Genomic DNA, 72,089 nt, shown 5'->3' with positions numbered 1-72,089 from the left:
CACTAGTAGGGGTTACATGGCATATATGAATAAATAATTAAATAAATAAATATTATATAGGTAAATATGGGTATACTAGGTAGTAGTTAGCATGAAAGAAATTCAAAGTAGGATAAAATGAGACCTAAATAGTTAGTACTTACAGTGGTTGAGCTCCAAGGTATGTTTGAGCGCCAACACACAGGATACACGGGCTTGGTGAATGCCGCGTGTATAAACGCTAGGTTGGCGGAAGTGAAGGAGAGACCGGACCGGAAGTAGGCAGCCGGTGCTAGGTAACGTGTTGTCTTGGATACCTAACGCGTTGGGTGTCAGTGGTCGGCACGGGATCGCGGTATGGCACGGAACCAGAAGTAAACGCGTTGTCATGGGAACTTAACGCGCTATGTGTCATAAATAAGCACTAGATCGTGACGCGGCACAGAAACAGAAGTAGGTAAAAGGAGTTCATACTAGTAGAATTAGAGGTGATCGTTGGATACAGTTACGAATATATATATATATTAAAAGGTTAATTAAATAATTAAATGGTTCAATCAACATAAAACATTTGGATAAAGGATAAAAGAGGAATAAAAAGGACAATAAACGAAGGAGAACAATAACGTTGGTTACCCAATGGTATGGTGTAGGGTGATGAGCATAAATTATCTAGGGTCTTCTAAGGTTTCATTTAGACCATCGGGCATAAGTGTTTTCAATTTAAAAATCCAGAACATTTCGCGTTGTCTAAGTTTATTAAATCTTGAGTGGCAGGCAGTATCAATTTGCTCAATGGGGGTGACACTTACAAGAGACAGAGAAGACTATAGAACAGGGAATATTAAGCATTGGATTAAAAACAAAAACAATAATAAACACCCTGTCAAACCACCTAGCGACATTAAGTTCCCACCATCTCAACCCAGAAATTACACCAATTCTAATTTTACCTATCAAAACAGGGAGCTATCCAATTATCCTATTCCAGTTAGAAAACCACAAACTCACAAGAATAATACCCCCAATTATGACAAGAGTGAGCTCCAGAACAAACCACCATTAAAACCGACTAGCATGAATCTTACTAAGTCCTTAACATTTAAAAACAGGGGCTTACCTACATCACCGGACCGAATAACCTATTCGACACCCATGCCTACTAACCTTGAACCGATCTGTATAATAACCAAACCACCAAACAGGTCTCTCAAAGCCAATCCAGAGGAAGAACCCACAAAGAGTCAAAATAAAAATAAAAATAATGGCTGCATATTATCTCCGAACGATTCACTCTTAACAATCCACGACTCACCTACTTCCCCCGATAACACACTACAGGACAATACCAAAAGTCCGAGTGGGGAATTCTTCACCCCCAAATCCGCTAACTACTTTGGGCCTAACATCCTTCTACCAATTGACAACACTCTTCTGACTGATACGACGGTTTTTTTAGGACTACCACCCACTGTAAATCTGACTCCTACTTACAAACTAATCCCGGAACTAACAGACATATCGGTTCCAGCACTCCCAGTAAGCCTAAAACGAAAAAAACCAGAAGACGGGGATGCAGAGCCGGTAGACACGTCTTTAGACGAACCACTAAACAGAAAGACGAAGAAACCAGCCAACCACCCCCCAAAAAACTAACACATCTCAAAACTGAAGTCTCATCATCTAAAATAAGCATTACCAATAAAGTAACCGATAAGAAGGAAACTGTAAAAATTTTTAACCTTTCTAAACATACTCTTACCCCTTGTGAAAATTCCCTTCTAGCAAAGGGTCTTTCCTTTTGTCCTGCCACACCAGCCAATGAATTCGACCTATTCATAGACATTAATAAATACATTCGCAAACTTACCCTTACCAGGCACTTTAATATCAAGGATACCACTACAGACCCAGGACCCACACCAGCCGAAAATACACCCACACCATCTGATCTAACCTTTAAACACACCGATCTTAAACCTCGATCAACCTTTTACCCCACTTACCATAAGGGAGGTTTTATCGATACCTTCTACACGCTAGTCACCACGGACATCAGCAAATTACTTAATTCAAAAAACAAGACCTCACAAAAGGACTCAAGAACTTCAAAGAAGACCAATACCCCTCAAATGTCCATCCACAATGACAACCTCTCTAAAGGAGAACGCCGCGCACTCTCTGAATTAACTAGAAATACTGAGATAGTAATCAAACCCGCTGATAAAGGGGGTGGGATTGTTATTCTAGACAGGGACTCATATATTCTAGAGTCTTTACGACTATTATCAGATACAGATTTTTATAGAAAAATGGATCACAATCCAACCACTCTCTTTAACAAAGAGTTGGAAACATTTCTTAGAAAGGGCCTTACAGAAGGCATTCTAAATAAAAATGAATTTCTATACCTTCAAATACAAGAACCAATCACTCCGTTATTCTATTATTTACCAAAAGTTCACAAAAGTATCATTAATCCTCCCGGCCGACCTATTATTGCAGGAATCAACTCCATCACTTCAAACCTGTCGCACTACATTGATCTTTTTTTACAGAAATATGTCTTAAACTTGAGCTCCCACATCCAAGATACTACCGATTTTATTAATACCACTCTAAATCACCCTTGGGCAAACACTTATTACTTTCTAACTATGGATATCTGCTCCTTATATACCAACATTGACCACAGCCGTGGAATACAATCAATTAAATATTTTCTGGACAAAGACCCTGAAAATTTACCGTCACAAATTTCATTTATCCTTGATGCTATACTATTCATTCTAACCCACAACTATTTTACATTCAAGTCAGATATCTACATCCAAACTAAAGGGACCGCCATGGGCACTAAGTTTGCTCCCAGCTTTGCCAATCTTGTCGTCGGTCATTTATAGGAAACCTTCCTTTACCTACACCCACTATTTACCAAATGTAAACTGTACAAACGTTTCATTGACGACATCTTCATCATATGGGATGGCTCTCTCGATGAAATTAATTCATTCACACACGACCTAAACCTGAATCCTTGGGGACTACAATTCACGTTCACTGCAACTAAAAACAAAGCTGAGTTCCTTGACATTGAAATATTCCCGAATCCAAACAATGTTCTCAACACTCGTACTTTTTTCAAATCCGTTGATAGCAATAGCTATCTAGACTTTTCTAGTGCTCATTTTAAAAAATGGCTCCTGAATGTCCCCTACGGACAGTTCAAAAGACTCAGAAGAAATTGCACCACTAACAAAGACTTTTCAGAACAATCCGCCCAACTGGCTAGAAGATTCAGAGACAAGGGCTACCCCACTCAATTAATCCGAGATTCAAGGTCTAAAGCCGAATCAATGAACCAAAAAGATTGTCTACACAAAAAAACAAAGAACACAACCCCCTATGACCCTACAGAATCAAAAAGAAATAATTTTACATCTAACTTCATTTCCACCTTCTCCCAACATTCTTCAAGGATAAAACGTATTTTTAATAAACATTGGAACATACTACTTCTTGATCCACATCTAGGCAAGTCTCTATCCAAAACTCCGAGATTTACCTATAGACGTAATACCACCTTACGCAACTCATTAGCACCCAGCTGCCTTAAAAAACCCAACAGTCACATTAACAAATCTAAAGTCTCTTTTTTTCCGGCCATAAAAGGATCCTATAAATGTGGACACAATCTTTGCAAATGCTGCCATTCGATCTCACACCGAAAAAAAGAATTCCACTCAAATATCACTAAAGAATCCTTTCCCATTAAATCATTTCTAAACTGTAGCTCATCCTTTGTAATTTATTTGATCGAATGCTCCTGCGGGCTCCAATATATAGGGAGGACTACACAGACACTCAAAAACCGTCTGAATAACCATAGATCTAATATTCTAAAAGGATTCCCCAAACACAGCGTGTCTAGACACGCAGCAGCCGTACATGACTGTAATATGGAAGCCTTTTATGTCACCCCCATTGAGCAAATTGATACTGCCTGCCACTCAAGATTTAATAAACTTAGACAACGCGAAATGTTCTGGATTTTTAAATTGAAAACACTTATGCCCGATGGTCTAAATGAAACCTTAGAAGACCCTAGATAATTTATGCTCATCACCCTACACCATACCATTGGGTAACCAACGTTATTGTTCTCCTTCGTTTATTGTCCTTTTTATTCCTCTTTTATCCTTTATCCAAATGTTTTATGTTGATTGAACCATTTAATTATTTAATTAACCTTTTAATATATATATATATTCGTAACTGTATCCAACGATCACCTCTAATTCTACTAGTATGAACTCCTTTTACCTACTTCTGTTTCTGTGCCGCGTCACGATCTAGTGCTTATTTATGACACATAGCGCGTTAAGTTCCCATGACAACGCGTTTACTTCTGGTTCCGTGCCATACCGCGATCCCGTGCCGACCACTGACACCCAACGCGTTAGGTATCCAAGACAACACGTTACCTAGCACCGGCTGCCTACTTCCGGTCCGGTCTCTCCTTCACTTCCGCCAACCTAGCGTTTATACACGCGGCATTCACCAAGCCCGTGTATCCTGTGTGTTGGCGCTCAAACATCCCTTGGAGCTCAACCACTGTAAGTACTAACTATTTAGGTCTCATTTTATCCTACTTTGAATTTCTTTCATGCTAACTACTACCTAGTATACCCATATTTACCTATATAATATTTATTTATTTAATTATTTATTCATATATGCCATGTAACCCCTACTAGTGGATAAATATCCCTCGTCTCTAGAATCGATTGTTGTCTATATCTATATGTATACTTCCTTTTTCCTATGAATTATATCAATTGAATTGTATTAATTATAATTTTAACTATTCACTAAAACTGTTTTATCTTACATATGATCCATTGTACTGTATATGTATCCACTTTTAAATATTGTTTGACCATTGATTGAACGTTTTTAATATTGTATAGAAACCCCCCTCCATATTGTACTTGAAGAAGGGCAGTTTGCCCGAAACGCGTTTACTTTGGAACTAATAAACCTATTATCCTACCGGAAGAATACCGTTTCAATAGCGCCGTACCAGCTTTTTCTTTGGTTTTCCAAACCACACTCTGCACCTAACTATACCGGTTAACCGTTCCCCCAGAAGGACGACACCGGCTACCTGATGGGCAGCTATTGATATAACTATATGCGTTTTATGAGCGCACTAAGGTGAGCATAACATATAGGGGGGGTGTAACTTACACCCTCCCACAGAACGTCTTTGGACGCTTACTGATATATCCTCCTACCCCACAATAATACACGAGGCGCCGTCCTCTTGTTTTTTGCCTTCTCCCCCCCCTTTTTTTCTGTTGTTTTAGCACTTCTCTGACATATGGTCAGTACTATGTACAATGACTAAAATGAGCAAAGGTCCTAGATTATTTCATTTTGAGCTATTTTTCTTTAGACTATAAACATCTAGTAAAGCTGGTGGGAAGAAGCCTGATCTTAATTGACGCTGCTTGTGGTATTGGCTCTTTAATCTACTCGCAAATGCCAGAAGGTTTTTGTGCGGCATCCTCAAAAGCTTCTAAGAAAAAACACATTTTCCCAGGTTACATTTCATAGCATCATCATAGTATATTAGGCTAGAAAAAGATGCAAGTCCATCAAGTCCAACCTTTAAGAACTAAACAAATGTTTTTCCCCAATAACCTGTGATATTTTTGCTCTCCAGAAAGACATCCAGGCCTCTCTTAACCCCTTGACGACGGGTGCATGGGTGCTAGCACCAATTGTGATTATTGCTGATTATTCTGTCCAGTAAAGATTAAATGGCTTCATGAATTACGCTTACAGCCTCTTCACATGGCTGTATACACCAAGTTTACAAACCTAAAGTGATCTATGTACTCAACACCGTTGAAGCTCGGTAGGGTTCCCAGTCTGAAAAATATGTTTCAGTGCTTGATCCTCATTTTCATACAGTATCTTGGGGTTTGATCCCTGGATCAGTTGTGCAGCCTGAATATATTATCTACTTTATAATGACCATTTAGAAGGATCCAGTACATTGAATGCTCCACAAAGTTGTCTCCTCATAGACATGAACCATCATAATCATGTCTTGTGTGGGGTGTATTTACACTGATCAATTGGATTAGAAAGCCATCATGTTCAATTGGATTTGAAGTTCTTAGTGATGTGCTGCATCGTATTCACCCTGCTTCATCTGCGTATAAATATCTCCTTACTGCCAGTGACCTCTTAAACTTCATCAGCAGCATTAAAGTCCTCTTTATTGCCCTTGATCATTTAAAATGCATTGCTTTACACTTGTTGTTACCCATCATATCTATACGGAAAGCATGTAACTCCAATATTTTTTTTTTAAACTCCGGAAATAGCTGCCGATACTCCTGGCACAGCACTGATACATAGGTTATTTAGTTGGGATTATGTGTAGTAGTGCTCAACTGTGAAAAAGTGTTCACACAATAACAGATTCGCTCATGTAATGGGATAAGTCAGACTTTTAAAGCACTTCTAGTGCTTAATTGATTACATACATCTTCAGACAATTGCCTTAGCTCCCTATGACAGAGGTCTGTAGATGTGTGTTCTTGATGCGTATGTGTGACAAGTGTTCATTTTGACAGACCAATAGAGGACTTCAGGGCTGCCAAGCACATATGCAATATAACCCTTGATAGATCCTCTGGGTGGTATAGTTTCCAAAATAGGATAATTTGAGGTGGGGTTTTACTATTCTGGTACCTTGGGAAATTTCAAATACATAATGGAACTTGAAAACCTCAAAATCTGCACGCCAAAATTAAATGGTCCTCCTCCTGTTTTGTGCAATGCTTTGGGCCCCTAAAGTAGTTTCTATTCACGTGTGGGGTATTGACGTAATTTTAGGAAACTGCACGACAAAATCAGAGCTTTAAATTTCCTCATTTTAATCTGCCTGAACATGTAAATTATAGGGGAACATATTACACTGAGGTAAACAGTTTTCAATGGTCTAACATGACACTCATCTCATCTCCATTAAAGTTTTTTTCCCACGAATGCAAGTTAGGCACGTCGCTTCATCAGACTAATAGAGCAGACAGCCGCACATGACCGTTCTGCTCCATTAATCTCTATGGAGCTGATGGAAATAGCCGAGAGCCGCGATCTTGGCGATCTCCATCGGCTCCATAGAGATTAATTGAGCAGAACGGTCATGCGTGGCCGTCTGCTCCAATATTCTGACTGAGCCAAATAGAAGTTTTTTTTAAATACATAGAGGTGTGTAGTTTCTATAGTGGGGTAATTTATGGGGTTTTACTATTATTAAGGCCTTTCAAAGTCACTTGAAAATTGTCCCTCAAAATGTTAGTTTTTGCGATTTTCATGAAAGTTACAAAAATCACACCTAAAGTTCAAAGCCTAATAACATCCTTAAAAAAAAAAAAAAACTTAACCCCTTAACGCCGAAGCCACTTTTCACCTTCCTGACACGGCCCATTTTTTCCAAATCTGCCCTGTGTCACTATAAGTGGTTATAACTTCAGAGCGCTTTAACATATCCAAGTGATTTTGAAATTGTTTTCTCGTGACACTTTGTACTTCATGTTAGTTAAAAAATTTTGGTGGTATGTTTTGCATTTATTTATGAGAAAATCAGATATTTGGTGAAAATTTGGAAAAATTAGCAATTTTCAAAATTTTCTACTTTTTCCACACATGAGTCATAACACCAAAAAACGTAATAACTAACATTCACCGAATGTCTACTTTATACCTCTGTGGTTTTTTATGCATACTCTTATTTTTGTAGGATGTTATGGGGCTTTGAACGTCACATGCAATTTTTCACATTTTCATAAAAAAAGCAAAATCCTGCAATTGAGTGACCTACTCAGATTTCAAGTCACTTTGAGAGGCCTAAATAAAGTAAAACCCCATAAATTACTCCATTATAGAAACTACACCCCTCAACGTACATAAAACAACTTTTATGAAGTTTAATTGGTTTACAGGGGTTAAAACAAAATCGGATGCAATTTCGAAATTACATTTTATTTGGCTAAATAAATGTGTTTTTCATAAAATGTACAAATTCTCAGTTGATAAAATTCCAAAACGCTCCTCAAAATTTGATCCCCAATCCCTCCCGCGTATAACAATACCCCATATGTGGTGGTAACCCGCTGTATGGGCACACGCCAGGGCAACGAAGGGAAGCTGCGCCATTCAGAGCAGATTATGCATTGTCAATTTATAATGGCTATACAATCTTTATTTTTTTGGCAATTTGGACATATAAGGGCTTATTTTTTGCGACAGGAGATGCACTTTACAAATACTTCATTTAAGTGGGTCTGTAGCTTTTCGATGAGATTTTATTAAGGCCCCTTCTCCACTGGCGTTTTTCACGCGCGAGTTCTGCGCGTGCATTTGACGCTTAGAACTCGCATTCCACTCTGTCCCATTGTATTCAATGGGTCTTTCTCCATTAGCGTGGTTTTTAACGCGCGTGCTTGCGTTCGTTTGCACGCGCGTCAAAATCGCAGCATGCTCTATTTTTGCGGGTCACGCGCGTTTTTCACGCCCCATTCAAGTCTATGGAGATGCATCAAGAACGCATTGCACTCGCAATCATTGCAAGTGCAATGCGAGTGCAATGCGTTTTAAACGTAAGGGTTGCTAGGTGACCAGAATAACATTATTTCCCCTGCTCGCGATCGAGCATTTAATTAAAAAAAACACAATGAAGAACAGTGAAGAATAGAATAAAATCATTGTACACAGTGAACACAGTGACCACAGGATCATTTAAGATAAAAACACAGTGCAGAACACAGTGCAGAACACAGTGCAGAATAGATTACAGATGTTCGGCACATCTGCTTACTTGTCGGGAGATACGCGCGGAACGGTGCGAACAAAATAGCATGTGAAGAACAATATATATGTGTGAAGAACACATTGCAGATGTATTTAAACATCTGCAATGTGTTCTTCACACACATATATATATTGTTCTTCACATGCTATTTTGTTCGCGCCGTTCCGCGCGTATCTCCCGACAAGTAAGCAGATGTGCCGAACATCTGTAATCTATTCTGCACTGTGTTCTGCACTGTGTTTTTATCTTAAATGATCCTGTGTTCACTGTGTACAATGTTTTTATTCTATTCTTCACTGTTCTTCACATCTGCTAAATTGTCGGGAGATAATATACGCGCGGAACAGTGAAGAATAGATCGCCGATGTTTGCAAATTATCAGAAGACATTATTTTTCAATTAAATAACACATTTTAATCCCAAACCATGGTCCCTTTGAAATATGCTCGAGTCTCCCATTGAATCGCGCGTCAAAAATGCGCCGAAAACGCAAAAAAAACGCAAATTACTCCAAGGAAAAATGGAACAAAAACGCAGCCAAAACGTCAGTTTTTCACGCATTGCACCCGCACGTGAAACGCAACGCTAGTGTGCAAGAGGCCTAACTCTTTAATGTATGGAGGAAAAGAAAATTGTCAATTTGGGGTTTCTTTTTTTTTTGTATATTTTGGGGGTCGTACACCGTACACTAAAAATACTATAATATTTTCATTCTATAGATCACTACGATTACGGTGATACCTCATTTATATAGTTTTTCATTTATTTTTTACAATTTTACTGGAGAAAAACTAATATAGAGGAAATCTCATTTGTTTCTGCATCACCATCTTTTCGGGAACTTAACCTTAATATTTTTTTGGTTGACAGAGCTAGTTTAGGGCTTATTTTTTACATGTTGAGTTGTTTTTTCAATTGGTACCATTTTGGGGCACATAACTTTTTTTGATCACTTTTTAGAACATTTTTGTGAAGGGATTTTATGAAAATTTATATTTTTGGCGAGTTTTTCGGGTTTTGTTTTTACGGCGTTCACCGTACGGGTCCAATAATGTTTCTGACTTATTGTACAGATTGTTACGGACGCGGCGATACCAAATATGTGGGGGGTTTTGGTGATTTTCAGGTATTTTTACTTTATTAGATGTGTATAGGGAATGTTTGTGTTTAGGGGACTTTAACTATTTAATTCATTATTTTTATTAAAAATTGTGTTTATTCAGTGTTTAACTTTTTTTTCTTTACTTTTACAGGTTAGCTTGAACAAGTGATCCACTGATCACTTGTTCAAGCTATTCTTCACCTAATACAGTGTAATACAGATGTATTACACTGTATTATGTGACACACTGAGCATGCTCAGTGTGTCACAGCCGGGTCCTGCCAGAAGGCACAGACCCGGCACCCGGAAGATCGCGCAGCCCCGGGCACCGGCATTCCCGAGGCTGCAATCAGAGCAGCGGGACCCCCCCGGTAAGCGCCGCGGGGGGGGGGGGGGGGGTCCGAATCCAGTTAAATGCCCCTCTGATCGCGGGTGTTAGAGGAGGGTATCGGCTATAATATATAGCCGACACCCGCAGCTTCTGGCCCCGGCTCCATTCAGGAGCCGGGGCCAGAAGTTTGACGTACTATTACTGCATATTGCGGGAACGCACCTCCCGCCATGCAGTAATAGTACGTCAAATGTCGGGAAGGGGTTAAAATATAATTCCAACATAAAGCAGACATTACAGAAATGTTAGTTATTAAGCCTTTTGGGTATTTTAATCATCTGCCTGGAAAGCACAACATTTAACAAATTGATACGTTTTTCGTCAAAAATTGGCAAAAATTCTGAAAAATTCTTAGTTAAATTTTACAACTAAAGTAAAATTTAAGTACCACATGAAGTACCACATGTCACGAGAAAACAAACTCGAAATCTAGATATGTTAAAACATGTTCCGCAGTTATAACCAAATATTGTGACAGATGTCGGATTCTAAAAATCGAGTCTGGTCACTAAGCTGAAAACAGGCATCAGTTAAAGCAAAGGGGTTAAAGCAAACTTGTCATCAGGCTTTCACATGTTCACCTAATAACAGTTTCCCATAGTCCGGTTTATGCTAATTGACAATATGCTTTTATAATTAAGATTAGTGGCTCTAATCACTTTTGAAAGTTGATAAAAGTATACCTGTCCACAAACTGCATCAAGTCACTGAGTCGTCATTATTATTATTTGCAAATAGCTTCCTTGCAGCACAGGGTCAGCTCAAGCTTGCATGAAGGAGAGATGAGGAGGAAGTATAGTTGTCAGAAAGACTGGCATCTCCCCTTTTTATTTATTTTTATTTACATTCTGAACTCTGTCCACTTCGGAGAGATAAGGCAGCTAATGATTAACCCTTTGCATACCTAGGGAATATTTAAAGGGAACCTGTCATCAGAAATTGGTCTAATAAACCACTACTAGTATACTGTCAAGTAGCGTAACATTTTTCTTTCATGGTCCTGTGTGGTGGCCTCCTCCAGAAACTGAACCTTTGAAGCGAGATTTAACACAAGAAAAAAAAAAAAAAAAACTTCAGCATATAGGTATACAAACTTGGCAGTTTAGCCATTTTTCAGACAAAACATGGAAAAAGGGAAAGAAGGGTATAGCTACAGAGGAGTAAAGTGGTTATAAAAAATAATAATAAAGACTAAAACAAAATAGCTTAATTCCTATTTTTTTCCTTTATTTCAGGTACTCAACAGCCCCCACCATCTCACTCCCCCCCAAAAAAAGTTTAATTTCATCTTTCAAAATTGCACAAAGGAAGTTAGACGTACAGAAAGCTACAAATAAAATAAAAATGTAAATTTGTAGTATTTACTTTATAATGCCACAGGAAAAAAATATTGCCTTAAATGTATAATACAAGATGCGAATATGATAAAACAAGCACCATGCCTTGTCAACTAAATTCTGAAAATAAAAAAAACTAGTTAAAAATTTATTATAACTATGGAAACAAAAGGCACTTAAAATTTGTTATTTGCAACTACGACGTGTTTAATTAAAGATTTCAGGGAAAGGAAGATAACTTATTTGTAAGGTATATGAAAATATAAAACCAAGTATTTTAAAAACTGCTTTAACTACAAAATAAACTTACTTTTAGCTCTGGTTTACAGAAGCCTAAGCCAGAAGTTATACCCAAATAGTCAGCATATCTTCATGCAGCTCAGATTTAAGGTCCCAAATATTTTTTTTACCTCACCTGTGCCTGTATTCCCAAGATTCCGGTGCTAATGGAAGTGGAGGTCTGATGAACCGATTCTAATGGAATTCGAGAATACAGTCATCAATAAAAATATAAAAGCTTAAGTCATGCTGGGTGTTTAGGGGCTGTAGGTCAAATAAGAGTTTCTATTTATGGATGGATTTACATTCAAAAGCCACTTCTGGCGGCGACTCAAAAATCGTGCACATTTTTCAGCAAAATTTAAGGTTTGGTGTACATGATGTGAATCTTCATCCAGAGAACTCACGTGAAGAATGATCAAAAACTGCAAAGAAAATCTGCACAAAGTGCAGATTTTTGCAACATAAAAATAAAATTTGTCTCCAATTTGCTTCATGCCGATTTACACATGGAAGAAAAAACAAGTCACCAGCATGGTTTATAATTCCAATTTCTGGAGAATATGGGGAAAAAATATGCTTCACATGGAAGAAAAATGACACCAAGATAAAAGGTTATCGATTCCTACCTTTCTAACATCCTATCATTATTTCGAAGCATTTAGGTAGAAATTCTCCATGAAATGGGCCGCATCCCTAAGCACAAGTTTTAAAGTTTCAAATCTACCATCTTTAAAGCATCATTTCTGTTGTAGTATAATTAATCTACAAAAAAGAATAAATGTCATTTCAGTTCCTTTTTATTAAATTTAGGGAGCACGTTTTTTTTTTTTTTTTTTTTAAATAAAACTTTAAATAAATGAATGGCTTTAATAAAAAAAAAAAAAAAAAAAAAAAAAAAAAAAAAAAAAACACCACTTCACAACGTTCTAAGCCCTAACAAGGGCAGTTTGTCCTGACCCTGTCCTCACATTATAGATTGAAAACAGACGCCATTATGTGAGGGAAAAAATTGTGGTCCATTGAAAGTCTTAATCTGAGGTTGCATTTACCTAATTTTAACAAACTTGTCAGGCCATCTTGCCACCATTATTATACTTTATTTATTAAACTGCCCCTGGTGTCAAACTAAGGTTACCACAACACTACTCACCTTATCAGCTACTGCAATGTATATTTATCCCTTAACAATCCTCATTATCTAGCTGACAGGGGGAAGGGGCTGTTGTGTGAAAACGGGTATCCTACATTCAAGTCTATGGAATGCAAAAAAAAAAAAAAGCGACCGTATATATTTTGAACAAAATAAATAACACAAAACTAAAAAGGAAACCTACCATTTGATTTGATGCATTATGAACCAAACATACCTTTAGAATGCTGTAGCGCTTTTCATTTCACATCAGTTATGCACTGCACCAGAGAATGATGCAATCGCTGTTCTCCCTGCCATGCAGAATAATCAGTTGCTGCACCATTCCCCACCTGCTGTGCATGTAGGGTTAGAGCGCAGGTTGATTAGTCCGGTCTTGGCTGTTCAGATAGCTCTGTGTGAAATGTGGATCCAGCTTCAGCTTCTCAAGGTATGATTGGTTCATAATGCATGACATCAAATGCTAGATTTTAAGTCGAAAGATTAAAGGTTATTAAAAAATGATGTGAGACACAGAATCAAAGCTTATTAGTCTGGCGATTCCAGCATTCCCTATTTTATAGGGCAGATTTATTCAACGGAACAGGTCATGAGAGGGTCATTTTTGCATGATGACAAATTTCAATAACATCTGGCATGTATGTTATTTTAGAAAATCCATTTGTCATGCATGCAAGTAACTGATTTTCTTAATTATATGGTTCCCTGTGGCAAGTCCAGGGGGTGGCAGTTTGTATGACACTTTCTTGCTCATGTAAGCAGGGAAAAGTAGCACAGGAGAGACTGACTAAGGGGGTAGGGGCGGAATGATTTGAGGAGGGGGGAGAAGGCATTGTGGAGAAGATGACTTGTGCCAATTGAACTCCAACACGATGGGCACCAAGATTAAATATACACACAATACATTCTATAAATTTACCATTAGATGCATTTAAAAAAAACGGAAAAACAGAAAGGTCTTGAAATATATAAGTATTGAACAGAACGAGGCAATAATGAAATTATGTATTGCATTCTTTGTGCTCTAATCCATGGAGTGTCAATTAAATTAGAAATTTTTACATAAAAAGAACAGTTTTGACATCCAAAATTTTGACTCGTGCCTTTTGGCATTAGAGGAAATATACCACCTGATTTAACATCTACAAAGCTCTGAAAAAGGGGGAGTGGCGGCACGGCAGAAGGTCTGCGTGCCTAAAAAAAACAAGGTAGTGTGCCATACACACACTACAACAACTAGGGAAGGTGTTAAAGGACATCTACCATCAGGATTGTAAACCAAGCACATCAATATGATGGCGTGTGCCCTCTTTTGCAGCATCTGCATGTCTTTTAGCTTCTTATGCTGTGGTTTTTGAGAAGAGGCTTTAAAAATGATGCAAATGAGTCTGAGGGGCTCCAATCTATAGAGCCCGGAGCCCCACAGGTTCATTTGCATTATGTTTAAAGCCTATTTTTCTTAAAACCCAGGGCATAAGAAGCTAAAAATAGATTCCGCGAGAGTGGGCACTCATTAGTATGTCAGTGTGCTTGGTTTACAATTATTCATCCTGGTGTTAGATGTCATTTAAGTAGGTCTTAACGGTCACACTCTGCAAAAGAATTATCACACTGATAAATCTGGCACAAAAAAAAAAAAAAAAAAAAAGACTAGTGATAAACTCTGCACTGGTGTACCCTGCTACACATTGGTCAATTTCCCACAATGTTTGCTTTGTAGTTCTTTTTGTCATTGAGGCTACTTTAAACAACTGTACCAAAAGATTCAGGTTTAAACCCATATTACAACCACAACTCCAAGATACCCTTCAGGTAAACTAGGCAAAGCTCACTGCCTAAGGTGACTTGTAGAGATCCAAGCTCTGCTGCCTTACCAGAAACATGTTAGAGCAGCCAAGTGCTTTGCATTCATATTGAACTTCACAGCTACCATAAATACCGCAAAATCCAGCAATAACCAGGTTTTTATTTCCACACGCCCCAGGAATTCTCCCAAGCAGCCGAATCAACCAAAACAGTGGAGCCAGGAGTAAAGCTGCAGTTGCCAGGGCCAGCCACTACAGACATTAGGGCTGTACTTTCAGCTGCTTTCCCTGGTTATTCTGACACTGAAGGTCACAAATACCATGAAGCTGAAAAATTGTTTTAAGGCTGACCATTTACAAGTGCTGTATCTAGATATTGGTAAAAACTAGTGATGAGCGAGTATACTCGTCCGAGCTTGATGCTCGGTCGAGTATTAGCATACTCGGACCGGCTCGTTGCTCGGACGAGTATTTGCCCTGCTCGATAACGAGCATTTAATTAAAAAAAAAAAAAGTGAAGAACAGTAAAAAGATACAAAACATTTAATTTAATTGTTTAATTGAAGAAACAGTGAAAGAACACAGTGCAGAACAGATTGCAGATGTTCGGGAACATCTGCGATCTGTTCCGGAGACACGCATGCAGAACGGTGTTCTCCGCAATAGTATTTGAAGAACAATATGTGTGAAGAACAACTTGCAGATGTTTCCAAACATCTGCAAGTTGTTCTTCACACATATTGTTCTTCAAATACTATTGCGGAGAACACCGTTCTGCACGCGTGTCTCCGGAACAGATCGCAGATGTTCCCGAACATCTGCAAGCTGTTCTGCACTGCATTCTTTCACTGTGCTCGTTCAGTTTGTAATTTTACTGAAAAATGCTCGGGTCTCCCATTGATTTCAATGGGGCTCGTTACTCAAAACGAGCACTCGAGCATCGGGAAATGTTCGGCTCGAGTAACGAGCACCCGAGCATTTTAGTGCTCGCTCATCTCTAGTAAAAACTCAAAATTCATTAGGGCCAAGAAGAAAAATATTTTCCACTCAAAATCTATTGGCATTATATTTGAATTCGATAAAGGGCCATATTTAAAAGGAAAGCAACCACGCAAAAAAACCCTAGACACACTCATATTCACTCCTCTTCATCCCAGGTCCATAGTTAGTCCTGATAGTCCGGGAATCACCTTGAAAAGAAACTTGTCCGGCGCTCTGGGCTGCTAAATTATGCAGGACCCCGCACTTCCCTCTCCCATGCTGGCAGACGGGGGTGACGTCCCCTCGCCCTCCCATTCTCCCAGGTTGTGCATCATTAGAAGCTCTCACTGCGAATTCCAAGTTTCTTTTCTAGGTGATCCTGGCGTGTCAAGACTAACAAAGGACAGCACCAATATCAAGATGAAGAGGAGTGGAAGCAAGGAATTCTAGGGTTCGAGTGGTTGAGTTTCTGTAACCAATCTTAGTGCAGTTACATCAGTATTAGTTTTGTGCCTGATCTTTTGATTGGGTGTGAATAGATGCTATCAAGTACAGTTGCTGAACAGATGTGATAAGGTCCAGAAAGACAGGTACACAAGAATACTGTACAGATATTGTTTCAATTAGTTTGAACGGTACTTAATACAGCGTTTTCATAACCTGTACTGCTCAGCACATAGTTGGACTTCTCCAAACCATATCTAAAGATCAAGTTGGGAGAAATTCAACTGGTAACAGTTTTGGAAGTAGCCTCTGCACGAACCTGTACCATATACCAAATGGATCAAATTTATCAAGTGTCCCAAACTTAGACCGTACAAATTTTAGGCTTTTCAGTTATTTTGAGCCAAACCAGGTGTGGCAGAAACGACAGAACAGGTGTCACTGGAAAGACTTGCCCTTGCCCTTATGGCAAACTAGTACCAAAAGTATGTAACAGCCGTCTGAAACCTTTTGATTAATGTGGTGCAAGGAGAAATATACAGATAATTGGTGCAAACTGCAACCAAACTGTGACAGTTTGATAAATGTGCCCCAATAAGTGCAGTAGGACTGCCTTCACAGCTATAGAGCTCATAGGTTATTAAGATGTTACAATGTATGTGCACATTAACTTCAGTCTAGTACATAAACATAAATCACTCACCATATACAATACAAAATACTAGGTTAGGTGTTACAATTCATAACAGACTTGCCAGGTAACCTTTTTTTAAACTTTGAAGAGTGTGCAATATATCAACCAAATTCACATAAATAATCAGAGAAATAAAATAGAAGATACTTTCAAGTATTAAACACTGGTGGAAACAGTACATTTTAATGTTTTTTTTTTTTTCACTTAATACTTTTTATCTTGAAAACTTTTGCAACCAGCATTACAGTGCCACCTTGTAGATGCTCTCAGTACTTTTTAATGAATGCTTGATGAATTACTAGGATACTCATAGCAAATTTTACCATTCATTTCATGATTTCCCTTCTATAATTTATGGGGCAGCATTTATCTATTAAAAAAGGAACAAAATTCAAAGCTTTCCAAAACAGTATTTTAAATTTTTGTGCAAGAATTTCATTAAAAAGCTTTAATCCTACATGACTTTTAAAAGTTGTAATTGTTAAATAAAAAAAATAAGGCAATTAATTATACTTCTAGACCATTTGGAAAAAGGAAAAACAAGTCCCACTGGAATTAAATAATGATCAGTGAAATTCCACAATATAATTTTTTTTTTTTTCGTTTTGTTTTTTTTAAACAGTGGGCAAAAATGGTGTTCTGCGTTTTATTTTTAACTACGTTTCGCCAGAAACCTTGTTCTGCAATTCTCAGTAATATAGAATGGAATGCAAACATATCCACTTCATGTGGTTTATGCTCTATGATACCTGCAAGAAAAATAAATATAAAACAATCATTTAGCCCAGTGATTTAATGTTACAGAGGGAAACACCTTCCCCTCCATCTATCCGCGACTTAGAAGAAATCCTTTTGTAGCTTGATAGCACCATCTCATAGCCAGCCATGCTTCCGAACAGTCTCTCGCTGTCTTCTTCCTTTTGCTTTGATCAAGTATTCTTCCGCTTTCCACAGTGCTCAGGATTAATGTAAACATAGACCGCACACCGCAGCTTTTTTTACCGACGGCAAAGCACTTTCCCATAGGACAGTCCAAGCCAACCAGAAGAATAAATTTTAAATCAAATTTGTCCTCTTGGTTCTATCGATCAGTTGTCATGGGTTTTTACGTTGTAATTTAGAGTCCCCTTTACTTTGCGCTGCATCTTGAATATAAAAGATATTACATTTAGAGATCTTTTTAAAATGAAAATTAAAAAAAAACAAAAAAACACACAAAAACCCAACTACTTACGGCAACATACAGAAAAACCCATGAAACCAACTCTTAATTGCCACAGCCAGTCAATATATTGATAATCAAAAAGACCACTGTGATCCTAATTTGGTGTTTCCAAAGCTAACAGATAAGCATTCTACTGCACCATAATATTTTTTCAAATTTTGAGTAGTCTCCAAGCGGCTGCTCTACGCTGCACTAACTCACATAAAACCTTTCAAAGGACATCTAGGATTTTAAACCAATCACAATGACATACTGCAGGATCAGCTCTTATTTTAGCTTCTTATGCCTTGGTTTTAAAAATAAAAAAAAATAAAAAAAAGCTTTACAAAGTATGCAAATTAGTTTGAGGGGCTCCAGGGAAAGAAGCTTTGCACTTCTAATTTTTCCATTGACTTAACTATATATGAGGGCTTTTTTCTGGGGTACATACTATACAACGTATTTTTTGGGGGACAGGTTGAAAATCTATTGCAGGCTTGCCAATGTTTATTTAGGTTTGTCATTATGGAATTAAAAAGTGCACCTCAACATTTGTTTTACACAAATACATAGCTCTTGGGATGTAGAACAACTTTTCCTTTTATCTTTGTAACCTTTACATGGCAGTTTCTTTGCCATCTTCCTTTGCTTGGCCTGGTTCTACAACAGCCGAGTCTCCATCTAAGGCTACATGCACACTGCCGTTGCCCGCCACACCGTAGCACGGCGGGCACACGGCAGTGTGCGGGGAGAGAAGGAGGAGGTGAGTGCTGCTCACCCCCGCCCCTCTCCATAGGAACATATGGGCCACGGCGCCGTAATACGGGAAAAGATAGGACATGTCCTATCTTTTCCCGGGCTACGGAGCGGTACGGTTCCGCACCATACCGCTCCCGTACCATGCTGTGAGCCCATAGAAGTGTATGGGGGACGTATATCGGCCATACATACGTCCCCCATACATGTGTGTGAATGCAGCCCAAGCCTGGTTACTCTTATGAGCCGTACATGTGGTAATAAGACATGTAGAGAAAGCAGAAAGGGTCTGCTGTTGCTCACAGAGGAGGAAAGAGGTGAGAGTGTTCTGTGTGTATAGCAAAGCTGAATGTGTTCAGTGCTGTGCATACAGATGTTTCCTACACAGAGTAGTGAGGTACAAAGTCTCCTGTTCTCCATCAGTCCTTCCAAATTTATATAATTATTGATGAAGTATGCCCATAAAACATAATGATAAAAAGTGAATACTGAATTAATACTGAACAATGTCATCATCCTATTTATCCATTCATGAGGCACATCAAACTCCTCTCTGGTGCTCCTGGTGCCTGCAGAGTGATTCAATGAACCTGGTTACTGCACCTCTACATGCACCATACATGAAAAATAGGCATAAAGCAAAGGATCCAGTTGAGCAAAAGGTTCACTTTTGTACACCATCATTCTCTACTTCCATAAACCTACTTACAGAAACTGGTCCCTGACCACCCACTGCATTTGACAGCTGTCAGACAGGCAGAGAAGGTAGGAGTGATTTTTTTTTTAGTGCTTCTGCCTTTTCTACACTGCATAGCCCTACTTAAGGGCTGAATATGGGAGCAGGCACTGCACAGGATCTATAGACCCAGAGTTCACATGATCGTCGTGTCTGCAAGGGTTAAGCAGAGCGGCTGAGTTTTAAAAACCAAGAACAACATGTTATTTTTTAATTAGCCCATGTGTCAGCAAAAAAAGCTGCAAACATTTTCAAGGTAGCATTAAAAAAAAAAAAAGAAATTTATGGCCTCAAAAGCAATAAATATGAAAGTTCCCTAAACATGCTCTGGTCATTAAAGGGGTTGTCCACTTTCAGCAAAATATTGTGTAAGGAAAAGTTATACACTTTCTGAATCAATTGCTCACGTCTTTTTAGATCTCTGCTTGCTGACCTGCTATAAAAGCTTTTTTTTTTTACTTCCAGTGGATAGAAATCTCTCCATGTGGTGTGATGGAGATGCACAAGCCATTATCACACAGCTCCAATTACTCTCTGTAATACCAGTTTGTGCAGCTACGTGTCCATCACATGTGAAGATTTCTATCCACTGGCAGTAAACAAAGAAGCTGTCTATAGCAGGACAGCAAGCAGAGATCAAGAAAACCTTGAGGAATTGATAGAGAAAACGTATTGAAAGAAAGAAAATTGTATAACTTTTCATTATACAAATCATATGAAATATTTGCTGAAAGTGGACAACCACTATAAAGCATTTACGGGCCTGGTCATGAAGGTGTTAAAAGGTTAACTGTCATTTTGAAATAATCAAAATCCTCCATAAGGGTTCTGCAATGTTAAATTGTGACACTGAGGAAAATGATCAGCAGGAAGTTCAGAGTGCAGCATGTTCAAAGGACACAACAACTGTACAAAACTATCCCTATTCTGGATATTCACCTGAAACCTTTACTTGTACACTATTGAATAGGGTCAGTTGCTTTCCTAAAATGAACAAAAATAAAAACATCATATTTTACTCCCCTATTCAGAGGTATTCTATACAGACGTAGGTTTAGTAAAACTTATATGAAATGACTACAATGCAAGGAAAAACATTAACATTAGGCAAGCGCTTCCCTTACCTGTGTACCCTTGTTGCAAATGAGGAGGCAAAACTGAGTGAGAGATGGTTGGTGTGTGCGTAGAGGTGGTCTGTAATCCTTTAAGTAGATCTGCAATACAACGGTAAAATGGAAAAAATATAAATCTAAAATGTATATTAGCGGATTTATTAAAGAGATAAAAAATGTATTGAGAGAACTGTAAAAGCTTTTACTTCAATTCAGACAGTTTTTAAATAATAATTAACCTCCAATTATGCTGGTTTAACCCGTTCACGACTCGTGACGTAATAGCACGTCACGGGTCGGCCGCAAGGGCGCTGCTATCTTTTCGAGGATCGACGCTCCCCATTACGTCATTGGGGAGTGGCGATCCGTCGCCATGGTAGCCTCGGGTCTCCCTATGCATTACAATGTGCTATCAGCCGCGTCCGAAAATGCACAAAATATGAAAACCGTTTTTCACTGCGTTTAATCCCGTAACTGAAAATCGCGCCCAAAGTCAAAAATAGCACTTTGTCATTTTAAAAAAAATGTTAAATTCTATAAAAAGTGATCACAAGATCGTACAGTCCTAAAATTGATAACATTGTAAACGTCCTTAAAATCCGCAAAAAACGGCACCACCCACAGCTCTGTACACAAAAGTATAAAAAAGTTATTAGCGCCAGAAGATGGCAAAATCCCCCAAAAAAATTTTGTACAGGAGGTTTTAATTTTTTTAAATGTATGAAAACATTATAAAACCTATATAAATTTGTTATCCCCATAATTGTACCGACCCAGAGAATAAAGTAGACATGTCATTTGGGGTGCACAGTGAAACCCGTAAGATCAAAGCCCACAAGAAAACGGCACAAATGTGTTTTTTTTTACCAATTTCACTACATTTGGAATTTTTTTCCCGCTTCCCAGTACACGGCATGGAATAATAAATACCATCTCTATGAAGTGTAATTTGTTACGCAAAAAACTAGATGTCACACAGCTCTGGACATGGAAAAATAAAAAAGTTATGGACTTTTGATCATGGGAAGTGAAAAATGAAAATACAAAAAAGGGCCAGGTCCTGCAAGGGTTAAGGATTTTGTTATTGCACATCATTTGAGTGCTGGTGGACTATTTTTTGGGCTGGTTTTGCAGTCACAGGAACTGAGGGCACCTGCAGCTATTGCGATGACCAGAGACTTAAAGTCAAGTGCAAGACCATTAATTCAAATTGGACAAAACAGTCACCCAAAGGGTCAATAATTCCCAGCACACCAAAAACATAATTTTGTAAAATAGAAGTTAGGTGTCCCAAAGGTCTAGTCACAGTCCAGACCATAACCCAATTGAAAAGCGGTTGTGGGACCTAAAGTGTCCTGCACATAAATGATGATCTCACTTGATAATGAACAGAGATATATCTATCTATTGCATTAATATTTGTGAAAGATGAGCATCACAGGTCTTACTTTGTGTGAGATTGTGGTGGAAAGCTGCTGAGGTAGAACCTGGGGATGTTACTGCGCCAGCAGTGTCACTCCCAAAGTTGAGCAGCTCCAAGGGAAACTGGAAAGGCATTGTGACCGGTACCAGTCCGCCCAACATGCCAAATGGATTAAGAGGAGCCGCAGTCACATTTGGGTTCGTTACAGACAGAGGTGATGTCATGAGAGTCAACGGTGCCGTATTCGCAAGGAGAGATGCTGCAGCAGACTGTAAAAGAAATAGTATATGACATATGTATGAGTATATGTTTGCCCTCAATCATTTTTCTGATATTATGGTAAAGCCTGTTTTGTTAAACTCACTTTTATTTGGGGGGGGGGGGGGGGGGAGCACACCTTAGGCGAGTTGCATACAAGTTCAAAAACAGATTCATATTTTATTTATACATGTATATATTCATAATAATATACCTGTGTGAAGATCATTTCTCATAATTGTAGTCATGTTGTCAAATACCTCCACCCATGCACCTTGGCAGCGGTGGCCACATGTGAGATATGGAGATGCCCAACCACCTTGATTTAGTGTTCATTACCACAAAACGGCTGCAGGACGTTTCCACAATCTTGTATAATTACATTTACGGCAAATTATCTTCACACAGGTCACTTTTTAATAACATCTTGAAGATTCGTATTTATATAGGAGATAAATCAAACTGAATGTCAATGGCCAGAGGAGAATACACCTTTAACATCTTGACAAATTAAAAAAAAAAAAAAAAAAAAAAAAACACACAACAACAACACAGAAAAACACATATATGCATTAAGAAAGTACACCCTTCTGGAATTTAGTATCATACATCCGCTATAAAAAAAAAAAAACATTGGGCCCTTATAAAAGTTCTAAAAATTAGGCAAATAGCACCTGGCACCATGTCAATATTTAAAGGAAACCTTCCACCACGGATCTGTCTATTAAGGTAGATCTGGTGGCAGGTTCCTCTAATGTAGAGTATTATAGCCTTTTTAAGGGCAAATTCGTTCATGGACCAGAACTTTTATACATTTTAATTCCCCTAATATTTTCTAAAGAGGCTACTGGGGCATGGAGTAGCTGGAGCCGCGGCTACACGGCGCGCCTACTCCACGCCCCAGTAGCCTTTTGCGTTCTGCCTACCAATGCATCTTGCTGCACTCGTCTGCAAAGCCGGGTTCTGCGCATGAGCATAGAGCAAGCTGCCAGCTGCGGGGTCTCGGCTCCGAAGACGTAGCTACTGCTCATGCGCAGAACCCGGCTTCACAGACGAGAGCTACCAGGAGATGCGCGCTGAAGATGCATTGGTGGGCGGAACGCAACAGGCTACTGGGGTAGTTTAACAAAAACTAGCCAAAATACACACGCATTGTCTGAAAGATTAAATACACCCTTAATGCTTTCATAGGAAAAAGCAAGGCAGGAATCAATCAGGGTCTGCAAATCAAATGTTTTAGGATTAATTCACCATCAACAAATATGACCACCTCTACAAAAGCAGAAATGTTGGCACTTTGATGGACTTTGCTCTAGGTATGTAGTCACAGTGCACCAAAAGCAGGTTTTTGGGAACAGGGAGTACCCTTTTTTTTCTTAACCAACCTCTAGCATGTCCCCCATGGGGTTTACTGCAGGAAGAAATGTAAAACTCATTTAAAAGGGAATCTGTCAGCAACTAGCCCCACAAACAGTAAGTTTTATGTATTATGAACTTCCCCCAGAGGTCCTTTTTTCATATTCCTACATTACAGCATTCATGAGAAATCAGCTTTTATTCTTCTGTAACGCCCATGTCATTCTACTGCAATACAGAGATCTTGCGCATGTGCAGTCCACCGGAGATCTTGGAGCCTGCAATACGCATACTGTGCATTGAGTGGTCAGGGGTGAAGGGGTGCTACCTGACAGCCCCACCTCCTTGACAGCATCTTACAAAACAATAAGCAGATTTCTCATTAATGCTGCAACACAGAAAAATGACAAATGGACCTCCGGGGGACGTCCATAATACATAAGGTGGTACTGTGTGAGGGCTTACAGGTTCCCTTAAGTCAATCACAGACTGAAAAATCAGGAAGAATTTTCTCGAAGCCAACTAGGAGATGTAACAGGGCAAGTACACATAAATTCGCTCAAAAGGGTCACAAGATATTAGTCCATTTGGCACATGTATGAAATACCCTTTCTACAATTTCCTCATGTGAAACCAAAAATATTGTTTCCAAAGTGATGGAAATATGAACAGAGATTATAAATGTATATAGGCAATCTTATAGGCTCAATGGGCAGTGTTATTTCAGACACACCCATCTTTAGTTCTATAGTCCCTAGAACCATGCTAGCAGTTCTGTAAGCTACAGAACTGGTGACACAGATAGGAACAATCACTACCAGCTGCAGGGTACTGTGCTCCTCACAATGACTATTAGGGTCAGAGGTCAGAAAAAGAGGAAATGCCAATATAAGGGTTATAAAAGAGGGGTTAAAGATTTCAGCCAAGGACAATGCCTTTATTTTAGCTCTATTAACTGACGGATACCCTTCTTTTAGCCAATGTTCCACTTACATCCACATAAATCACCTTTTATCTTATATCACCTGGCATAAGAGGGTGCATTTCCTGCTCGGCAGGCCCCCTCCCATCCAATCCTCCCCATGCCTCCTTACTGGTCACAGTTCATGTCATGTGATCAGAGCGACATCATAGGTCAGTGGTGGCGAACCTATGGCACTGGTGCCAGAGGTGGCACTTATAGCCCTTTCTGTGGGCACTCAGGCCATCACCAGAGATGACTCCAGGTATCTTCCTGCAGTCCCAGACAGCCCAGGACATGGTGTGCACAGAGCTATTTTAAAGTGACAGCGCTATCTGGGTCTACTGGAGGAGTGGGAAGGTGTGGACAGATCTGGATTATCATTGTAGCTCCTGCCCTGACAATTCTTCCCGTTTATGGGACCCTGGAGGGAAGCTACAACGATCATCCAAATTTCTTCTATTTCTGTTTTATTGGTGTCCTCATGGTGTTGGTATCAATGAAAACTGTGACAGAGTATAAATCACAAATTAAATTTCTGTGTTGGCACTTTCTGATAAATAAGTGGGTCTTGGTTGTAGTTTGGGCACTCGGCCTCTAAAAGGTTCGCCATCACTGTCATAGGTCCTTTAGACTCTTAATAATGGCAAACTGTACCGCATGCATGTATCTGACCACATGAAGTCACAGTCACAGCCTCCATGGACTTCTACTCCTTTCCATCTTCAATGGAGGCTGCTGTGATCTTATGTAATCACAGTGGTGTACAGCTTGCTATTCTTAGAAGTCTATAGGACCTGCGATTATGTCACTGGTCACATATCATGAATGTAACAAGGCATTGTGTAAAAGGATTGACACAATATTTCCCATCTGTACATAGATTTTTATAGGTCTGTAGTTGATTACAACAAGGATCCAACAAGGTACAAGGAGGCAGAGCAGGGATTTGAGCTGTCAGTCACAATCATGGGGCGTGGATCACTGGTATATCCGACTCTTCTCTCTCAGGAGAGTCTGAAAACACTAATTTGCAGTTCAGCAAAATGGCTGTAAGGTATGGGGGGGGGGGGGAGGAGGACTTTAACCCTTTATCAGCAGGTACTGTTAGTCGGGGGTGGGGGCAAGTTCTGGTGACAGGTCCTGTTTAAGCGTCTAACCTCCTCTTTGAGGTGAGAGCTGCTAGCAAAGATTGAATCTTTTCAGGTGTATGATTGGGATTCAAAAATTCTGATCCATGATGAAATATAAAATAATATATAATATAAATATATATATTACACACTGTATATACTTGAGTATAAGTCAACCCGAGTATAAGCCGAGACTCCTAATTTTACCATCAAAAACTGGGAAAACATATTGACTCGAGTATAAGCCGAGCGTGGGAAATGCACTGGTCACAGACCCCCCCAGTATATAGCCAACCAGCCCCCTATAGTATACAGCCAGGCCAGCCTGCCCCCAGCAGTATACAGCACTGCCCAGCATAAAAAAAAAACAAAAAAAACCCCACTTATTTACTCACCCTCCGGTGGCCCCGACGTGCAGCGCTGCTCACGATGTCCGCGCGGGTCCTCTTCTGGCTTCCGCGCCCGTCTTCTTTCTTCTCCAACTTCGTGCTGGGCGCCGCCATTGGCGCTTAGTGTTAGGCGCTTAGTATTAGGCGCTGTCTGGGAGAGAAACATGGCAGCGCCCAGCAAGTTAGAGAAGACAGAAGACGGCCGCGGAAGCCAGAAGAGGACCCGCGCGGACATCGGGGGAGCAGCGCTGCACATCGGGGCCACCGGGGGGTGAGTATATACGTTTATTATTTTTTAAGTATTTTTAACTCTTATATGACTCGTGTATAAGCCGCGGGGACGTTTTTCAGCACATTTTTGTGTGCTGAAAAACTCGGCTTATACACGAGTATATACGGTATATGGAAAATTTATTTTAAAAATGCCTTAAGTTAGGAAATTTGACAGTGTTCTGCTGCATCAGTTTTATAAAATTATCAGCTGCTGGATAATACATATGGCATAGTTAAAGACCAACTATTCGTACTTAAAACCTCCTATTAGTTTACCAAGGACATGTCGGTTTTGGTGTAACAGATGTAAAGCGTTTTAGAAAGATTACTTGCGCAAACTACAACTAAAGTCCAAATTTGTACATCTGCCCTAATTTGTTATTGGGTTTGTCTAAGGGTGCGGTCACACGTTGCAGTTAAAACTGCATCGCAATTAGTTTTGGGATGTTTTAGGTGGAATTACTTATTTTAACAAGTGTAAGACATGAAATCAAAAGGTGAATGAAATTTGTGGAACAGCTTTCTCCTTCAAAATTAACCCATTCAGTTAATGTCTTTCACCTGTGTAATTGACAAATCTGCACCTAAAATTACCTCAAAACTAATTGCAATGCAGTTTTAACTGCAACGTGTGAACGCACCCCAAGATTAAGGGTGCATTCAGACGCACGCACGAACGGACGGACAGACAATCCCAGGCAAGAACACCCCCTTCATAGACAAGCGTCCGACTCGGCGGTGTCAGTACCGTGACACACCGTGTGCTCACTGCAACGCCACCCATAGAAGTTTATGGGGGCCATATTCTTGTTGCAAATCATGCACACAGTTCATGATGTACCTGTATTTGTGATCGCCATGTCGGATTTGAACTAATAAAGAAAAGTATTTCTTCACCTAAATTGTGAGTGCCGGATCCTCTTTCCATTACAGGGATGGCCCAATGACCAATGACAAGCTGTTGCAGTAAAAAAAAAGCTCTGTGCACTGTATAGAGGGAGAAAAGGCAACACCTGCTTAGTCCTATTTAGCAGGTTGTGGACAAGCCCTTGAAGTTACTAAAGTAATATAAATTTCATACTGCAGAATAGGTTTATCATTTGGTTCCATAAATGCTCGAAATGAAACAGCAACTGCTCTTCACTTGTATTTGGTTTCTTTCACAAATCCTTAAGTGGAATCTATTGTGAAATGAATCATTCTGCTTATTGAAGCAATATTCCTTATTAACTCACCTGTACAGTAGCTGCTGCGACAGGAGACCCTGAGGCAGATGGTTGTCTGTGAGGCATTGGCTGTTTAGTAGCACCCAGCGCTCCAGTTCCTGTTCCCCCGATAATAGTCCTATTTGAAACATTAGAATTTTGACTGGCTCTGCTAATAGGCACACTTAGGACAGAGCTAGGAACTGTGGTCGTAATAGGTCCAGGGTGTGTAGGGTTTAATGACTTGGGAGACGGGTTGGGTGCTTTTATAGGCTGGTGAGGTGGTTTTGGAGATGGGCTTTGTATTTTTGGAGGTGGGCTAGACAGCTTTGGAGAAGGGACAGGAGACTGTACAGGAGAAGAAATAGTCATTTTTGGAGAAGAACTTGGCTGCCTAATAATAGGTGACACTAATTTGGGAGAAGAGCTAGGCATCTTGGGCGTTATAGAAGGGTTTCTCACTCCCTGAAGAACTACCGTGCCACGACCAGAAGGTATTGGGCTAACTGTTGGTGAAGGACGTCCAATGGTCATGCCACTTGCCAATTTATGATGTGGAACATTCTGCAGGACAGGAGTACAAGCGCTGGAAGAACTGGGCGACACGGTTGGTTTAGGTGAAGGAGCCATGGTGTAAGGAGACTTGAAACCTGGGTTTGAACTGTGAGTGCCAACATTCTTTGACATTAAGTTACTAGAGGTAGAAGATGCAGCTGTTCGAGATATTGGTGTATGTTGACTGCTCCCTGGAGAAGGTGAAGAAGGTGGTCGATAACCAATTGCTTTTTCAGGAGTTTTGATAATGGGTGATGTGGAAGAGATCTGAGGACTGCTGGTCAGGCGTACAACAGGGTTAGTATGAGATTTGCTTATTGTAGCTTGCAAAGGAGTAACATAGTTTTGCTGAATGGGTGGATTGACCTTGACTGTCTGCAAGGAAGAGTTCTGTACTTGTGACGATGAGGAAGAAACATGAGCATGTGATGAGGACGTTAATGACACTGAAGTGGAAGATTGTGATGTGGAAGAAGCTACGCATGCCGTTTTAAGCTGAGAAGCAGAAGATGCTTTCATTTTAGCGGGTGTAGAAGATGACGATACCTCAGCTTGCAAAGACCTTTGAAATCCTTGCTGTAGAAGCTTAGCCGGCAGTGGTTCCAATGACACTTTGGGATTCTGAATGGATGAACCTGCAATGAGCCCAGACACCACTGTTGAATGGGCTGTTGCATGATCCTGGGGCTTCTTTGGTACAAGGGTTGAGTGGCCTGCAATGAGACTAGTGGTATGCTGAGGAGTATCAGCCTTTTTAGGACCACCCAATGGCAATTTGCTCATAATAGATGCTAGCTTTTCTTCTCTGAGGGCAACTTTTGGCCGGGAGGTTGGGGTTTCAGAATGAGAACTGGATGATGCGCCAGATCCATTGTTTAGAACGGCCAAAGCTTCAGATATTGAATCTAGTGAAGGAGTTTTGAAAGACAGTTGTTCATCTAAGGAGTCATCCAGGCAAATAGTCTCAGAGCAACTGGAGCTAGCCAGACCTCCGATGGGAGTAACATTTAGAGAAGGTGTACGAGACACTGTCGAGAGGGGTGTGGAAATTTTCTGTTCCTTTTTAGGGCTTGATTCCTGAAAAAAAATTAGAATAATGAAAAATGTTAAGTGGGTACATCTTTAGCAAAATATTTAGCATATAATGTACAGTCACATAATTTGTTCATATACATCGCTGACCGAAACATTGGGGGGGATTTATACGATGAAGGACCCCTCCCCATCCCCAGACAAAGTGAAGGCTGTGGTCAACCAATGTATTTGGAGGCTGCTTGCACTGGCGTACAAAATTCCAGAACTGCGCCACATTCAGGTGGCGGTCTGTTGAAGTCTACACCTTGGTTAGGACCCAGATCCCTCTGCTCTCTGTGCTGCTCCACCATTTCATTAAGTCATTAATATGACGCCCTGCTTATCATCTGTTTGCAGCCTCTCTAAAGTACTACAGCTTCCATTCATTTCCACAGTAACCCTACAAATCTGTAATACAGTGCTAAGAATTGCCTACATCCATCTTTGCTGACAGCCCTGCACATTGCCGATTGGATCCCCACTATTCTCATGTCAAGGAATAGACGAGAAAATCTAAAACAAACCTGTGATTTTATAATCACAGCAAGTTAAAGAGCAAGCGGAGCAGATCTGAAACTATTTACATGTGGCAGGTTCACAAGCTAATATAAATTGTAAATCTGTTTATTTACATAAAAATCAATACCTTAACTTTTGGTTTTGGGACCAAAATAACTTTCTTCTTAGCGCTATAGGTAAAACAGAAAAGAATACAAAAGTTAATCAGCAATGTTAAATTAATTATATTACAGAAATAAGTTTGTCAGTATCCATATTACTACAGCAACGATGACTACAAAATTAGTTTCATAATGTGTAAAGGAACTTCTATAGCTTTATAAATATTTTGTATAACTGTAGACCATATCAGCATATTACAGAAGGGTAGTATAATATTACACAGGTATTAGTGAAAGCTGGAGGCTCGAGCTTGCTTTTAAAATTAAATAAGTGTTGTGCATGTTGGTAAAAAATAAAGTCTAATTATGTGTTCAATCGTAAATAGAAGAGCAATGAAAATGTGCTTAAAATTAATATATAACTCAAATTGTACATTAGTTTGAAAAGATTTTAATAAAAGTTAACTACGGTGCACAGACCGCTACTGGATAGAAGAACGAGCAGGAGGAGGAGAGTGACATGGCCATCCCTTTAGCTTCTACCCAAGTGTTAATTGTTGTCATAGTGAGTATGTATGACTGTCTTGTTTGTACCCTTTTCCCCAACCCCTCTAGACCGGTTAGGCATAGTGTTGATGCCGTCTTTGGTATTTGTTTTATTATTGTAAACATTTTATACTGTTAGATTTCACATTTTGATACGCAAATGGAAGATTTAAACTGTTGATATCCTTTGGGGAAAAAGATTCCTCTCTTGTCTTTCAGTTGTTTTACTATTGAAAAACTTCAATGTGAAATATGTACGTGATAATTTGTCTGTTATGTATTTTTGAAAAATGATAATAAAAATACAATTATAAAAAAAAAAAAAAAAAAAAACTACGGTGCACATACAATTTTGTGTTGAGCAGCATAAATTCTGATTTGACGTACTAATTTGTTGTGACGTGAATGTGAGTTGGAAAAAATAATCCATGCATTTTAATTCCCGCACAGAAATTGCTGTTCAATGTGAAAAATAAAATATTGATCATGTTGCTTTTTTTGGGCTTCCTTTTTTACATTGAAGTCTACAGACATGCGAAAATCTGCATCAAATCCACAGATGCAGATTTTGGTTTGCAATGATGTCAGATCAGGTGAAACAAGAGGAAAATAAAAAGAAGCCATATGGAAAAACCCATGTATCAAAAATGCACTACAAATAACACAAACCTGCATCAAAAAACACACAAGAACCACATGTATCTGATATAGATTTTCCATATAACAATCCAGAATGTGTGCAGATATTGTAAGGGTTAAAAAAAAAAAAAAAACCACGTCCATGGTCGGTCCACAAATCATGAACTGTGCAGTGGCCCGATTTCCTGGATTGAGCACAGAGCCTCCACAGTGTACTCCGTGCATCATAATGATAAGTAAGGCGTGGAGTTTATTCTTCACCATTAAACAGCAGCGTCGCACTGTAATCATGACGCTGTGCATTACAGATCACTGATTCACAGTGTTCAGCCTCAGGGTCAAAACACACCACTGTGGGTGAGACACACAAAAAAATTTGCAGTACTCTGGATGCTAATCTCACCCACGTGCCCTGAACAATATTAAAGCCAGTGGCGGACAGTGATAGAAGCCTTAGAATTACAGTCTGCAAATACAGGCAGTCCCCGGGTTACGCACAAGATAGGGTCCGGAGGTTTGTTCTTAAGTTGAATTTGTATGCAAGTCGAAACTGTATATTTTATAATTGTAAATCCAGACAAAAAATTTTTGGCCCCAGTGACAATTGGAGTTTAAACATTTTTTGCTGTAATGGGACCAAGGATTATCAATAAAGCTGCATTACAGAAACCTTACAGCTGATTATTGCAGTCTGGGACTATAGTAAAGCATTCAGAAAGCTTCACCAGAGGTCAGAGGGGTCTGTCTGTAACTATGGGTTGCCTGTAAGTCGGGTGTCCTTAAGTAGGGGACAGCCTGTACTTGAAAAGCTTTTCAGACCTATACCCCATTGTGTATTTGTTAATATATTATACAAGTTTGGTATAGAAGTTACCGGTTATATTCATGGACCTTCTCTGCCAGAAGATCAGAGTTGCCAAAGTAGGTAAGCCTACAATAGCCAGCCCAGAATTACAAACTGGAAAGTACACGCTCCTCTCCCGTAACCTTATGTAAGGCTAGGTGATAATTTGACTGTCCGTTTTCCTATATTCTAATGTGGGAGAATACGTTGCATATCTTGTACGCTAGTTGTACGACTCCGCATTATATCTCATGTCTGCCAATAATGCTGTCTACTGTATCACAGTTTTTCATTTTATTGTTATGGATGAAACAAATATTTTGATAAAAATTACATGAAAAAAAAAAGAAAAAAGAAAAAAAGAAAGTCTTTAAAGACCTAGAACTTTAAAAATGACTAAAGAAGTTGGGGATCCACCTAGTTCTTTAATGCATGACCCAAATCTGAAACATTTTCTGTGATATTTGGAGAACTGGCAGTCCCCGGGTTACGCACAAGATAGGTTCTGTAAGTTTGTTCTTAAGTTGAATTTGTATGCAAGTCGTACCTATATATTTTATAATTATAGCCCCAGACAATTTTTTTAGGTCTCTGTGACAATTGGATTTTAAAAATGTTGGATTGTCATAAAAACCAGGATTAACAGTAAAACTTAACTGCAGATACCTTTAATAACTGTTATAGCTGTTTATTGTAGCCTAAGGCTAAAGTACAGTAAATTTGCAACATCCGGAGGTCCGTTTGTAACTAGGGGTCGTCTGTAAGTCGGGTGTTCTTAAGTAGGGGACCGTCTGTAATTTATTTTACTATGGCCTAATTTGTATCAACCAATTTTTGCTCCATTTTTGAAACACCACTGGGATCACAGGTTGCTGGACGCAAGCCATTATTTAAGCTATTCTACAACAAAACTTCAGCAACTGAGGAACAATTTATAAAAAAAAAAAAAAAAAAAAAAAATACAGACCCTCGCGCCCCAACAATATTGTACTGATAAAGATACTTACGGAGCAGAAGTTAGGTGATTATGTACACTGCGACTCTCTTTGAATAGCATTCTATAAATGAAATTTAATAAAAGTCAAAACAATTACCTATAAAATGTTGAATTAAATGACGTTAAACAGCACGGCTATTACCTGGACTGCATCCAACCTTTTGGCCACAATGGTTTAACTTCGGTTTCTATAAAGTTCTTCAGGTAATCTTCAGCCGACTGAGTTTTATTGGGTTCAAGTTCATAGCATCCTAGTTTAATCCTTACGAGATTGCACAGTAAATTCCTAAGTAAAATAGTTTACGGATGAGAAGTGAAGTGACATTTTCATGCAATTTGATATTCATGGGAATCAAACTTTCAGTATGGTAGTATACAAGCAAGTATCCCTGTTTAGGACTAGAAGTTCACCGCCCCCCCCCCCCCATCTGTCCATAAACAATTGCCAGTTAGGAGATCACTTGACCCTCCATCTGCAACCATTTTATACTCAAGAATCTCTGGCTGATGAGGTAAGACCAGAGGCTTCACTTTACAGATCAAGAAAGTGGAGCAGAACTTTTAATAGATGTATATTGGTAAATTACCAAATATCGTGCCCCCCACAATTGTAAAAAAACATTTGGTAAAGTGGCCAACCCCTTTAAGTGTTACATCAAATTACCTTATTGTATCATCCCAGCAGAACTTTTTCCTTGGACCCATTACTCTCTTTCCAGGCTTCTCTTCATCCTCCTCCTCTGAAGGGTTGCGGTCACGATCATCATCAGCTTGATGCCTGTAAACAAATCACAATCAATCTTAACACTTAATGATATTAAAGAGAATGTATCAAAATCAGGCATGGATACACAAAGGACACTTCTAGATCCAGGCACCTGGGTTTCCATAGCCCCTCTGTGCTGCATATTCACAGGTTATTATAGACCGTCTCACCCCGTCCTCTGCTCTGTGATCCCCCCTCCCTCTGCCTGATGTAATCTCACTGCAACACAGGTCGTTTCCGCACACAGTAGGAGGGGGAAGTGCTCCTTGCACACTATAACAGCCAATGCATCTGCAGCACTTGGGGGCTCTGGGAACCACCCCAGAAATCCTTCAGGCCCATTAACATATTAAAGTTGCTTTTAGAAAGAAGGAACCTTTCAGATTGACCCATAAAAAAATAAATCTTAAAATTATGATTAAAAAGCATTGCCCAAACGGTTCCTTTCCATGGCTGCAAAGTTAAAGTTTGTAAACTTACATTAATATGATTGGACTTGCATCGGGCAAGTTGAATGTGAGTCTCGAATATTAATTGTTTACGGCCCTGCCTGTTCTGATTGACAGTTCTCACTGCTAAACCATGCTGCCAGTATGGAACCAGCACTTAGGGATCATCTGCCAATCTTCAACTACAGATATTATATACTATATGTATAGAAGCTAAGCCTTTAACTTGTCTAACACTGCTAGACTGCAGCATTATGATGAGAAACACTTAGTGAGCTGTTTCCAGAGACAAGCCCGATATTGAAAGTTAAACAATTCTGTAAATCTGACTGTTCATGAGGCAGTTCTTCTATATCTGGAAATTGTTAGAGATGTTGCCTGGTTGGTTACCGCCACCAACCCACGTCAGTGTAGAGGTTGTTCTCTAGCCCTAGAATAATTATAGCCATCTATAAAGCGGAATCTAATGGTGGCGATACGGTTTCTAAGAACAAGTTAATATACTCACTAAACAAATATTATTCAGTACATTTTTGTTGAAAAATGCCATTTTTCTTATGCTGAAACTGTAACCTCTTTCTCAGTTTATCATCAACACATGTGCATAGAACCCTATAAAACACTATCATATGTTTCTAGGACAGTTTAATAAGTAGTTTATATACATACTTGGCATTTCTAGCCTGATTGTGCGCTTGACAGTCTTCCTGGTATCTGTTCAGCTGACCAGGCATCACATTACTGATCGCAGTTTTTAGTTTTTGTAGTGGTTCTTTCAGTCGATCATCCTGGTAATTTTAAACAAAAAGGCATGTTAAAAATACTGCAACAAAATATCTCTGATGGGTGAGAAACTTTCAATGGATTGTGAGATAGGGGTTGCGATGAAATTTTCCCCCTACAATAGGCCAATTATCAATTCTTTGGATTTTTTTTGGATTGTAGGTTGATAGGTTTAGTATTGTAGGTTGGACTTGAAGGACCTGCAATACTATTATACAATGGGATGGTGACTGTGTCATGATGAATGTATACCATATATACTCGAGTATAAGCCGACCCGAGTATAAGCCGAGGCCCCTTATTTTGATTGTAGTGAGTGCAACAAAATATTAGGTTAAGGGAGCCATCATTTCTGCCCAGGCCTCATTCAGGAGATTTTTTTTTTTTTTTTTTAATAAATTCTGCTGAAGCCTGGTTGGAAAGCAGAGTCTGCCTTTCATTTGTTCATTTTCATAGAAATTTTATTTATTTTTTCTTTTGTCAGATTCAAGTTATTTCTGTCCCCATTTGTGGGGTTTTCTCTCATTAGATAAGAGGTACCGACAATTTTGTCCACGTGTGTATGTACAGCATTTATAGAATAAAATTCATACCTGTATATGAAGGTGTAGTTTCTTTAGTCGTTTGACAAGAGTATCCTTATTACATGGTACAAAAGCTTCAATGTAGCCATAAACCCCATTTCTATTTGCTGGGCCGAGATCCTGTAGCTGCAACTCAATGCTGTCAAAAAACAACTAGGGTTCAGATTAATGAATTTCTGCAGTTTCACAAACAGGGAGCAAAGGCACATACAAGCCATGTAAGAGGGGATTGCATGCCTTACAGGATTTAGGCAATTTGGGCTAAAAACAATGTACAAGGAATGTAAAAGTACAGTGCAGCATTGTTAATGTATGGAGAAGGCTCAAGCGCTGAGCACAGCAGACAACCGCCACTTATAACCACGATCGGTGCTGGCAAACACCACTTGTAAGTGTGCAACAACTTACACAGTTCCACACACCAAAACATGAACTACGGCGAAAAGGAGAAATGTTTGTTTGAAAGATTTCAATACATAAAAATATAATATATATATATATATATATATATATATATATATATATATATATATATATATATAATGGAATATTTTAAGGGGTTGTTCAAGAGTTTAAGAAATATTAGGATCTGTGCTTTTTTTTTTTTTTTTTTTTTAAACTTCCTATTCACCTCCATCATCCACCAGATGTCCCATGACGCGGTCAGTCTGATTTTCGGGGAGTTTCTGGCGGTGCACGCCCACCCGTCACCATATCCCAGCGACTGATACAGTGTTTTATGTTTTTTAACAGCCCCAGCCCGGCTCCTAATTATTTGGAACGCTCGAATAACACATTTAATAGCAGCATAAGAAAGTACAATCTATAAAAATATGTGAATCAGAAAAACAAAGCTGTTTTATGTTTTTGCAGGTAGGGAGAAAAAAAACGGAAATGAAAGAACATAAAAATGAGTTTAACCCCTTAATGATCGCCCTATCGGGATTCTACGTCGGTCATTAACGGTACTTCTGACGCGACGCCTTTCTACGGCGCCGCGTCAGAAGAAGATTTCGGGACATCGGGTCAGTATAGTGCCGGTGTCGGCACCCCTGTTTAACCCCTTACACGCCGCGGTCAAGCATGACCGCGGCGTGCAAGTGTGTCCCCCGTGGATCGGACCCCCCCCGGTGTGCTTACCGGGGGATCCAATCCCTCCTGCCGCTGCCCCGGGTCCTGACGAGTGACCCGAGGCTGTCGGCTCCTCTTCTCGCCGGGTCCTGCCTTCTTGGCAGGACCCGGCTGTAAGTAACTGAGCATGCGCGGCATGCTCAGTTACTTACACTATACACTGCAATACAAGTGTATTGCAGTGTAGAGGCTTGAATAAGCGATCGGATGATCGCTTGGTCAAGCCAAAAGATGGAAAATATGTGAAAGTAAAAAAAAAATAAAGATTAAATCATTTTATAATAATAATTAAATAAATAAAATAAAGTCCCATATTCTCCCCAGTTACACATATAATGCAAATACAGTATATAAAACACAAAAACACGAAAAATGTACATATTTGTTATCACCGCGTCCGTATTAATCTATACAATAGATCTAAATCAATATTGAGCCCACTCGGTGAACGATGAAAAAAAAAAAAAACTACGAAAAACTTCCCGTAATATACAATTTTTCATCAAACACCATCACAAAAAAAGTTCTAAAAAGTGATAAAAAAAGCTAAGTTCCCTAATATGATATGATTGAAAAGAACAACTCTTTTAACAGAAAAATACAGAAGTTATGGCCCTAAAAAGTTGTCAATAGTAAAAACAATGCGATATTCTCCAATATTGGTTTTGCTCAGGAAAATTGAGCAAAGATAAGAAAAACTATATAAATGAGGTATCACCGCAATCGTAGTGAACCAGAGAATAAAGATAAAATATTATTTTTACATTACGGTGAGCGGGGGGAAAAAAATGCTAAAAATCCAAAATAAAAATTGATGATTTTGTTTGTGTCCCCCTTGAAATAGTTAATAAAATCTCATGAATAAGCTATAGACCCCCTAAATGAATTATCTATACATTGTACCTCATTCCGTAAAAAATAAGCCCTCATATGTTCGCATTACCAAAAAAAATAAAAAATGTATAGGTCGTACAATGTGACAATACAAATCTGCTGTGAATGGCGCCTCCAATCATTCTATACTCGGCCGTGCGCCCGTACAGCAGTTTACCACCACATATGTGGTATCTCTACACTCGGGAGGAATTGGGCATCAAACGTTGCAGTGCGTTTCATCATTTAATTTATTCTGAAACTGTCAGTTTGGCCTAAATGAATGTATTTTCCAAAAAAATTCCATAGTTTCTAAATCGCAGGTCCATATTGTTTTAACCCATGTGAAACACTTAAAGGGTTAATGGACTTAATATACGTTGAGGGGTGAAGTTTCTATAGTGGGGTAATTTATGGGGTTTTACTATTACTAAGGCTTTTCAAAGTCACTTGGAAGCCGAGTTTTCCCTCAAAATGTGAGTTTTGGCAATTTTCATGAAAATGAGAAAAATCGCACCTAAAGTTCTTCACCTCATAACATCCTAGAAAAGTGAAAGGATGCATAAAATATCATCCCAACATAAAGCAGACATTCCGTAAATGTAATTTATCAAGCTTTTTGGGTAGTTTTACTTCCTGTCTGGAAAGCAGGACATTTCAAACTTGGAAAATGAAGAATTTTTACAAATTTTTGCCAAATTTTCACTTTTTTTCAGAACGAAACGCAAAACGTATCACTTAAATTTTATAACTAACATGAAGTACAATGTATCACGAGAAAACATTCTCAAAATCACCGGGATATGTTAAAGCGTTCCGAAGTTATAACCAATTATCGTGAGACATGTCAGATTTGAAAAATCGAGTCTGGTCATTGAGCTGAAAACTAGTGTCGGTGATAAGGGGTTAAAGAACATCTACCGCCAGGATCAAGGCTTGTAAACCAAGCATACCGTGCACACTGCGCAGCGCAGCGTAATCTGTGTGCGCTATATAATAAAAGGAATTATTATTACTGGCATGTACCCCTTGTGGCAGGATCTAGTCTTTTAGCATCTTATGCCCTGGTTTTTACACAGATACCAAAAAAAAAAACAAATCCTATTTGAAACTCATTTAGGACAATTTTGAGAGCTAAAAGAAGAGCGGATCATGCCAGAGGGGGCACACACCAGTATGTCAGTGTGTTTGGTTTACAAGCCTTCATCCTGGTGGTAGATGTCCTTTTTAAGGGATTTTTCAAAAACAATTAATAGCCTGTACTCCGGATCATTCATTAGCGAGGTCCAACACGCTGTCCGCGCAATGATCAGCTCACACTATAAATAAGTAGGAACCTTGCTTTTAAAAATGCAATGTGCAAACTCTTCCCCAAGAAGCTTTGTTACGCCTTTGCATTTTATGAGTTACTGGTCATATGCACAAATGCATTTGAAAAATATTGTATTTAAAAAAAAAAAAAATCAATAGCAAAATAAAAAATGTTTAACATACTCTAACAAAATGTTATTCATCTCTTGAGTGAAAAATTTTTTCCGACCTTCTTCATCAAACATCTTTGCAGCCTGTGGGGTGGATGAAACAAAAAAAGAAAAAAGTTATATGCTTATAAAAAGACAAACAGATGTAAATATTTGTACACACACCAGTATCTTAAGAACATACCACTCGCAGGTCCTCTATTCTTTTTTCCAATTGAGCTGGCAGACCCTCGGGAAGAGGTGGGATTTGTTTTGGAGTCTGCACTGGATTTGACTGCATCATGCTGCCATTTTCTCCCTGATCCGAAGCTGCAGGACTGTCATTGGATGCAGAATCCAAAAGTTTATCCAAGTCAAAATCCCCAAGCATTTCAAGTGCACATTCTGCCTCTTGCAGAAGCTCTCGCTCACTGCCACCACCAAAGATGGCAAGGACTGGGTCATTACCGAGGGTCAAATCAGACAAATCGTTGGAAACAGGAGCTGCATTGGGCTTTGGTGGCGCAGAGACAACGGTTACAGTGGGTGGGTTTTGCTTGTTTTCAGTTTTTCGCATTGCATCTTTTTCCTTCTGAAATTTCTGCAGCATTGCAGCAAGAGCCATAGAGTCTTTGTACAGCTTCTTCTTCTTTTTATCAGGTTTATGTGCATTAAAGGCGACTACCCTAAAATGTAAAAAGTGTACAAAAAAAAAAAAAAATTACCAAAAAGCTTTACTTTACAGATAACCAAAATATGTGGGTGTCAACAAACAGAATAGATAAGTGACCAATCAGACCAAATTTCCACTCATTTTTTTTCAGAAGCCCCCCAGCTGCTAATACATAGCTCTGCACCAAAGTACAACATTAGTTGCAGGGCCTAGATCTATAGTCCTCACTTCCATATTACAACACAAACTGTATCTGAAGGAAATGGTCCTGAAATGGCTAAAGCTTAAAAGTGAAGAAAAACTCTTTACCCCAACGACTTGGCAACTTTGAGTTTTCTTGGTGGTTTTTCCTTCTCCCCAGAGTCGTCTTTTCTTTTACGTTTCTTAAGCGACCGATCTTCATCTTTCAACTTCACTACCTGTAGAACAAGAACAGAAAAAATAAATTTCCCAGATGCTTACAGGGCGGAAGTGTATGTCTTTTTGTTATTCTGAAAAATAAAGAGTTGATTTAAAAAAAATATAAAAAAAACCACCACCTTCCATATTCGCCTTCCGGCACTCCACGTGGCTCCTCTTCCATTCAGCTCTTCAGGTTTAAAAAAAAAAAAAAAGCTGAGCTGAATGGAAGAGGAGCCACAAGGGAGCATCGGGCAGCACCGGAAGATATAGTAGTTTTTTTTTCTTTTTAACACCCAGGGGCTGCAGGGCCAATCATAAATAGAGGGCAGCTCATAAGTGGAGGAGGCTGCTGGGAATTTCATTACTCGAGGAGGCTGTGACAAATGCGTTTCCCACCCCATACTCGAGTCAATCTGTGACAAAATTTGGAGCCTCGGCTTATACTCGAGTACTGTAAATGTGCTCTATTGTGCAGGGAGGGGTTATTTGCTTGCTTACTTTTGATGATTTGTGCTTTTTATTGTCAACAAAATCTTCAGTTTCTGAATCTGACGCTTGACGAAACTGCAGAGTTCCCGTGTTGATGTAAAATCCACCGTATTTCGTAGTTAATGACGCTGGAACCAACTCATCATACTAACATTGAGGGAAAGAAAATTAAGCTTGTTTAGAAGATGCTCATTGGCGTTACTTTAGTATAACTACATTGTGTACACAACAAACCATATGAGTAGCATTGTTATAGAAAAGGGGGCAACGTGCAGACAGATGAAGGGGTCAGGATTCAGTGTAACATGTAATAAATATCAGTATTAGTGTGGGAGTCATAGGGAGAACTTCATGCATGACTTTTCATTGAGACAGCAAAAGCAAACTTTTTTTTTCCCCCTCACAAAATCTCCTCAATTCCAACACTGACATTGGACACAGTTGCAGAAACAAGTACCGGAAATAAAAATTGAGACAAAAAGGTGCCTTTACATGTGCTAAATACATTGCGATTTGCAACAAAATGCAAACGCTTTTTTGTGGAGATTTGCATAATTGCATTCAGTTATCATAGCGTTTATGTAAACATGATGTTAACATTGTGTGTCTACACCGTGTTCACTTGCAATGCAATTTAGAAAATGTCCTCATATTGTGTGCAATTGTGCAAATTTCCTTTGCTCTTGTGTTTCAATGTGCAATGGGGGAGATTTGTTTAGAAATGTCAGAGCTCAGCTTTCATTTTCGCGCAGCAGTCTAAAAGGGAGGGGGCGGTGGGGAAATGCTGAGAGAACAGGAGACAGGGCAAGAACCTCCATACTGAAACTTCACGTGCGGTTACACAGTTTTACCAATTTCTGTTAATCCCCCTGCTCCTTCAGCACTTCCTCCTCCCTCTGCCTTATGTGATCTCACTGCGGCAGAGGAAGTGTTCCTTGCACACTAACAGCCCGGGAATCTGCAGCAATTGAAAAATTGATTTTAGAAGAAAGGAGGCCATGGATAAATACAAGATTATCGCAACCATGGTGCCTGGATCTATGAGTAAAGGTCCCTGGATTATCATCCTTGATTTTGGTGGGCGATTTCCTTAAAATAAAATGTTTCCATGGGTCATTTGCCATTTTTAATATTTTTAAACTTTACATACTTTTAGATGTGCCCATCACATACACTGCACAATAACTATTACAGTTTATATATTAAAAAAAAACCATACGCTATTACTATTGAGCAGGGTATAATAGTAATAAAGGATTGGCATGACAGGACGTCATCAGAAGAATGTCAGAAACAGACTGTTACCATTCTATTACTTACCCTTTCATTAAAAAGGGAAAGTAACCTCTTAGATGTAGGTGGGTCTTATTAGATCATGGCAGGGGGAAGTCAATGATCCATTAACCGAACTATAGAACAGCATAGACCTGACATCCATGTTGCATGTACAGCAGACATGAAAAAATAGTTACATTTAATGGTAAAACTTCGGAAAAATTCTTGATTTTCAAAATGTTCTACTTTTTCCACAGTCATAACAGCAAAATAAACTTAATAACTAACATTACCGAATGTCTAGTTTATGTTAACATGGTTTTTTTATGTTTTTTTATGTTTAAGATGTTATGGGGCTTTGAACTTTAGGTACAATTTTTCATATTTTTATAAAAAAAAAAAAAACACAATCACGCTATTGAGGGACCTGCTCAGGTTTCAAGTCACTTTAAGAGGCCTAAATAAAAGTAAAACCCCATTATAAAAACTACACCCCTTAACTTATGTAAAGTGTGCAATTTTGAAATTGTACATTCTTTGAAAAACATTCATTTGCCCAAAAAAAATGAAAAATTCTCAGTGGATAAAATACCAAAAATCGCTCCACAAAATTTGATACCCAATTTCACCCGAGTACGCCAATACCCCATATTGTATGGGCACACGCCAGGGCACTGAAGGGAAGCTGCGCCATTCAGAGCAGATTATGCATTGTCCCTTTATAATGTCTATACAAAAACTTTATTTTTTTGGCAATTTGGACAAATAAGGCCTTATTTTCAGTGATATGAGATGCACTTTAAAAATACTTCATTTTAGTTGGTCGTTAGTTTATTGATTAAATTTTAACAACTCTTAAAATGTATACAGGGAAAGAATATCGTCAATTTTGGTTTCCTTTTTATTTTGGGGGGGGGGGCGTACACAATACCATAAAAATAACATATCTTTATTCTATGGATCACTACCATTACAGAGATACCTCATGTTTTTTATTTCAGACATAACGTTTATGTTTTTTTGGTTGACAGAGCTGGTTTAGGGCCTATTTCTTACGTGTTTAGTTGCCCTTTTCAGTGGTACCATTTTGGCACACAACTTTTTTTGATCACTTTTTATAACATTTTTGTGAGGGGATTTTTTGAAAAATTTACATTTTTGGCAAGTTCTTGTTCAAAAGACCCTTACACGTTGCGGTCTGGGGTAATCGCCCGGGATCGGAGGAATTTCCAATGACGGGTGTCGGCTATAATATACAGCCGACACACGCAGCTTCTGGCACTGGCGCCAGAAGCTGGATGTAGTACTAAGTCCAATGTCGGGAAGGAGTTAAAATATAAACCAAAATGTAATTAATGTTAAAATTTTGCCCCCCTTAACAAAAAAATACTGGTGACATACACTGTAATGAAGTATTAAAATGCTACTGGCCCTTTAATCAGTCAGTGGATTTTTTCTGCGCAGAGCAGACACAGGACAGAAGATGGCCGCTGGTCACATGTCCTGCACCGTTGCAAAATGTCGCACAGCCCTCAAAATGGTAGCAATGAAAACATCGTACCCCAAAGTATGAAAAAGTTATTAGCGTCAGAAGATGGCAACTTTTTTTTCCTTTTTTGTACACATTCGTTTAATTTTTGAAAATGTATTAAAACGCCATAAAACCTTTATAAATTTGGAATCGTACCGAACCAAAAAATAAAGTAGAGGTGTTATTTGGAGAGCACAGCCAAAGTCGTAAAAACTGAGCCCACAAGAAAGAGACGCACGAGCTGGTTTTTTTTTTCAATTTTTCCACATTTGGAATTTTTTTCCAGCTTTGCAGTACACGGCATGTTAAAATAAATAACATTACGGGAAAGTAAAATTTGTTACGCACAAAATAAGCCGTTACACAGGTCTGTACACGTAAAAATGAAAAAGTTATGGATTTTTGAAGGTGGAGACCGAGAAATGAGCCGAAAAACCCTGCGTCCTTAAGGGGTTAATATATACCTTCATATGCTTTTGTGTCAGATGTTCATATTCCCGTATTACCCCTTTAACCGTGGTTCACTTGTCAACTCGAAATCATTACAGGGTTACTTACAAAATCCATATGTTCCGACTTAAAGAACCAATCTACAGAACAGAATCTACATGAACAGTAGTGTCCATGGAGAAGCTGCCCATAAATGCTTCTGTATTCAACCCCCACCCCCCATTTTAACTCCTTAGTGACCGAGCTCATTTGTGCCTTGATGACCAAGGTCTATTTTTATAACTTTAGAAGGCTTTAACTTACCCAATTGTTTTGTTTTTCTGTGATATTCTGTACTTCAAGTTAGTGGAAATATTTGTGAAATATTAGTGAAAATAGTTTATCAATTTTGAATTTATTGATGAAAAAAAGGTGAATTAGGTAAACATTTTAACTAATTTGGGTAGTAAGACTAACTAACATTTACCATATTTCAGCTTTGAGTTGCAGTCGTTTTAGAGGAGTCCTTTTGTTTTATTAAAACGCTAGAAAGATCCCAAATCGAACAAAAAAATTTTTTAGAATAATTTATTTTAGGGACCATTTCTATAGGGTTTTTTGAAGTTAAGTTAATACCCCCCCCCCCCCATATGGTAGGAATCTTGTTAACCCATTATGTATTTTACAGAAATTCTAAGAAAATGAAGGTTTGATTTGGAATTCACTAATATTTATCATTTAGCTGCAGAATTTGCCCACAAACTGAATAAAAGTAGCAAATGCATCTAGTAATATATTGTGCAGTTTTTTCCAAGCAGGAGGACACCCCACGTGTGGATGTAACCCGCTGTCAGGGCACATGGCGAGGCGCGGAAGGGAAGGAGGCATTGAGCTTTTGTAGGGTAGCATAGTAATGCCTTTACCCTATTCTGACTTTTTCAGACTTTGGAGTACGATATTGACTAAAGTGTAATTTTTCTAGGAGCGTGCTCACTTTTTCATTGCTACCATTTTGGGGACTCTGCGATCTCTAAATCAGTTTTTATTACATTTTGTATGTGTTGTGAAGGGGTAAAAAAATGTGGCGATTCAGACATTTAAGCGCATTTTTCAATGACTGGGTTCACCGTCTGGAATAACAGGTTTTATATACTTCTACATTAGGAATTTTGGGACGCTGTGATTCTTGTGTTTTTTTTTACCCTTTTCCACTTTTTTTTTTTTTTTTTATAGGTGATACATAAAAGTTTTATGTATTTTTTGTACTTTTTTGTTTTTACAATACTAGCATATGAACTAGTGAACATGTGATCATTAGTTCATAGTAATGCACTGCAATAACCATGTATTGCAGTGCATTAGAAGTGTTAGACTATGCATCTGCATAGGCCGACAGGCAGCTACTTGCTGGACCGAGCATTCATGTGTCTTAGGCAGACCCGGGGACCTTCATTAGGTCCCCACATATGAAGACGGCACCCGGCGATCGTATCGCAGGATGCCAGGAGGAGAGGGCGGGAGCCCCCCCTCCTTCTGAAGGTACGCAGATCCCGCGGTCACTACAATGCCCGCGGGATCCAACGGGTTAACAGCCGTATCGGGACACTGTTCCAATCCAAACTGTTAGAGCAAGGTCTCGGCTGTCATAAAGACAACCGGGGCACTGCTCCTCCCTGCACCCGTCGACCCAGCCTAAGGTCCCTTAGTAACCGACAGAAATACATATGGGTGGTCACTAAGGGGTTAAAACAGACACTTATTAACAAAATTAGCTTATTAACACTGCATCTCCACACCTGTTTGCCACCTTAACAACCCTGCTATTTCTCCATTGTTGTTAAAGCCTTCTACAAGCTATAACTTCATTTTTATTTTTCTGTCTCTTTAGTTATATGGGTCTTGTTTTTTGGGGGGGGGTGAAAAGTAGCAGAATTTTGTTTAGTAGCAGAATTTTGGGTTGCATATATCCTACGGATAAACTTTTATAAACCCTTTCTGTCAAATATATTTTTTTTAAAAAGAAAGCAAATCTGCAAATTTTCTTTTTCCAAAACAAATTTTCTGCATTTACTACAAAACTTTTCGTCTCTGGGTTATAGGCAAACAGCAATGACAACGTTATAGGGTTTTTGCATTCCTTTTTAAATGAACTTCATCTAGTAAAATCCTTTAGGGGAAAAAAAGAAAGTGGCATAACTTTAGAAATTTTTGTCAACGTGTCTGTGAGAGGGCTTACTTTTGCATAAAGACCTGTAGCTTTTTATTTGTACATACTTATGTTTAATATAATTTGCTTCTCCTTTATTTGTTGCACAAGATAAATACCATTATAGTTTTTAAGCCGAGGTAGGTACAGATATGGAAATGCAAAATGTGAAAGGATTTGGGTTTTGTTTTTTTTACTTTATTTTGAATACTTTGTTCTACAAAGGGACACTGAAAGGAGATCACTTGATCTCTTGAATATTGCACTTTAATACACTGGAATGCTGCACATTTAACGGACAGATATGGACAGGTTTTCCATTAAGTCATTAGTACATTAGCCAGCTCACCAACCCATGAGGCAGATAGAGCATGCCATGCTTTTTGGTGGACCACAACACGTTTTGAGGATGTGGAATTTTAATAATAAACCATTATTGGGCTATAGCAGAGTGCTGTAAACTCATCTTTCCGCTTTCTACTAGGCCATACCTCCATCAAGGATCCCAATCTGACATGTGACATCAACGGAACCCCAAGAATACAGCTGCAGGGTGCCAATGGGAGATAGAGAGCCAACTCCCTTTGCACCAAAGTAACATGGTCCAAGTTTGATCACAGTATCCAAGGGGGTTAAACACCCAAGATCATAAAAAGCCAATGCTCATTAAGGGTTTGTGCCATTAACCCCTTACTACACCCCCGCTCTCCGTTAGCACCGATCGCAGGAATTTTCACGCAGATTGCCGAAGACCCAAGGCTGTCTCGTTTTAACCCCTCCATTACGATGTGCTATATACTTACATACTGTGGTATATGCTAGGATCGATCAAACAACCTAGGGTTAAAGTACCCTAGGGAGTCTAAAAAATAGTAAAAATAAAAATTCATATCATCCCCCTTTCCCTAGAACTGATATAAATATAAACAGTAAAAATCATTAACACATTAGGTATTGCCACGTCCAAAAATGCCCTATTAAAGTATAATGATGGATTTTCACTGCGTTTAACCCCGTAAAGGAAAATAGCACCCAAAGTCAAAATGCCACTTTTTTGCCATTTTAAAAAATTCTATAAATTCTATACAAATTTGGTATCCCTGTAATCGTACTGACCCAAAAGAATAAAATAGACATGTCATTTGGGGTGTACAGTGAAATCCGTAAAATCCAAGCCCACCAGAATATGGCGCAAATGCGTTTTTTCACGAATTTGAGTGCATTTGGAATTTTTTTCCTGCTTCCCAGTACACGTCATGGAATATTGAATATCATCTTGAAGTGCAATTTGTTACGCAAAAAATAATCTATAACACAGCTCTGTACATGGAAAAAAAAAAAAACAGTTATAGATTTTTGAAGGTGGGGAGTGAAAAATTAAACCGCAAAAATGAAAAAGGGCATCGGTGGGAAGGGGTTAATAATATTCAATCCCTATCCACAGGATCTGGAATAAAGATATGATCATTGGAGGCAGCCAGTGGTGGGTCTGAGCAGTTCCCCTTATCTGCTTTGTATTTCTGGGTTTTGGGTGTACTATATGCCAATACAATCAAGGAAAATGGAGCAAAGGACAGAAAAACTGAAAAAAAAAAAAATTATAATTCAGACTGCTGGACAATCATTTCCGCTATAAGAAATGGCAAAATAGCAGCTGCCAAATGCAAGTGTGAATTTTTGTCCTCCTGCTGCATGAACTAGCCATAGACTTTCTTGGACATCTCTAGCTCTGGGGCAGATAGGAGTGCTTACAAGAAGTTACATTCTGTAATACACACTTAAAATTGAGGGGAAAAAAACCAAAAACTTACTGCTTCAGAGTTATCAATAAAGGGATCGGTCTCATCATAACCATAACCTATGTCAATAAGATCCTGCATGCGATCCTTTCGATGACGGTGACTTTTCACACCCTATAAAAGAAAAATAAAAAATTCAATGGTATATATTTAAAAATCCAGATGCATGTACAGACAGAGACTCATCTTTTCCCACACTCAGACAGTGCAGAGCAAACAAAATAAAAAGAGAAAAAAAAAACAAAAAACTTTGAAGTCGGGAAAAAAAAGTGTAATTTACTTCCTGCTTGAAGAAATCGTGAAGAGAACCCGTCAGGCAAATGAACGCCCAAAACTAAAAAATCTAATACAGGCAGTCCCCGGGTTACATACAAGACAGGGTCTGTAGGTTTGTTCTTAAGTTGAATTTGTATGTAAGTCGGAACTGTATATTTTATCATTGTAATCCCAGACAGAACTTTTTTGGTCTCTGTGACAATTGGATTTTAAAAATGTTGGGTTGTCATAAGAACCAAGATTAACACTAAAGCTTCATTACAGACACCTGTGATAACTGTTATAGCTGTTTATTGTAGCCTAGGACTAAAGTACAGCAAATTACCAATATCCAGTGGTCCGTTTGTAACTAGGGGGTCGTATGTAAGTCGAGTGTTCTTAAGTAGGGGACCGCCTGTATACTATACTATAATATATACATGCCTGTAAACTTCAGCAATCAGGTACTAAAGCTGTATGCAGATGACCTGAGAGAGGTGCAATGAGTCATTATCATATTCAACTGTCCAGCTTATTCATGAGTGGAAGGTACAGAATGGTTTGATTTTGTCAGTAATATTAAAAGAGAAAAAACCATGCATCTTAAAATTATGCACTCTCCCCAGAGTACACAGTTATGTCCACATGTGGGGTGTATACTTGTATGGGCGCAAAGCGAGGTGCAGAAGGGAAGGAGGGCCATGCAGCTGCCAGTTTGCCCTACAGAATTTAGTGGCTTTTTTAGTGGGTTCGTGGGAGCACTTTTGTAAGCTATAAAATATATATATATTTTTTTTAAAGTACATCACCAGGATGAAGGATTGTAAGCCTTCTTTTAGCTTCTTATGCCTTTGATTAAAATATGCAAATGAGTCTGAGGGGCTCCATTAACACCTATGGAACCCAGAGCCCCTCAGGGTAATTTACATAATTTAAAGGATTATTTTTGTAAAACCCAGGGCATAAAGAGCTAAAAGAGAAGATCGTGTGAGAGGGGACACACACCATTATGCTTGGTTTACAATCCTTCGTCCTGATGGTAGATGTCCTTTAAAGAGAACCCGTCATGCAAAATAACCCCCCTAAACTAAATATATTTTCATAAACTGCCATTAGAGCGCATTGCCTCTATCCCTTCATTGTCCCTCTACATGCCTGTAAACCTAAGCAATGAGGTCCTAAAGCTGTATGCAAATGACCTGTGAAATGTCCAATGAAGCATTAGCATATTCAAGCTGTCCATCTTATTCATGAGTGGGAGGCACAGCCACACCCCCAGTGCATGACTGACAGCCTGTATAATGATTTGCTTCCTGGTGCTGGTGGCCACGCCCCCTGCAGCCTGTGTGTGCATGTGTGTGTGTGTTTAGGAGAGATACAGCAGCTCCAGGCAGCCATGTTACAGCAGAACATGTCAGATTCATGTGTAGCTGATGTCTGTCTCTCACCTGTATATTAGGAGGATGCAGCATGTCAGCAGCTACACCCCTGAGGAAGTCGTCTTGTACGACGATATGCGTGGGGAGCTTCCCGCTGATGTCCTCTTTCCTTCCTCCCACCTGTATGCCATTCCAAATAGGTTTTGTATAGTTCACCTTTCTACCTCACTGCTTTTTTACAGAGCTGTGCCTTGTGCAATAGACAACTTTTCAACTCAGCACCACTTGGTTTTTATTTGACATTGGCATAGCATTATTGTTCTTGTTTCTACACATGCTCTTTGTTTGGTAATGGCTACAGGTGATGCCAGTCAGTTACCTGTCTATTTTGGGAGGTTGGATATCATTATTAATGATCCGACATCAGTGGTACGGTTGACACATACCAGGGTCACCGTTGTGGATGACATGTATATTATGTATTTTAAATGTTCTTAAACGTATGTCTTTGGATTGGTTTGTCTTGTTGTATAATAATAAATATTGATGTTTTTTCACTGTATTTACCTATTAGCCATTTTTCGTGCATCTCTGTCTCCTTCTATATACAATGTCAGCAGATGCAGCACAGACACTAGCCATGATTTACTATACATTACACACAGACATGAGCAGGGGGAGGAGAGGGGAGGGGCAACAGGGGTGACATCACTGCCTCTGACCATGTGACCATGGGATCCTTGTGAGCTGCTCCAATAGGAAGAGGTGACAGGACAAGTGACACAGACCTGATGACAGGTGTCCTTTAAGGTTGCTATATGATGGCCTATTTTTTAGTGGGATGGACTGCATTTTTCAGAGATATCGTTTTGGGGTGGCTACACCCCATTGATGAAAATTTATTAAGTGTTGGGTTTGAATGTAGAAAAGACATAAAGTCTAATTTTATATTATAAAACCTAATGTGTGTGTGTGTGGGGGGGGATCCTTAATTATTGCATTGCCAATTTGCAAGTGGCATAACACTTAATTTTTAGTCTACATAGCTGGTTGAGAGCGGGTTTTTGCTGGATATGCCATACTTTACAACAGTACCATTTTCATACAAATACATTTTTTTTATTGCATTTTGTCTGCGATAAGTTAGATAAAATCATAATTTTAGGTGTTTTCTTTTTTTAACACTTTCTTTTTATTGTAGTGGTCTCTACAGAGGTGGCAAAATATATATATATATATATGGTTTGTATGAGGATTTTCACTATTATATTATGGGCTTAAGGGGAATGTTTATTAATTTATTTAATCTAAAACATTGCTTTTTCCTTGTCCCACTGGGGGATTGCTTTTTCATTATAATATCCTGCAATACTAATGTACTACAAGTCTATGCTGATACATAGGCTAAAGGGATACATCTGTGACAGGACTTTACAGGCATTTATAAAGGACAACCCAGGGGTCTTAGATCAGGCCCCAGGGTTGCCATATGGACAATTGCTGTTACCCCAAAAACGCTTTTTTCGGTGCTGATCGAGCAGGGAATCTACCTGCAGGCATTTAAATGTGTTGACCATGGCATTTAGCAGGTTCAGATCGGAGCGGGTGTTGGGGGACAAATCCATGTGCAACAGTTGCTAAGCCCAAATACCCTCAATGAGTGGGGCGTATCAACAATGTAACTCACCAGGAATTGTCCCAGTAAGCGGAATGATCTTGAGACCACTGCGCTCCACTGTGCTCGCTATAGCCAACACAGAACCTGATGGCACTCAGAGCAGTTACAGTATCTAGAAACGGGATTTACCACAGTTGTTTTTGTGTGAAGTAAGACCTCAGCAACAGTCAGGCTGTGATAAGCAGGAGCTTTCGTGTTGCTATTGGGTGCAAGACAAAAGGGAGAAAGCTCACAGCATAGGGAATAAGTAACAAGGTGTTGTCTCTAAAAATCATTCAAAATGGTGGGACCCCTTTCTCTCCTTTTAGGAATAAATCTGTTGCAGAAATAAATCGGACATAAATTCTGTACTGTGCACCATTCTCAGCACTCGAGTGCTGCCATTAAACATGCATGTGTACCCTGTAAGTGCAAACACACAGACAGGCGTTGGAGATGTGGCAGATATTTAGTAATTTGATTACTTTATTGAATTTATTACCAGCAGCTCTCAAACCACACCCATTATAAACTCCATAAAAGGAAACAGATTTGGTTCACACCAAATACCTACTGTGAAGGAAACCGTGACGTTTCGGACCCCTAAAGGGTATGCAAAGTCACTTAGTTATCCTTTTATAGACACTCCCAGATTGCACGGGTTCTGAGAGGCGCAGGAAGTGATTCAAAGTTGTCCCCACAACAATAAATCACAACCCTGAATGACTAAAACATCCCTTCCACTAGCCTCAGTGAGAGAATCTTATTAACCTAATGAAGCTGCCACCAGTTCTTTAATATAAGCCAGGTCCGTAATGATATAATGGGATTATATAGGGTGAGAAACAAACAGTGGCATGTATATAAACAAGAAACCCGGACATGAGATTCGTGGATCCAGATAAATGAGCAACACAGGTTAAATTATATATTTAATTGCCTTAAGGGCAAACTAGACAATACAGTACAGTAAACAGAGTACAAAGGTAGCACTTCAAGTAACAGCAGTTCAGCAAGTTCGTTACCTAGTGTGTGGGCCTAATGGAACCCGATAGTCCACACCTCGTCTGCACTTGATGTTAAAATGGGTTCCCAGACAAAAGACTTGACCTCAGAGGCGTCTGATTATATCAGGAGCAGACACACCTCTGTCCACTCCCAGGAGGGGTCATGGGTTCCTCCTACCTGGTATCCCGTTTTAACCGGTTCAGGACCGGGTACTTTCCTGTTTTTTCATTTCCATTTTTCCCCTTCAAAAATCTATAACTTTTTTATTTTTACACAAAAAGAGCTGTGTGACGGCTTGTTTGCTGCGGAACAAATTGCACTTCATAATGGTGGCATTGAATATTCCCTGCCGTGTACTGGGAAGCGGGAAAAAAAAAAATTCCAAATGCAGTGAAAATGGTGTAAAAACGCATTTGTTCCGTTTTCTTGTGGGCTTGGATTTTACGGCTTTCACTTCAAGCCCCAAATGACATGTCTACTTTAATCTTTGGGTCAATACGATTACGCAGATAGTTGCGAGCAACGCTACTAAACAACATATTCTCTTAATTCTGAGACTAATAAACGCTAAGTTTTATCATGTGTTAATAATATATTTTTTGTCCGGATATGGGTATCTTTGTCTGCCAATAGCAGTATTGTATTCTTTCAAGTAAAAATCCCTGCCGCGACATTTGGTCCATCTCTTTATAATAACATTTTTGACTTTGGACGCAATTTTCTGTTACTGGGTTAAACGCAGCTGATAGCACATTGTAATGAATTGGTTAAAACGAAATAGCCTCGGGTCTTTGGAATACCCGAGGCTACCATGGCGACGGATCGCCGCTCCCCGATGACGTCACGGGATGCGAAGATCCTCAGAAAGATGGTGGTGCCCTTGCGCCGCCATGTTTTTGATGCCACCGGCGATCAGCAAGAAAACACCAGCACCGATCGTGGGTGTTACCAGTAAGCCTTTGCTGCAATATGGAGCAAAGACTTACCGGCTATGGAGAGGGCTCAGCCCGTGAGCCCTCTCCATGCACCAGGACCCGACCGTGAATACACGGCGGGCGGTCGTGAACCTATTAAAGTAGGGTCCGGGCAAATTCCTGGTTTTCATTGATACCAAACCTGACCCATTTGCTATGCTCCTACTCAGAGATATTTATATCTCTGGACCCAAGGGTGCTAGAGCCTGAATCGGCATATCGAAATGATACTACGGGAGCACTGGATTGAAAAATGTATTTGCCCTTGGGCTGAGATAGACCATAACTATCCCTAATAAACCGATTGGTCCTATGAGTTTTAGAGCTGTTTGCCTCCTGTTTGAAAATTGGAAGGAAAATCATCTCAAGTCTTCAGAGACTATGAGGCTTTGAAGCTCGGCACCGTGCCTTGCTAGCTCCATTAGGCTAATTAAGCAAAGGCTGGGAGAAAGTGGGGAATTTGTTCCCGTGTGAAGATAATTTCTCATAAATGTAGCCATGTTGTCCCTTAGAAACGAGATAGCTTCCTCTGATACGACCACCTCACATTTTGGCAGCAGTGGCCAGACATGCGTTATTGAGCCCTGCCTGACCACCTGGTTTCAGCTATCATTACCGCAGGACGTCTGTGGGACCTGCATTCTCCCGGACATTCCATACACAAAAACAATTTGTGTCTTTGAGCAAACCCTCCAGCAGCGGTGGACGTATCCAAGGACAGTCTAGTTTCTAAGGGACCATTTAACAACAACAGGTAAATTTTTTTTAAATTACATTAAGAAATGTATATATATGGGAGATTAATAAACTTAAATGTGAATGCCAAGACAAGAAAACCCCTTTAAGTAGTAGAATGTGTCCTAGTCGGAATTTTCACAAATCACTGACTACAGTTCATAAGAATCCATGAATAACGGATGATGGGTAGATGCAGGTTGACCGAGATGTTGATGCCCGTTTTTCACAAGAATCTGAATCCTGAATCTGGAGCCCTCTGCACTATATACAGGCAAACTGCACTTTGTGTTCTTAGCAAATGTGCCCCATTGTGCCAAAAGGAGGTGAAAACACATGAGCATCCTGACAAAATATATAATTTCTATATCAAGGCAGTTAACCTGTTGAATGCCCCAGTCCACCACGGCACCTAACTTACCATTCCATGGGCTCTGCCATCTTGGATGGCCGATTGCTAATGCCAGCAGATGGCAGGGTATTGGAGATCAGCAGTAACATTGCTATATACTGAAATACAGTAGTATTGCAGTATATAGTATTAGCAATCAGACCATGCGTGGTTAAAGTACCCTGGATGGTGTGAAATATTGAAATAATTTATTTTTTATAACTTAATTAATAATTAAAAGGAAAAGTTTAAATCACCCCCTTTTCCCTAGATCACACATAAAAATAAACAGTAAAAATCATAAACATGATGGGTATCGCCGCACCCCAAAATGCCAGTTCTATAAAAATATTTTTAAAATGATTCCCGGCTATGAACACCTTAACGGAAAATAGTGCCCAAATGTCCAAATTGCCACTCCCCCCCCACCCCATTTTTCCATCCATGAATATTTGAATAAAGATGATCAGTCATAAAGGTACCGAATTTATATGAATTAATACATGTGTTTCTCTCCACACTTCCCACATACAAATCTCCACATACAGAGCTGAATAAAGGCCTGTTTTGTGTGTAAGAAATTGCAGTTCCTAGTGACCATATTAAATATTCCATCCGGTGTACTGGGAAACTGGAAAAAAAAAAAAAAAGTGTGCCATTTTCTTTTAGGCCCCGTTTTCATGGCTTACACTGTGTGCTCCAAATGACAATTCCTCTTTAGTCTCTCGGTCAGTAAGATCACAGAAATACCAAATACATGACAAATGCGTATATTTTTAACCCCTTAACGCGAAGGCCCTTTTTCTGTTTTTGCGTTTCCATTTTTCACTCCCCACCTTCAAAAGTCTAACTTTTTTTATTTTTCCACGTAAAGAGCTGTGCTTGTTTTCTGCATAACAAATTGCACTTCATAGTGACAGTATTTAATATTCCATGCCCTGTACTGGGAAGCGGGAAAAAAATGCAGTGAATATGGTGAAAAACCACTTTTGTGGGCTTGGATTTTACGGCTTTTACTATGCAACCCAAATGACAATATGGACAATTTGGATACAATATGGCAGCGCCGACGAACCAGTTGGTGTTTGCTGCAATATGCTGCAGCCCATGAGCCCTCTCCATACACCTGCAGATGACATGTGATATACTGTTATGTCACATGTCAGTAAGGGATTAAAACTGTTCCCTCACTCCAAAAAAAAAAGGAAAAATATTATGTAAATATGTACAACTAAACCATATATCTTAATTTAAATACATTAAAATTAAAAGACCCCCTTATAATACTCTACAATTGTTTTTCTTCTATGCACTATACAAGCTCCCCTTGCTTTCTTATGAAAGGGTATATGGAATTAAACTCTGGTAAGGTAATGATCCACCACATCCATATATCGTATTTTTCGGACTATAAATATATATGAACTGTACTTACAGCTGCCTTGAACTGTGCACAGGTCTGCCACCTGCTGGTTATTCATCATTATAATCAGGTGCGCCTTATAAACCGGTGCGCTTTATATATGAACCTAGACGTTTTAGCAGGCATTTATTGATAGTGCACCTTATAATCCGAAAAATACGGTACTGTACTTTTCCCCAAACTGCTTGCACAAGATAATAAAGCAATTACATCAATATGAATTCTCCCAAATGTGCAACATGGAAGAATCTACTTACATATTTTGCTTCAAACTTCTTGGCCATTCTTTCTACTTCAAGCCTTTCACGTTCTTCATCATTAAATGGATCATTAGTTGGTGGAATTTTTGCCTAGAATGTAAATTATAGAAGAAAGGATTATTAGGGGATCATGAGCTACTGATTTACAACAAAACTTCCATGTAGAGTTTTCTCTTTATTAGATAAAGGAATAACATTAACTGAAATAAAAACTGTGATACCAAGCAGCAGCTCTAGAAGAAACCGTATGCCAATTACCTATATGTATAGCATTTTAGTCTGCAACTGGAGCCTTATTGATACAAAAGTGATACCTGCAGTGTAACAGAACCAAATCATATGTTATATTAGCCAATATATCTCAAAGATCACGCCAAAGGTGAAGTCAGAGACCATGCATACTTTACAAGAGACCTTCTGATTGTGAAGAGCCAGCAAAAACATCCAGCATGCACATGTGCCCAGCACAGAGACCAGCATTGCCAACAACCCAGTGTTAAATACACTGTAATATGGTTCATTAAGTCACCAACAGATCAATACAGATGAAAGCTTAAAGAGGACCTTTCACCACCTCACACATGTGGAGCTTAGTATGCCATTCTATAGGGGCAGCTACACAGTTTCAGGGGCACTAAGAAATTTCTTTGTAGCCCCCACGATTACAGAGATATCAGTCCTGGTATCTGGCCATTGTAATCTGTGTTTGAGAGAAGATTAGCCCAACACACGCCTCCAGCTCCTTTATGACCACACTGTCCAATCAGTGTGTGATCTCTCTATGCTCATCTAGATGCTGTGTATTGGTTAAAATTCTAATATTCTGCTATTCCATGTAGAAATAAACACCATGCATGTAAACGCCATGCATGCCGCATATAAACTCAATGCAATCACCAAAAAAAAAAAAAAAACCGCAAATGCTACATTGATGTAAACGCAGATGCCAAGTAAATATAAACAGTAAATATCAAAATGGAATGTAAACCGAAATGTGCCGCGGACACCAAGTAAAAGCAAATGCTATGTATACACCATATGAATGTAAATGCAATGCAAGCGCTACGTAAACGCGACGTAAATATGATTGCACAAATGTAATACAAATACATCAAATTTATGTTTACATTGCTTTTGCAGTCACCTTACATTTGGCTTCTACATTCACATCACGTTTACATCATGTTGTCAATTGCATTTACATTAATTTTGCAGAATATTAGCGGAGCGTGTGCCTCCAGCTGATTGGACAGTATGAGAGAAGATTAGAATAAGACACCTCCAGCTCCAGACCCTCCTCTCTGGCCAAACACAAATTATAATGGTCAGACACCATTTTACGATACAAGAAAATTCAAAGTTCCCCTGAATCTGTGTAGCAGCCCCTACAGAATGGCATGTTCATATCCACATGTGTGAGCTGCTGAAGGGTCCTCTTTGAAGAGGATCTATCAGGGTGATTTGCAACACTCAACCACGCACAGGTCCTTCCTAATTGTGCAAGTGCAACCGCTGTATATACAAAGCCTAAACAGTGAAGCCGGGGTGTAAACGTGTTTTTTGCACACATCGGGACTTGCGGGTGGTTTAGTGTCCCAAATCCCCCTGACAAGTCCTCTAAGTAAGTCTGGACCGGCGCTGTCCTCCTTACGGTCCGAGGTTTCAGCAGTTCGGTTTTCGCTGCGGTCCGCCTCAGCCAGCTACTGGGGCGCCCCGCACATAGACCAATACGGCTTCTGGGGCAAGGCAGGTGCGCCCAATCACGGCGCAGCTGGGCGGGGCTTTGTGGTTTAAAGAGGCGGAAGTTACCTCTGTCTGGCGCGCTCACCATGCCAGCCTGCAGATAAGAGGTCACCTAGTCCACCACTGTGACCGGTGACCCGCAGTCAAGTCTAGGACATTTGCTTACAGCTCTGTCCACAATCTACCTACTAGCCCTTGGTGCAAGTAAATTTGGACCACGTCCGGTGCACATACAGTCGGACCATCTTCCAGCACCAAGTCTTCTTAAAGTCCCTCTGAAGAGTATAACGAAACGCGTCAGGGACGCTTCATCCTTTTTTGGTGCTCGTAGGGGGTATGTCCCGGTACCTGTAGGGTCAGCTGTGGACTGCCCTTGTCAGGGCGGGAGTTGTGTGGGTCCACTAGGGTGAGCTCTTCCTCCTCCTTGAGGCACCCCCACCTCCTACCCGTGGATGCAACTTACGTCCGAACCACGGTAAGACTATTGTTGTCATTGACTAATGTCTTCACTGGACGGTGCACTTTTTGTATTTATTTGAGTTCGTATCTTCTGCATATGGTGTCCCATCTAGATGACAGGGTAGGTGACACTTCTTTTTTGACATTTTTTATATGATATTATTAAAGGTTATATTTTAATGTTTACATACTCACCTCCTGAGCTTATTCATATTTCTATAATTTTTGTGAGTATATTTGGCTTATCTTTTGGTTATATGTGACCACACTATGGCTGGTTTTTTATCGGCAGGGATCGATAGACAAGCATGGCTATCTGAGGCTAAAGACGTTTTTTCGGAGAAGGATTTAGTTCAAAAGAAATACACCCCATCTTTCCAGTCCGCTTTCAAAGACCTCACTAGACTTTACAAGGACCACTGCACATCGTGGTGGGAGGTCCAGAGTCTGGAAAATTATCTTAAGAATGGTATTGTCCCCCGTGGTCTAAGGATCACATTGACTCCGGGTAGTCGTCTTAAGAGCACCACCCTTAGTACGAAGTGGGAAAAAGAAGCAACCGCCAGTTCCCTCAGGTTTATGGGCATCCTCCTTGAGGAGGAGAAAACTAACTTAGATAAACTTGATAAGGCACTCCAGGAACAAATAGATTTAGTTAAGAATTTTGCAACTGAACCCGAGTTCTCAATTAAGGAAACATCCCTGAAAAACACTGTTGATAAATATCAATACTTTCTCAAAGAGAGGAAACACAGGCAATTTGTTAGGGATCTACAGGATTTCAAAGAGAACAAGGTATACACAGTACTGAATTCACGCCCACAATCAAGAATTACAGACACTGAAGTCTCTTCCACAGAGGCGGAAATTTCTGATAGTGAAGGCCCTCATAAAGAGAGAAAAGGGAGGAACACAAAAAGGGGCGGTCCAAGGGGCAATAGGGGCAGAGGTATTGTCCCCCGTTTTTTAGAGAACCCGTATCCCCTAAGGAACCGAAATTTAGCACCCAATCCAACAGCTCCCCCCAAATAATCAATCTCTCGAAGAGAGCACTCAATAACGGGGAAATGGCAGTTTTATCTAAAGGCCTATCATTTGTTCCCTCTTCAGATTTTGATGCATTCACATGGACGAAAGACGTGCATTTATTTGCACGTAAATTGCAGTGGCAAAAATTTTTTAATAAAATAAATGAGAAATCGGGTAGAGAATTGGGAATACCTCCCGATATGGTGGCGGACGTTAGACTTCTGGCCAGTCTGGAGCATTCTGAACCCAAAACAGAGGGCCAGGGTCCTTTCACTTCTTTAAAAAATAGAAGCTCTAAAATGCCCCCACAGGGCGACCTCTCGTGTGTGGACGTGTTTGTGGAACTGGTGTGTTCAGATCTCAGACAGGTCCAGCCCCCTTCTTGCAGACATAACTGCACCAAGGAGGAGATTGATGCACTTTGCACACTCGAGAAGGACAGTACCCTTACTATAAAACCTTCGGATAAAGGGGGTAATATCGTGATAATGGATGCGAAGGACTATGCACAGATGTGCAAAAGTTTACTGAATGACCCAACGGGTTACGAGGTACTCGGCTCTAATCCTGGGCCGAGGTACCAAGTAGAACTACGGGCCATACTGGGAATTGCCAGACGGAATAAACTTATTAGTGATGACGAATACGAATTTATGGATATAAAAAAACCGGTGACGCCGACTTTTTATTGCCTCCCGAAAATACATAAGGGGACAACACCCCTAAAGGGTAGGCCCATTGTATCCGGTGTAAATTCGATATGTCAAAATGTGGGTGTGTACATCGACACCATCCTCCGTCCATTTGTGCATTCCTTGCCATCGTATCTTAGGGACACAGCTGATCTCCTACGACACATCGAGGGTCTGATTACTGAACCTAACACACTCCTTTGTAGCATTGACGTTGAGGCTTTGTATTCCTCCATCCCCCATACAAAGGGACTGGATGCGGTAAGTTTTTTTCTCTCTACCAGGGGTACCCAGTATCAAGCACATAATGGACTGATTCTTGATCTTCTCACGTTTACCCTCAACAGCAACTCCTTCCTCTTTGATGGCCATATTTACCACCAGCTCAGGGGTACCGCTATGGGGAGCCCTTGCGCTCCCTCATATGCCAATTTACTCCTGGGCTGGTGGGAGGCCACAGTGGTCTTTGGCGACACTCCACCGATAGGGATTGAACAGGTCGATCTATTTTTGCGATATATCGACGACATATTCGTCCTGTGGAAGGGTGAGGCATCTGACTTTGAACGTTTCGTAGAGTCCCTTAATCATAATCACATTGGGCTCCGCTTCACGTCAGAGAGTCACACCAGTACCCTCCCTTTCCTGGATGTACTCATCACACGCTCCCAGGACGGTATGTTACACTCCTCTATATATCGCAAACCGACCTCAACTAACTCACTGCTGAGATGGGAGAGTCACCATCCGTACCCACTCCGCAAAGGTATTCCCAAGGGCCAATACCTGCGAGTCCGCAGAAATTGTAGCTCCCTTAATGACTTCCATACACAAGCACGGGACCTACGGACCCGGTTTCGTGAAAGAGGCTACCCGGATGAGGTTCTGAGAGAGGCGTATCAAAGCAGCCTCAGGACCAACCGTACTGAACTCTTACAGGGTACTCCGAAACGAACCAGGATGGAAGCGGACACTAAACTTCGTATGGTTGCCACCTTTGATAACGGCTCAAGGGAGGCTCGAGCCATCCTGGAGAAGCATTGGCCCATTTTGCTGATGGACCATGATCTAAAGACCCTAGTAGGGCCGACACCGTCCATCACATTTCGGAAGACACGCTCCATCAAGGACAGGGTGGTTAAGAGCCATTTTGTTCCTCCTAAATCCCAAGGTACTTGGTTGGATAGACGTCCGCTTGGGAGCTTTAAATGTGGGGGCTGTGTCGCTTGCCCATATATCCAAACGGGTAAAACATTCACCAGCAACGTCACAGGTAAAACCTATAAAATCCGGGACTTCATTAATTGTAGGTGTTCCGGGGTCATCTATAAGGTTACCTGTGACTGTGGTTTGGAGTATGTAGGCAAAACGTTTAGGGAGTTTAGAAGAAGAGTAGGGGAACACCTGGGAGACATCCAACATGGACGCGACAAACCTTTGTCTAATCATGTCACACTGCACCACAATGGGGACGCCTCCGTGGTACGATTCATGGGTATTGAACTTGTCCCCCCGCCTCTCAGAGGGGGTAACTGGGACAGAACTATCCTCCAGAAGGAAGCGAGGTGGATATTTACGTTGAACACTGTGTACCCCTTGGGCCTAAATGAGTTATTGTCATCTACGCCGTTTTTGTAATGTCTCTTGCTACATATATACTGGGGTAGAGGGGTTACTATACTTCAGGCCACTGAGCTTGTATCCACCCCATACCGTCATTGTCCCCACTCTTATGTTTATACGTCTATATAACATAGACGGTGTATACACCTTTCATAAGTACACTCTTGTCTTTACCGGATAATTTTTTGATTTTTAGTACTGTGATTTCGGTGCCGAGAAACGGCACCTTTCTCCTCTCTCCCATGTCTGTCGGTCCCCCATGATTGAATCACCACAGTACAAGTGGTAATTACGCCCACAGGAGATGGGCGTCACATGTTGCCTCGGCAACGGTTTACTCTAACCCGCCCCCCCCTCTTTACTCTGCGCATGCGCACTGTAACCTTGTCTGGACCGGCGCTGTCCTCCTTACGGTCCGAGGTTTCAGCAGTTCGGTTTTCGCTGCGGTCCGCCTCAGCCAGCTACTGGGGCGCCCCGCACATAGACCAATACGGCTTCTGGGGCAAGGCAGGTGCGCCCAATCACGGCGCAGCTGGGCGGGGCTTTGTGGTTTAAAGAGGCGGAAGTTACCTCTGTCTGGCGCGCTCACCATGCCAGCCTGCAGATAAGAGGTCACCTAGTCCACCACTGTGACCGGTGACCCGCAGTCAAGTCTAGGACATTTGCTTACAGCTCTGTCCACAATCTACCTACTAGCCCTTGGTGCAAGTAAATTTGGACCACGTCCGGTGCACATACAGTCGGACCATCTTCCAGCACCAAGTCTTCTTAAAGTCCCTCTGAAGAGTATAACGAAACGCGTCAGGGACGCTTCATCCTTTTTTGGTGCTCGTAGGGGGTATGTCCCGGTACCTGTAGGGTCAGCTGTGGACTGCCCTTGTCAGGGCGGGAGTTGTGTGGGTCCACTAGGGTGAGCTCTTCCTCCTCCTTGAGGCACCCCCACCTCCTACCCGTGGATGCAACTTACGTCCGAACCACGGTAAGACTATTGTTGTCATTGACTAATGTCTTCACTGGACGGTGCACTTTTTGTATTTATTTGAGTTCGTATCTTCTGCATATGGTGTCCCATCTAGATGACAGGGTAGGTGACACTTCTTTTTTGACATTTTTTATATGATATTATTAAAGGTTATATTTTAATGTTTACATACTCACCTCCTGAGCTTATTCATATTTCTATAATTTTTGTGAGTATATTTGGCTTATCTTTAAGTCCTCTAAGTAAGCCAAATATCCCTCTATAATACCAGTTCGCCCTTTCAGGTGAACATGTGCTAGCAGCTGGAGAGGAGCTCCATAGAGAAGAGCAACATGGCAAAATATAGGACATATCCTACATTATATCTCTCTGTGCACGGTCACGGTGTGGTACAACGTGTTCTCACCGCACCGTGACCGGGCGCCATCGGCATCAATGGGGACCGATATGCGTCTGTCACACTACAGCCAGGTGAATGCCCCCTTATTAATACACAAGGGCTAAACTCCATATATATCTGATACCTGGTGCGTGCAGAATCAAGCCGCGGTATACTGACAAGTTATTAAAAGAATGGCACATGGACTAGGAGTAAGGGTCGCAGACGGGTATAAGATAGGAACATATAGGACACCTGATCACTAGTCCACACAAACGTAAAAGACACCCTAACAATCTTGACAACTAAATGCTTACGTCACTTGGGGAATGGACTGGAGGCGGCGTCTATGGAATATTTCACTACAACCTACTAGATCCAACGCAACTTGTATAGACAGCTATAACATTTGATGACCAAAATGTAATGTTAGATCAGCCAAACAACAGGTGTAACTGTAGACCTAACAGTCCTTCAGGTTCATTATGTTCTCTGATTATGACCTAATACACCTCTACCAGTTTGTTTCCAAGCAGATAAACATCCCGCAGATCATGTTTCTTTTCATGAAGTTATCATCCAGAAAAATTAACTTTGAAATAAGATGTAACTTGGTTGTATACAGTCATGGAGGCGGAGAACTCTGTGCTGAAGACAAGCCTCTTACCGCCTCAGATCTTCCCTTCAGCTTTCCAAAAGTGCACAATGTAAATCACATCAGAGGGTATTCTGAGGGGGGGGGGGCATAGAGATGAGCGGGTCTCATGTTTGCGTTCAGTCTCAGCGACCTGGACACATTGCTTGATTGGTGGACAAACATCCAATCCAACAAATTGACACTGGTAGTCATGTCTGATTGGCTAGAGGGACAACCCAGGCCAATCACAGTCGTGTCCAGATGCTAGCGGCGTCCATTTGTCGGATTGGCTGTCCGGCCTCCATTTCAGCAATATGTTCGGGTCGCGTGGGCCACACGCCAATCATCAAGTCCACTTAGCTACAGTGGAGGGGGATCATGATTTGCCGAAGGCGCTAAACTAAAACACCTCCTAGGATTTATAGCACCAAATTTACATTACACTGGGTCATGGGCATCTAGAAAGTGTTCATCTACCTGAGGACAGACTAGCAGTGGTTTATTGCTGACAGATTCACTCTAACCTCATTCATATAACCTTGCAGCTTAGATCGGATACAAGTTTCATTGAAAGATAAACGTGCAGGAGACTTGTGTGAGAGCAGAGCTGCACATGACAGGCCCTGTACAGGGAGCTCATCCTCTCACCTCGTCCTTGGCCCCGCTCCCCGCTTTCTTCTCATTCTGCATCAGCAGGCGGTAGCTGAACTCCGCGCAGCTCTCCTCCGTGGGGTCGGTCAGTGTCAGCTGCAGCCGGATGGTGCTGCGGGCGCTCGGCTTCTCGTCCTCCGCTTTGCTGTTGGCCTTGGCAGGGCACGGTCCGGCCTCCTTGACCGTAGTGGAAGAAGTGGCTGCTTCTCGCTGCGGCCGCTGAAGGGAGGTCTGCGATGGCGGCCTCTGCTGCATCCCGGGGATCGGAGGTCGTACTACCTGGGAGCGCTGCACTGCCGGAGGAGCGGGAGGATTCCGCTGCTGCTCCGCCATCAGGCTTCCTGCAGTCTCGCGTGGCTTCACGGGTGACAGACTAACAAACGGCACCCTGCGCGGCTCCGCCATTCCGGACTACACGGGCAACACCGGGCACAGCGCTCTGCTGCCGGCTTATACTTCACGTCGCTTGTGCTCGAACTCAAGCCCGTGTAGTCGGAGCGCGGGGTGACGGCAGAACTCCTATGTACGGCTAGCCGCCACCAGCTCCATTACATTAACTGTCCCGTCTCTCGCCGCCATCTTGGACCCCATATAAATAATAACAGGGCCACTTTCCAGCGAGCATGCGCTGAGAGGTCGCCGAGTATGGGCGTGAAGAGGACGTCATCACGTAGCTCATTCTCCTCGTTTTGCATTTGTTTGGACGTGGTGACGCAGGATTACACTGCCCCCTGACTACGGGAGCGCGTGCGGTGTCATGACAACGGGGACGCCGTGTTCACTGCTTCAGCGATGCTGAGATGTTAGGGAGACGTTTGGCGACTGCTGCTCCTAGAGATGTGTCATGTCCGGGGGTCTCACCCTTGTCACAAGAGCTAACCATTCTAGTACTAAGGGGGGATCTGTGTATTATTGAGTAATATATTCTAAAAGTGCATGTCAGTCCAGTTGTTCAAGTACTTAAAGGGGTTTTTCAACTCTAGTTGTTTGTTTCACAGAGAGGCCTTTAACCTCTTCAGGTCTAAGCCAATTTATGGTTTTAGGAGTAGGCTTTAAAATTTGCCCTGTGTTCTTATAGGAGGTTATACCTTTGTAATGCTTACAAGGCAAGTAGTGGTTGTAGGGGACTCTATAATCAGGAAGACGGATAGAATAATTTGTCGCCAAGACGGTCTCAACCGAATGGTTTGCTGTCTCCCTGGTGCCAGGGTTCGGCATGTGGTGGAAAGGGTGGATAAATTACTGGGAGGGGCTGGGGATGACCCAGCTGTCGTGGTCCATGTTGGTACCAATGACAGAATAGATGGTAGCTGGAGGAGTCTGAAGAATAATTTTAAAGATTTTAGGTTCAAAGCTTAAGGGAAGGACCTCCAAGGTAGTATTATCCGGAATTCTACCTGTGCCATGCGCTACACAGAGCAGACAGCGGGAGCTCAGGGAGTTAAATGCATGGCTCAGATCCTGATGTAGAGGGATTTGGGTCCCTAGGGCATTGGGCTGACTTTTCATTGGGGCACAAGCTGTTTTCTGCAGAAAACTTGCACCTAAATGGAGGAGGATCCTAACAGGGGTGTCGGAGCATTTAAACTAGCATCGGGGGAGGAGGATAAGGAAGACACTGAAGGGGTAGACGGGTCAGAGAGGGGGCAGGTTATGTTGGTGGGTGGTGATGTGGGCGGTGTATGGGGGACTAATGTAGTGAATAAGGAGATCCACAAGTTACAAAACAATAGTGATGATATATGTGCCAGTAAAATTACTTTCAATCAGAAAAATAACTGTGGAAAATTAAAGTGTATGTTCACAGATGCCAGAAGTATCACAGGCAAAATGAGTGAGCTTGAGGCTCTGGTATTAGAGGAACAGTTAGATGTTGTTGGTGTAGTAGAGACATGGCTTGATGCATTGCATGATTTGGGGTGTTAATATTCAAGGTTTTACACTCTTTTGGAATGACAGAGCAAATAGTAGGGGAGGTGGTGTATGTCTGTATGTCAGAAGAGACTTAAAAGCGATTGTGAATGAGTCAGTGGTCTCAGAGTGTGAGGAGGCTGAAACTTTGTACGTTGAAATTCAAAGCCAAGAGAGCTTTGAGAAAATTATATTTGGTGTAATTTATAGACCCCCTAACATCTCTGAGGAAATAGAGGGTCACCTATATAAACAGATGGAGCGGGCTGCACAGGAGGGGACCGTAGTGATAATGGGAGAATTTAACTTTCCAAATATAAATTGGGGTCAGGGGTCTTCTTCATCTGGGAAAGGGAGACATTTTATCAACTTTCTGCAGGATAATTCTATGGTGCAGTTTCCCACAAGAGGTGATGCATTTGCAACATCCCCCACCGGGGCCTAGCCCTTGAGGTGAGGCCTGGAGACAGCCGGGGCCCGCTGTACCGGAGTGGCTGGCGGTTGCGGCCTAAGCACGCTATTGTCACGGTGCTTGGTACGGGGGAACCGGAGGGCTGTCCTACAGCCTGGCAGGTCTCCAGCAGGGTGGTGTTGGCAAGAAAAGATGAGGGAGAGGCTGCTATAGCGGATCTCCCTGGGGCAACCCCTTACTGTCCCGAGTGTGAGTCTCTGGGTGATGGACAGGGTGCCGGTGATGAAGGCAGCCGTATTAGCAGGGACCAGACGGAGACAGAAGTTGAAGAAAACAACTTACAGTTCTTTATTTGAACCGCAGGAACCGCAGCAAACGTGCCTTTAACAGGTAGGTAGGGTGCCGAGATGTGAGTTGGAGGGAGCCTCAGGAGATAGTTCACCAGCCTGGAAGTAGAGGGCAGGCTGGGAGGCAGCTGTGTCCTGGTAGGAAGCTTCAGCTTGTCCTGTAGGGCTTCAGGTATCACCTTTAAAGGTAAGATGATACCCCTTTTCCTCACTACACTAACTCTAGTCTAATGCTCCACTCTTCAGAGGCAGGGGCTAGGCTCTTCCTGCTGTGGTATGGGCTAGACAGAGATTGCTCACTCACTCACTCTAAGATTCTACTACACTGGAATCTCTCTCACTGAGAATCCCCTAATGTTCTCCAGAACATTCCTGGCCAGAGGTTTTATTACCTCCCTTTGGTCAGGTGGTGGCTGCTCCTCCAATCACATCTCAGCTTACAGAGCACAGGATGTAACACATATCATTGGATAACAGCATCTGGCATTATACAAAATACTTAACCTCTGCCTTGCCAGGCAGGATTCACCACTGCAATACCCCTATGTCCTATCAGGACCATGTAATGTAATGTAGGTACATGCAGGTGGGACGTATTCGCAAGCACTACCTCGCCATTGCATCGGCGAGGGTGTTGCATACCCCGGGGGCAATTGAAAGAGCCGCCCTCGGCTCGACTACAGATGTTTTGGGGCACAGAGGGGGCTAAGGGCACTTCTGGGAAGTGCAGGCTATGTGAGGTGTAGGGACAAACCGCCCATGGTCCTGGAGACAGGCACCTGGGTTGGTGTCGGACTAAGACAAAAAAACATGTAGCTGTATGACAGTTGGTCGCTGACGCCATTAAACCGAACTGTACAGTAGGAAAGGTGTGGTGTCATGTCCTGTAATCCACTCCTTGCACCAAGGCCTGTATATTTGTTTTATCAACACTTCTTCCCTGGCGGCAATTATATAGTGTATATATGCATACATTGGCATATGTGACACAATAAAACATTGTACTACATAGAGACGGTCCGACACAGCCACACTACAACCTGAAAAGCCTATGAAAGGGTTAATGTAGACTACTGGCATACATGACAGTGTGCAAACAGGTTAATTCACATTGGCTTAGGAGCCCAATGGGTACACATCTTGAACGTTACAAACGTTACAGAGGTGGATAGGCTACTCAGGGTAGCAAGATAGTAAATGTCTCTTTTCCTGCAAAGGAAAGGCATAAAAAGTGCAAACAGAATGTCCGTACCTAAAAGGAAGGCATTAAGTGCAAAATGATAATTTACATGGCAACTTTTCCTGGTAGTATCTGGCGAAAGTCTCTCAGAAGGTCTCTAGTGACAAAGTCCATCTTCTGGGTACAGCCCTTGATGTTGGGAAAAGTGCACTGAGAAGCAAAGGGTCTCCTCTATGTGTAGAGGGACAGAGTCCTTTGAAGAAATTATCTCTGCTGTGGCAGAGGAAGGGGTGCTATCATAGCACAGGACAATAATCAGTTCAAGGTATGTCTCTTGACTGAGATAAATAAGGGTAAGAGTCTCAGGAAAGTCTCTGGCTCAATAGGGTTAGGACAGAAATATACAATATGTACATAGTACAGTACCTGAAGCGGGCTACAGCCCTTCAGGGGTTAGTCAGCATCTTCTTCGGTGGTAAGTACTTCGGTGTCAGAAAAACGTACCTGCCTCCTGCTTCTGCGTGACACCAGCTGATACTCCTGCAGGTACGCAGGAGCTTTACCTTTTGTCTCCCTTTGAGACCTCCGCAGTTCCGGCCTGGAGAAGATAACAACCTCCTCATCGTCCTCCTCTGAGTCAGGCGCTGGAGTCGGAGTCTCAGCTGCCTCTGATGCTTCAGGGGTTGTAGACAGTGGAGCCGGATCATCCTCCACAGGCAGCAGTATTGGAGACTGCGGTGGGGATGATGGTCTCTGCGAGGTACCCCTTACTGGAGTGGAAACAAAACAGAATTGAGGCACAGTCACAAGTTCTAAGAAACTGGGGGTAGGTGAACACAAGGAGGTCTGTAAGTCGGGGGACGAGGTGAGAGGTGTAGACATAGGGGCAAAAGGACGAAGACATCTCTTCAGCCGGTTCCTATGTACCCGGAGTGATGGACGGTCTCCTCTTGAAATCTCGTAGACTTCAGGGGAGAGACTGTCCCTAACTAGGTATGGCTCACGCTCCCAACGCCCATCTAGCTTACCGGTAGGATGGTTGTTGCGCAGCCACACTCGATCTCCTGGGGCAAAAGGCTCAGCACAGGCATTACGATCAAAGTCCCTTTTTTGTTTCTCTCGGGCCTCTTCCAAACGCAGATCCACAACCTCTCTGGCATCCGCCAGGCGCCTCTGGTGTTCGTGAACCCAGTCAGTCTGGGGGAGTAAAGACTGGGAATCAGGGGACTCCATGTCCCAGGTCATATCAGCAGGGAGATGTCCGTGTCTCCCGAACATCAGATAATACGGGGTGTACCCTGTGGAGCAATGAGTGGTATTGTTGTACAGGTACACTAATTCGGGCAATAGTTTTGGCCAGTCAGCCCTTTTTGCAGGGGTCAGAGTCCTCAGCATATTGATTAGAGTCTGATTCATCTTTTCACACAGCCCGTTGCCTTGGGGATGATAAGCTGTGGTCCTCAGCTTCTTGCAGCCATATAGAGTGCACAGCTCCTGGAAGACTTGGGACTCAAATGCTGTTCCTTGGTCTGTAAGGATCTGGTCCGGACAGCCATAGGGGAGGATGAAGCTTTTCCACAGGGCCGCTGCGGTAGTCCTTGCAGACAGATCTCTGACAGGTACTGCAACCACAAATTTGGTATAGTGGTCGATGATCGTAAGAGCATAACTGTGACCGGATCTGCTGGGCTCCAACTTCACGTGGTCCAATGCCAGGATCTCCAAGGGCCGTTGGCTCACAATGGGACGTAGAGGGGCCCTTTGATTGTGTCGCTCTCCTCGAGCGATGGCGCAGGCTGGGCATTCTCGACACCAGGCTTCAATGTCGGACTTCATGTTGACCCAGAAGAATCGCCTTCGGAGGGTGGCTTCAGTCTTCTGAGCGCCAAAGTGTCCGGACTGGTCATGGTACAGTTCCAGTACTATTTTGGCATCCCTCCTGGGAATCACAATCTGGTATAGCCGGTCATAAGTGATAGGGTCCAGAGTTCTTCTCTTTAGCAGACCCTGGTGCATGCTCAGAGTCTTTCTCTGGCGCCACAATTGAGACAGTTCTCCATCAGCTCTTCTGCGCCGGATTCTTTCAGGCACTCGCCCACTAGAGAGATAGTCCATTACTTCTCCTATGGCACGGCTATCAGCCTGAAGACTCATCCAGAGGTCCTTTTCCGCAGGGGGCTCTGACTCTTCTTGGGGAGTAGCTGGCTCTGCCTCTGTCGGTAGGGAGTAAACTCTCTGGGCATCTTGACGCACAAACCGGGCATAGAACGCTGGCATTTCCACATCTTCCCACTGAGCATCCGTGGAGGGTCCCTCCCACTGGTCAGGGAGACGGGACAGAGCGTCGGCGTTGTCATTGGTCTTACCAGCCCGGTACTTGATGGTAAAGCTGAAATTGGCAAGTCTGGAGGCCCACCGTTGTTCCAGTGCTCCAAGACGTGCGGTGTTCAGATGCGCCAAAGGATTATTGTCTGTGAAGACAGTGAAAGATGATGCAGCTAGGTAGTCCTTGAACTTTTCTGTCACAGCCCAGACTAACGCCAGAAACTCCAACTTGAAGGAACTATAGTTCTGGTCGTTTTGCTCCGGTTCTCGGAGGGAACGGCTGGCGTAGGCTATGACCCTTTCAGTTCCGTTTTGGAGCTGGGATAAGACCGCCCCTAGACCTTGCTTGCTGGCATCAGTGTATAGGGTGAAAGGCAGACTATAGTCTGGATATCCCAACACCGGAGGTTCAGTCAGCCGTTGCTTGAGCATCTGGAAGGCAGCTTCTCGTTCGGTTGTCCACTCAATGGATACTCGGGAACGTTGGCTCTCTTTTGGCAGGCCCCTTAGAAGCTCTTGCAGGGGAGCCGCCAGCTGGGCAAACTTCGGGATGAAACGCCTGTAATAACTGGCAAATCCCAGGAAGCTTTTGATGTCCCGTACGGTTGATGGGGTAGGCCAGTCGTGAACAGCTGCAATCTTCTCTGGATCTGGCTCAATTCCATGAGCGCTCACCACATGTCCCAGGTACTTGACGCTAGGTTGTAGCAGGTGGCACTTGGATGGCTTGACCTTCAACCCATGTTGGGTCAGGATTTGGAAGACTTCCGCCAGATGGTGGAGGTGGTCTTCATAAGTCTTGGAGTAGATGATGATGTCGTCCAAATATAGCAGGACGGTCTCGAAGTTGCGATGACCCAAACATCTCTCCATCAGCCGTTGAAATGTGCCTGGGGCGTTGCATAGCCCAAACGGCATGTTGTTGAACTCGAACAAGCCCATTGGGGTGGTGAAAGCCGTCTTCTCTCTGTCTTCCGGCGCCATGGCCACTTGCCAGTAGCCACTGGTCAGGTCCAGGGTGGAGAAGTAGGCAGCTGACCCTAGGGCTGCGAGGGATTCCTCGATTCGAGGCAGAGGATAGGCGTCCTTGTGGGTGATATTGTTGATCTTCCTATAGTCAACACAGAATCGAAGGGTTCCATCCTTCTTCTTCACAAGGACCAGCGGGGCAGCCCATGGGCTGCGACTCTCCCGGATAACGTTGGCTGTCTTCATCTCTTGTACCAGCTTCTTCACCTCTTGGTAACGGGCTGGAGGTATGGGCCGGTATCGTTCCTTGATAGGAGGATGAGAGCCAGTAGGGATGGTGTGTTGGATCAGAGTAGTCTGCCCAAAATCCAGTGGGTGTTTGCTGAAGGCCTGGTGGTGCTTCATAACGACATCCAGGACACCTTGTACTTGGTCTGCAGGAGTAAAATCGTCGTCTCCAATATTGAGCTCAAGCCACCAGGATTGCTCGGCAGGCTCATCTTCAGCACCTTGCTTCACTTCCAACTGTTGAGAGGCAGACAGAGAGGTTTCCACCAAGTCTTCAGGATGGACACTGAAGAGAGTGGCTACGGCTTGATACTTTCTCAGATCCACTGGGGAGTCTCCCACATTTAGTAATCGAATGGGTACTTGTCCTCGGGATACAGTGACTAGGCTCCTG

At 41.3% G+C, this 72,089-nt stretch overlaps 1 protein-coding gene across 3 annotated transcripts; it reads right to left on the bottom strand.

The window, feature by feature from the left end:
- Window positions 1–17,578: 17,578 nt before the first annotated feature.
- On the bottom strand, window positions 17,579–64,908 carry UBN2 (ubinuclein 2). 3 transcript variants are annotated; one of them, XM_072128861.1, is made up of 18 exons: window positions 64,261–64,907; window positions 56,066–56,158; window positions 47,999–48,100; window positions 40,756–40,893; window positions 40,165–40,274; window positions 39,388–39,868; window positions 39,217–39,287; window positions 35,728–35,857; window positions 35,021–35,139; window positions 33,801–33,914; window positions 33,279–33,422; window positions 33,147–33,197; window positions 30,137–30,179; window positions 27,892–29,493; window positions 22,312–22,555; window positions 20,876–20,965; window positions 20,691–20,735; window positions 17,579–18,200 (listed from the first exon to the last, which is right to left on the bottom strand). In XM_072128861.1, exons 1-18 carry the CDS (start codon window positions 64,666–64,668, stop codon window positions 18,151–18,153), a joined length of 4,035 nt encoding a protein of 1,344 aa, XP_071984962.1. In that variant the 5' UTR covers window positions 64,669–64,907; the 3' UTR covers window positions 17,579–18,150. The 3 variants fall into 3 exon arrangements, with proteins under 3 accessions (XP_071984962.1, XP_071984964.1, XP_071984963.1); XM_072128863.1 differs by lacking the exon at window positions 47,999–48,100 and having other exon boundaries at window positions 64,261–64,908; XM_072128862.1 differs by lacking the exon at window positions 20,691–20,735.
- Between the last annotated feature and the right edge of the window lie 7,181 nt (window positions 64,909–72,089).

The sequence above is a fragment of the Engystomops pustulosus genome, chromosome 10 (assembly GCF_040894005.1).
Source record: "Engystomops pustulosus chromosome 10, aEngPut4.maternal, whole genome shotgun sequence".
In the NCBI taxonomy this organism is placed as follows: Eukaryota; Metazoa; Chordata; class Amphibia; order Anura; family Leptodactylidae; genus Engystomops; species Engystomops pustulosus.
This window is presented reverse-complemented; position numbering and strand designations above follow the sequence as displayed.

Bases quoted from the DNA above. Each gene is read 5' to 3' on its own strand.
- UBN2 (XM_072128861.1), bottom strand. From the start codon at position 64,668: ATGGCGGAGCCGCGCAGGGTGCCGTTTGTTAGTCTGTCACCCGTGAAG. The intron at 48,101-56,065 runs GTAAGTAGATTC...TTTCTTTTATAG, and splicing joins AGAAGTTTGAAGCAAAATAT to GGTGTGAAAAGTCACCGTCA. The intron at 29,494-30,136 runs GTATTGATTTTT...ATTTTTTTTCAG, and splicing joins TCCCAAAACCAAAAGTTAAG to GAATCAAGCCCTAAAAAGGA.